General features: G+C 38.6%; 3 protein-coding genes across 17 annotated transcripts; 1 reads left to right on the top strand and 2 right to left on the bottom strand.

Moving 5' to 3' along the window:
• Window positions 1-19,870: 19,870 nt before the first annotated feature.
• LOC105061027 (probable plastid-lipid-associated protein 2, chloroplastic) lies at window positions 19,871-23,299 on the bottom strand. Its single transcript, XM_010944940.4, has 3 exons — window positions 22,593-23,299; window positions 22,305-22,503; window positions 19,871-20,445 (listed from the first exon to the last, which is right to left on the bottom strand). The coding sequence occupies exons 1-3, from the start codon at window positions 23,135-23,137 to the stop codon at window positions 20,134-20,136; spliced, it is 1,056 nt and encodes a 351-aa protein (XP_010943242.3). The 5' UTR covers window positions 23,138-23,299; the 3' UTR covers window positions 19,871-20,133.
• A 3,334-nt stretch (window positions 23,300-26,633) lies between these two features.
• LOC114912731 (uncharacterized) lies at window positions 26,634-54,684 on the top strand. 15 transcript variants are annotated; one of them, XR_012134380.1, is made up of 7 exons: window positions 26,634-26,842; window positions 27,412-27,545; window positions 39,677-39,808; window positions 39,896-40,042; window positions 50,592-51,504; window positions 53,779-53,945; window positions 54,081-54,684. XR_012134380.1 is itself a non-coding variant. In XM_073243639.1 (6 exons), the coding sequence occupies exons 3-5, from the start codon at window positions 39,767-39,769 to the stop codon at window positions 50,733-50,735; spliced, it is 333 nt and encodes a 110-aa protein (XP_073099740.1). In that variant the 5' UTR covers window positions 26,634-26,842; window positions 27,412-27,545; window positions 39,677-39,766; the 3' UTR covers window positions 50,736-50,763; window positions 53,779-54,665. The 15 variants fall into 15 exon arrangements, 3 of the variants coding, with proteins under 3 accessions (XP_073099740.1, XP_073099743.1, XP_073099746.1); XR_012134378.1 differs by having other exon boundaries at window positions 50,592-50,763; window positions 51,453-51,504; window positions 53,779-54,668; XR_012134377.1 differs by having other exon boundaries at window positions 53,779-54,678.
• Window positions 54,685-55,532: 848 nt separating this feature from the next.
• LOC105061026 (uncharacterized) lies at window positions 55,533-60,336 on the bottom strand. Its single transcript, XM_010944938.4, has 3 exons — window positions 59,260-60,336; window positions 56,005-56,308; window positions 55,533-55,879 (listed from the first exon to the last, which is right to left on the bottom strand). The coding sequence occupies exons 1-3, from the start codon at window positions 60,115-60,117 to the stop codon at window positions 55,743-55,745; spliced, it is 1,299 nt and encodes a 432-aa protein (XP_010943240.1). The 5' UTR covers window positions 60,118-60,336; the 3' UTR covers window positions 55,533-55,742.
• Between the last annotated feature and the right edge of the window lie 10,034 nt (window positions 60,337-70,370).

A 70,370-nucleotide genomic window follows, 5' to 3' on the forward strand; every position in this document is an offset into this window, starting at 1 on the left:
TATGGGCACTGTATGGCCTCTCCCCCAATCCGATCAGCGAATAATCGGACCTTCGACTTTGCCCACATTAGGATTTGTTTTCGTTGTCTGAAGGGGTCGTCCCCTGTCGTTACAAGTCCATGCCAAAAAGAAAAAGATGTGCAGATCTGAAAGAAATCTTGATTTAAAGTAGGGTCGTTCGTTATACATTTACAAGTTTTCAAATTTCGGGGCCGTGGAAGGTCTGCTTCCTGTCAAGATCTTCCAGAGACGGAGTTGATGATCCCAATCGGAGGCCGATCTCCGGGCTGCTCTTCCCTCCTTGGCGGCTCAGGCTGCGGTAGGGCCCTTGGCCGATCTTCTCTACCCTCAGGCCGGCGTCAAATGAACCTATCGACTCGACCTCATCGGATGAGCTCCTCGATCTCGTCTCGAAGCTGGATGCATTCCTCCGTGTCGTGGCCGTGGTCACGATGGTAGAGGCAGAACTTGTTAGGATTGTGCTTCCCAGGATGCGTGCGCATCCTCTCTGGCCTTAGGAGTTGCTCTCTGACCTCCATCAGCACCTAGGTTTTCGATGCGTTGAGGGGGCATAGCTGCAGAATCTTCCTGGGGGAGAGCCCCACCGAGCCCGGTGCTCCGGGCTTCCCTGCCTGCATGCTCGGGGAGGAGTCTGGATGCACTTGTGCCCGGAAGGAGTTCGAGAACGTGGTCGAGCTTCTCTCGGCCCTTTTCCGACTACGGGCTTACTCGGGTCTCCCGCCTGCCACTCTCTTGCGGTCTACTCATCCTTCATTTTGAAGGCTTCTTCCACTCGGGTGTATCCTTCGGCCCGAGCCAACAGGTCAACAAAATCCTTGGAGTACTTCTTTTTCAGGAAGAATAAAAGGACGTTCTTCTGAAGGCCGCCTTTCAGGGCGGCCATCACTACCGATTGGTCCAAGTTCCGAACCTCCAACGCGGCGACATTGAAACAGTTGATGTAGGCCCGAATGGACTCCTCCTCCCTCTGCTTGATGTTGATGAGGGACTCCGAACCCTTCCGGGGACGTCGGCTGCTAACAAAATGAGCCACAAACTGGTGGCTCATCTGAGCAAAAGAAAAAATGGTACCCGACTTCAGCATCGAGTATCAGTTTCTCGCCGCTCCCTTCAAGGTGGATGGGAAGGCTCGGCATAGAATGGCGTCAGGCACGTCATGAGCAGCATCATTGTCCGGAAGGCCTCCAGGTGGTCAACTGGGTCTGAAGTCCCGTCGTAGCTTTCAAATTGAGGAAGTTTGAAGTTTGGCGGGATCGGTTCCTGCATGATCATTTGAGAAAAGGGAGGGTCAGTACAAATATCCTCACCATAAGCGGAGGGAGCGTGGCGGAGTTCTTCAATCCGTCGGTTCATCTCCTGGAGCCTCCGGTCCTCCCGGCTATGGGTCTCGAGGGTCTTCTGGTAGAATGGAGGTAGAGATCTTCCAGGGGTGGAATCGTGGTCTGACTGAGGGCTCTCCACCCTCGGATTCGTCTTTCCGGGAAAGACGGGGCGGCTGGCCCAAGTGGCCCATCCTACCATCGGATTTTGGAGTTCCGATGATGCTCTCTCCGGTCGCACTGATGCCTGCGGCTGCTGCTGCTGTTGTATGGCCTGTATAACTTCAGTGAGGCCTCTGACCTGCTGCACCAGTAGGTCGAATTGCTCCATGCCAACCGCCATTGCCGGAGGAGGGGGAGGAGGCTGGGAAACTGGAGGTGAGGCCGGAGCCTGAGATCTGGCCGTGGAGGCCGTGGATTGCTGCATGGATGCTTTGCGGGGAGGCATCGGGCGAAGACCTAGTGGGGGAAGGAGGAGTGGATGTCGGAAAAGATGACCGGAGGCGGTCCCGTTGAGCGCTCCTTTAAGAACAAAGGTACTATGAAGACACAGGCCCCTTCCTCTAGTGCCAATCCTGTTGGTGCAAAAATTCGCCTGCGTCGGAGAAGCTGGAGTCGAGGGAATCGCGGTCGCCATCGGGACCTGCAAAAGAAGTCTAAATCAGAGTTGGGGTTGCTCCGGCAAGACCCTCCGATGCTCAAGTCAGTTCTCTGCCTCAACAAGAATGGAGTGCTCGAATGAAAATTTTAGCAGAGTTTTTGGGATAGAAATTAGAGCTTAGAGAATAACATATCTGGGATCCCCCTTTTATAGGCGGAGGGGGCAACAGACTGATAGCGATGTTTGTAACCGTCTGGCAGTGGGCTGCTCGGGGTCAGGAGGAGTTTGTTGTGAAGAGTAGTGGAGTGGAATCGTGGCCATCACCGGGACACGCCACGTGGAGTCTGTTGCGAGGAGTGGAGCGGCGTCCGTTGTCGCGACTTGCTAGAGGGTGGAGGAACCGTGCAGTATCCGTCGCAGGAAGTGGAGCAGAATCGTGGCCATTATTGTGGTCTGCCAGGGAGTGATGGAGCCGCACGAAATCCGTCGCAGAAAGTGGAGCAGAGTTGTGGTCGTTATTGTGGTCTGCCAGGGAGTGATGGAGCCGCGCGGAATCCATCACAGGAAGTGGAGCAGAGTCGTGACCGTTACTGCGGCCTGCTAGGGAGTGATGGAGCCGTGCGGAATCCGTTGCAGGAAGTGGAGTAGAGTCGTGGCCGTTACTGCAGCCTGCCAGGGGGTCCAGGCCTGTCGGTCGAAGTTTGGTTGGAGTTCGGTCTCCGTAGAAGTCCGGATGGGGATCATTTGTCGAGGAATCTCAGCCAAGGCCTGTCTGCAACAGAAATCCGAAAGGAATTCGTCCATAATGGAAGCTCGAGTGAAGGCTTATGGTGGGAATCCGGCACGGACCGCTCGTGGTAGAAATTTGAAGTAGATCGTTTGCAGCGAAAACTCGGAGTGGGTCGCTTGCAGTAGGAGCTCGAAGTCCAGCTTCCGTAGGAGTCCGGACGAAGTCTTCCTGCAGTCAGAGTCGGGGATGAAGTCCGGCTCCCGTAGGAGTCCGGACGAAGTCTTCCTGCGGCCGGAGTCGGGGACGAAGTCCGGCTCCCGTAGGAGTCCGGACGAAGTCTATCTGCAATTGAAGTTGGGGACGAAGTCTGGCTCCCGTAGGAGTCCGGACGAAGTCTACCTGCAATTGAAGTCGGGGATGAAGTCCGGCTCCCGTAGGAGTCCGGACGAAGTCTACCTGCAATTGAAGTCGGGGGCGAAGTCCGACTCCCGCAGGAGTCCGGGCGAAGTCTTCCTGCAACCGAAGTCGGAGACGAAGTTCGGCTCCCGTAGGAGTCCGGACGAAGTCTTCCTGCAGCCAGAGTCGGGGACGAAGTCCGGCTCCCGTAGGAGTCCGGACGAAGTCTACCTGCAATTGAAGTCGGGGACGAAGTCCGGCTCCCGTAGGAGTCCGGACGAAGTCTACCTGCAATTGAAGTTGGGGATGAAGTCCGGCTCCCATAGGAGTCCGGATGAAGTCTACCTGCAATTGAAGTCGGGGGCAAAGTCTGGCTCCCGTAGGAGTCCGGGTGAAGTCTTCTTACAGCCGGAGTCGGGGACGAAGTCTGGCTCCCGTAGGAGTCCGGACGAAGTCTTCCTGCAGTCGGAGTCGGGGACGAAGTCCGACTCCTGTAGGAGTCCGGACGAAGTCTTCCTGCAGCCGGAGTCGGGGACGAAGTCTGGCTCCCGTAAGAGTCCGGACGAAGTCTACCTGCAATTGAAGTCGGGGGCGAAGTCCGGCTCCCGTAGGAGTCCGGGTGAAGTCCGGCTCCCGTAGGAGTCTGGGCGAAGTCTTCCTGCAGCCGGAGTCGGGGACGAAGTCCGGCTCCCGTAGGAGTCCAGACGAAGTCTTCCTGCAGCCGGAGTCGGGGACGAAGTCCGGCTCCCGTAGGAGTCCGGACGAGGTCTAGAAGGTGGTCGATCATCATGGAAACTTGGGTGGAGTCCGTCCGTCGCGAAGAATCCGGTCGACGCTGGTGGGGGCTTATCCGTCGGCAAAACTTGGGAGTGTTGCAGAGGCTCGGCTGCCAGAGAGATTCGAAGAGATGTCGTCGGAGGTCGGAAGTCGGTAGGATCCCCAGAGGGTCACTTCTGTCACGAACTTCGGCTGGAGGATATTTTATACCCAACATCTATAATCCATAAGCATGTAAGGCAATATTTTAAGTATGGGCTTCAATGTGTGCATAAATAATATAGTAGATTCATATGATATTAAATCTACAATCATAAAATATTCCAAGGGTCCTCATTTCTTAGAGTGATGTATTTATTATGATTTTGATCACACAAAGGCACATATGTAAAATAGCTGGCACTAATTTAACCCTCAAATATTTTATCATTTTTTACTTGAATGTGGTAGAATAATATAATCGCACTCGATTAAGACTCATTTGGTTTGCGGGAAGTGGAGATCCAGAACTCTAGTAGGAGGGATGACACAAGATGTCTTACTGTCCTTCCCTCACCTTCAACATAGATCTTTATTCAAGTCTTATCCATCCTTTTTTTAAATTCTACTATAATTCATTTCCTAAACAGTCCTAGATGATGACTCTACTTGAAACTTAGGGTAGTTTACAACATGACTTTCTTAAATATTATTACTCATATCTTTAGGGAAATATGATTTGCATAAATTTTATAAAAAGCATGAAAATTATAGTCACACTATGTTGGTTAATACTTGAATCTAAAGTAGTAATCATATTTCCTACAAAATCTATAATCCATAAGTATATAAGGCAATATTTTAAGTATTGTCTTCGATGTCCGCATAAGTAACATAGTAGATTCATATGATATTAAATCCATATTCATAAAAAAAAATATTCTTTTTGTTGTTTTATATTTCAAGGGCCCTTATTTCTTAGAGCGATATATTTATTATGATTTTGATCACACAAAGGCATGTACGTAAAATATCTAACACTAACTTAACCCTCAAATATTTTATCATTTTTGACTTGGATGTGGTAGAATAATATAATCACACTCGATTAAGACTCATTTGGTTTGCAGGAAGTGGAGGTCCGGAACTTTGGCAGGAGAGATGACACAAGGTGTCTTATTGTCCTTCCCACTCCTTTAACATATATAGATCTTTATTTAAGTCTTATCCATCCTTTCTTTAAATTCTACTAGGATATTTCCTAAGCAGTCCTAGATTTGAACTTAGGATAGTTTACAACATTACTTTCTTAAATATTATTATGTATATCTTTGAGAAAATATGATTTGTATCAATTTTATAAAAAGCATGAAAATTATAGTTACACTATATTGATTAATACTTGAATCTAAAGTAGCAATCACATTTCCTACAAAATCTATAATCCATAAGCATATAAGGCAATATTTTAAGTACTAGCTTCGATGTCCGCATAAGTAACATAGTAGATTCGTATGATATTATATCCACATTCATAAAAAAATATTCTTTTTATTCTTTTATGTTTCAAGGGCCCTCATTCCTTAGAGCAATGTATTTATTATGGTTTTGATCACACAAAAAGACACATGAGTAAAATAGCTAGCACTAACTTAACCCTTAAATATTTTATCATTTTTGACTTGGATGTGGTAGAATAATATAATCACACTCGATTAAGACTCATTTGATTCGTGGGAAGTGAAGGAAGGAAAAGACAATTCGTGAGAAATAAAGGAGAATCCTCTAATTTGATTAGAGTTTTAGAAAAAAAATAGAAAAAGCTTTTCTTATAGGAAGGCATTTTTCATGTTTTATAAGAAGCATAAATCCATAGAGGAGACAGATTTTGAGACTTTCTATGAGATAAAAATTGATGATTTTTTTTAAAATATTATTTTAATATTATCCTTATAAATATTAGCATAATATTATATTAATATGATACCAATTTTTGTATTAATATAATATAATATTTATATTAATATAAATATTTATAATATACTAATATTATTTTAATATTATATAATATTTTATTAATATTAATATAAATATATTAATATTATATTTATATTTATATAAATATTATATTTATATTTATATAGAGTTTAAGAGCAAAAATATGTGATCTTATATCTATTAAGGATATAATAGATATTTTATGTAGTTTTTTTAAGAAAATAGATGCTCAATCAAACATAAATCATTTTAGAATAAGTCACTTTTTTATAATTAATAAATATATCAAAATTATATTCTCAGATATCATATTCTCAAAAAATAATTTTTCAGAAAAATAGTTCTTCCCACAAACCAAATAAGTCCTTAGTTATTTGATCGATTTCATCCAAATGTCACAAGTCATGAAGCGATCTTTGAGTCTGCGAAGTACCGATGAAATTACTATTTTGTATATCTGAATTGGAGAAAATTAGGTACAGTGACCTATTTTTTCAGTTCTAATTCAAATTCATGGAAATTCTACCTTCCATTCTTGGCCTCACAAGGAGCCCATGAAGACTTTGTAGAACTAGACAAACTCTTAGTTGGTGTCTCTATTCAAAAAATAATCCAAACGCGGCTGGTCTAGGTTTTCCAAGTCAGAGTCAAGATTTTTTGTTTTCTATTTTTTTTTAAGATTAGGATTAGTACGAATAATGTTGTTGAGTAATATTAAGAATCTTTATCAACATGTCAAGAGTGTGTGATTGTGTTTGCATCTATTTAGGAGGAAATAGTTTAGTAAGTAACTGCTATTTAAGCAGAGTTGTGATGTTGTTTTTGTTGTTCCAATTTTTACTGTAAGTGCAGATTAATAAGAAAGTTCTGTTATTCAAAATTTTTTGTTCTTTTATAGTTTCCATTGTGATATCAGAGCCAGGTTGGTCAACTATCTAGTCATCCAAACAAACAAGTAGAAGCTCCTCTTCATAATTATTGGTGACTAAAGATCATGGCCAACAACAATGCAGTGGTGAGTTCCTCTCAAAATGTCCTTATTTTCTCTTGACTCAATTATCAATTCTAGCATGCTAAGATGAAAATCTTATTTATGTCTTATGATTTATGGAACTTAGTAGAGAATACTTTTGATCATGTAGATACAGAGCAAACTGCAAGACAACCTACAGCTCAATGTAATGAGCTAAAGGACAAGTAGAACAAGGATGCCAAAGCTTTGTTTTTTATTCAGCAAGCTTTGGACGATACCATATTCCCACGGGTTATGGCTGCCTCCACATCAAAAAAAAGTATGGGATTTGCTTCAAGAAGAGTAACAGGGTTCAAGTAAGGTTGGTACTGTCAAGTGCAGACCCTTCGAAGAGAATTTGAGAACTCGATGATGATGCAAACAGACTAAATTCAAGAGTTCTTCTCTAAGGTCTCTTCTACTATGAATCAAATTAGAACCTTGGGAGAGGATTTGCCAGAGCAAATCTTCCCCTTAAGTTTGATCATATAGCTGCAGCCATAGAAGAATCAAAGGACTTGTCAGATTACTCTTTTCATGAGCTGATGGGATCACTTCAATCATATGAGCAATGCATCAACAGGTCAGCACAAGCCGCCCTACAGCATGCGTTTCATTCCGAAGTTGATTTTTAAAAAAACTCAGATGAGTCTGGGAAAAGTGGCTGTGGAAGATGACATGGTAATTCATCTCAAGGAAGAGAAAGAGGAAGATTTAATAGCCGACAGTAGAACATAACTGGAGGTACATCTGCTAACTTTCCTCCTTGTTCATATTGCAAAAGAACAAATCATGAAGAAAAAAAGTGTTGGTACAAGAACAAGTCAAGTCCAGATAAAAATGCTCCACAATGCCATTACTGTAAAAAGTATGGCCACATTGACAAGTACCATCATCAAAAGGACAAGATGCAGGCCAATTTTTATGAAAAAAAGGAGGTATTTACTGATAATTTATTTCTCACTTGTTTAGTAGCACAAATTGACACATCTAATGAAATTTGATATATTGATAGTGGTTGCAGCAATCACATGACAGGGAACAAAAAATTTTTATGAAGATTAATGAGTCTGTAAAGCCTCAAGTCTAGATGAGAGATAACAATCAGGTTCAGGTGTGTGGACTTGGTACTATTGCTGTTATGACAAAATCTGAAAAAAAAATCATTCATGATGTTATTTATTTTTCTGGGTTAGCACAAAATCTTTTATTCATGATGTTATGTATGTTCCTGAGTTAGCACAAAATCTTTTAAGTTTGGGCCAATTGATGAAAAAGGGTTATTATGTAGTGTTTGATAATAAAGAATGCATGATTTATGATAAGAAAAGTATGAACTTGATTTATTCTGTCAAAATGACTGATCACAAGATGTTTCCACTAGTTTTTTTTCAAGTTACTGCTAATGTTTTTAATATATCCAGTGATGATTCTATTCTCTAGTATAAGAGATATGGACACGTAAATTTTGGAGGTTTGCAGCTGTTATAGAAGCTGAACATGGTTTCTGGTATGCCTATGGTTGATGGTAATTAAAAGCCATGTGAAGCACATGTGTTAGGTAAACATCACAAAGAAAAGTTTGTTGTTGGTAAGGCTTGGAGTGGAATGAATCCCTTGATGTTGGTGCATGCTGATATCTATGGACCAATGCAGACACCTTCATTGAATGGAAGTAAATATTTTTCTGATTTTTATTGATGATTTTACTAGAATGACTTGAATTTATTTTCTAAAGAAAAAGTATCAGAAGTTTTTTTAATACTTTAAGCACTTTAAAGCCACAATGGAGAAGGAGAGTGACCGTTCTTTAATCACCTTGAGGATTGATCGAGGTAGAGAATTTACATCATCAGAATTCATTGCATGTTGCAATGATTGTGGTTCTAAAGGTAGTTGATAGCAAGCTTTACCCCTCAGAAAAATGGTGTAGCTGAGCACGAAAATAGAAGTATAATAGAGGCAGCAAGAAGTACGATGAAAGAAAAGTCTTCCAAATGAGTTCTATGCAAAAGTAGTGATTGTTGCTATTTATTTACTTAATCGCTCATCTACAAAAGCAGTCAAAGGAAAGATACCATATGAAGCATGGACAAGAAGGAAACCTAATGTGCAGCATCTGAAAATTTTGGGTGTGTGGCATATGTCTTTGTACCATCAGAAATAAGAAAGAGGCTTGATGCAAGTTTACAAAGAGTATTTTTGTGGGCTATTCTGCTAAAACAAAAGGATACAGGTTTTATAATCCTATGTCAATTAACGAAACTCATTGTTAGCTGTGATGTTGTATTTCATGAAAAGCATGGAATTGGGATAGTCTGATGTAAGGCCTATACTTATAGAAGAAGATAAAATTAATGAGCTCTCAGAATCAATATAAAAGTAGAGAAGTCTTGCTGATATCTATGTTGTCTGTAAATATGTTTGTTTTGTAGTTGAACCTACTTGTTTTGAAGATGCAATGGAAAACAAAAAGGCAATAAATGAAGAAATTGTAGCCATTGAAAGGAATCAGACATGATCTTTGGTTGATCTACCAATTGGAAAGGAAGCAATTGGCCATAGAGAGATTTTCAAGTCCAAATTCAATCCAGATAGAACTCTGCACAAGTGCAAGGCTCAAGTTGTAGTCAAAGGTTATGCTCAAATTTTAGATATTGATTTTTCAGAAATATTTATCTCTGTTGTAAGGTTTGACACAGTTAGAACTATTCTTGCTTTGGTAGCACCAAGGTTTTGAAGTAAAAGAGGCTGAATATAAGATTTCCAAACTACAGAAGGCTCTCTATGGCCTTAAGCAGACACCAAAGGTCTGGTATAGTAAGATTGATTCATTTTTTTGCCATAACTCTCGTAAGAGTGCTAGTGAACCTATTTTATATATTAAAAGTAATAAGGGTAAATTTTTGGTTGTGTGTGTATGTTGATGACATTATATATAGCAGGAGTTTGCTAGAGATAATGAGAGCTTTTGAGGAGTCTATGATGCAAACATTAAAATGACTGATCTTGGTTTGCAGCATTATTTCTTGGGGGTTGAAGTTGCGCTGAATTCTAATGGTGTTTTCATATCTGAAAAAAAATATGCAACTGATCTTCTAAAGAAGTTTGGAATGCTGAATTGTAAACTAACCAAAACGCCTTTAAACACAAATGAGAAGCTGTTCTTGAATGATGGTATAGAAAAGATTGATGAGAAACAATTTAGAAGTATTATAGGAGGACTCTTATATTTATCTCATACCAAACTAGATATTCTGTTTGCTGTTAATATTATTTTTAGGTTTTGCATTGACCAAGCAAACATCATTTGGGAGCCGCAAAAAAGATTTTAAGATATGTAAAGGGCATAGCATATGACAAAATCAGATATTTGAAGAAAAAATTAATTGAGCTTATTGGTTTTACTTACAGTAATTGGGTTGGTTATGTAAATGGTAGAAAAAGTACCACAAGTTATATCTTTTATCTTGACTCTAGAGCTGTCTCATGGATTTTAAAAAAATAACAAACTACAGCATTGCCAAACACAGAGGTAGAGTATATTGCTGTAACAGCTGCAGCATGTCAAGGGATATGGCTAAGAAGAATTTTGGGAGATTTGAAGCAGCTGCAGGATTATCCAACAGTGCTATTCTGTGATAGCAAATCAATCATAGCCTTATCCAAGAATCCAATCCACCAAGATAGGTCCAAGCATATTGAGATCCGCTATCATTTTATTAGAGATTTTGTTGCCAAGGGAGAAATTGAACTGTAATGTTGTAGTACTGATGTGCAGCCTGCGGACATTCTTATGAAGGCAATACCAGAGAGGAAGTTCCAGAAATTTCGGTCAATGCTAGGAGTTCAAGCCCCCATTTGAATTAAGGGAGAAAAATGTTGGAAAAATAATTCAAACATGGCTAGTCTAAGTTTATCAAGTCAGAGGCAAGATTTTCTATTTTCTATTTTTTCTGAGATTTGGATTAGTATAAATAATGTTGTTGAGTAATATTGGGAATCATCTATATCAATGTTGTTTACATCTATTTAGGAGAAAATAGTTTAATAAGTAACTGCTATTTAAGCAGAGTTGTGATGTTGTTTTCATTACACTAATTTTTGCTGTAAGTGCAGATTAATAAAAAAAATTTATTATTTAAAATTTGTTATTCACTTATAGTTTCACAATCTCTCTAGATTTGGAGAATGATTAGATTATTTGAAAAGAAATAAGCAGAAATTATTTTTCCTCGGCTTCACTTTATCAATCCACCATCCTTCGCCAAATCTCTATGGAGTATGTATGTGCCACTAAAGATCAAAGACTTTGGTTTTGTCTTAAAAATAAGTTCAACACTAGAGATAACCTTAGAAAAGATGGAAAAAGATCTAAGTGGATATATATTTTGTAATGCAGCTGGAGAATCGGTAGTAGATCATCTCTTTATCACCTACCCCAACTCCAAGGAAACCTGGACTATTATAAGCTCGCTTCGGTAATAGATCATCTCTTTATCACCTACCCCAACTCCAAGGAAACCTGGACTATTATAAGCTTAAGTTTAAATGTGCATCTACCCCTTGCTATGTATGAATCTCTCCTTGTCAACCGGATAGTGCACTTATTTTTTATTTCTTAAAGATCATTAGCCTATCATTCATAAGGTTATTGTTGTTTTTACTTGGGTCTTGTTGTAAAGAGAGAGATTCTAGGATTATTCCTAAACAATTATCTACATCTTCTGCTTCCATTGCTCGGATTGGTTTAAATTTTCTTGATGACTGGTCAATCCTTTGCCACAAGAAGTATCTCTTGGTCTAGACAGAAATCAAGATGGTAAAACAATCTTGACTGATGACTAATTTCAGATAATACTTTCGGATAGCAAAGATTGAGAGTCTACTTAGTGCTATCTGCATATTCCCGCTACCTCACTTCACACTCAAATCAGCAGTCTATTTGATCTGCTTGCTGACCGATCTTTTGTTCTGTAGCCTTTTATTTCTATTTCTGTTGCTTTTGTTGCTTTATATCTGGATACAAAGTCTTTTAGAAGGCTTCTTTAGGAGCAGCAAGAAAGATATATAACTTGATTGATAAGCTATCTGTTAGGTTTTTTGTTGAAATGAGTTGAATAGCAGAGGCTCTTGCTGCACATTAGACAATGAAACTCATAGAACCATACTGAGTTAGTGGCACTTGTATTCCTTAGAGTCTTTGTTTTAATGCAGAACCAAGGCTCATTTGTGGCTCTTATTTTCTTATTAGTGATTGTGGGAACCATAAGGCATTAACAAAGATTAGAAACTGTGGTTATTGGTGAGTTTATTTCAAAGGAAGGGTGAAATCATGATCACGGATCTCAGAATGAGTAGTAGTCCAAGATGATTACTTATTTTGTTAACATTATTCTGTTCTCACAATTCAGATTTCGCTGATCTGTAAACAGCATTTTCAAAGAACAACCTTCCTACCACTCCTTATATACTCTTCTGTAAATAAACTAATAAAAGTTGGGTGGCATATTTGTTGGAGTTAAATAGATGCTAATAATATACAGATGGCATTACACAAATAATGAAAGATGAAGCCAAATAATAGAAACAAGATGGGCTCAAATCCATTTCAAAAAACCTTCATTTCAACCATGAAAAATTTGAAAATATTACTTACAAATGTGTAGAAAAAATTAGCAACTAGAAGATGACTCTCTCCTTATAGTCTTTCTCATTTTTCATAAAAAAAAAAAATTATACTTGAGGCTTCTTCTACCAGGCTCTCACCATGTCCCTCTTCTTGTCAAAAGAAAATCAAAAAACATCATTTCTCATTACTACTCTAAGGTTGATTTTTCTATCATTCTTTACATAAAGTAGAAACCAAGTAAAAGACTATTAAGTACACTACAAAATCAAAAAATTATATAAATGCCATCAAATAAAATAAATAAAAAAAGAACCCATTAAATTAGGTTTATATTCCAACATCCCCTCTTAAACCAAATTTCCAAAAGTCTCCATACTCAACATGCTCTTCATTTTTTCTAAACACATCATGCTTCAATGGCTTAGTGAAGATATCCGTTACTTGATCTTAAAACTTGTAATATACTAATTTCATTTTTCTCCTTCACATGTCCCTGAATAAAATGATAACAAGTGTCAATATATGCTTGCTTCTTTCATGGAATATCGGGTTCTTATCCAAAGCAATTGTCGATTGATTATCAACAAAAATCTCCATAACATTTTTTGAAGAAAATCCAAATACTCCAACAAATTTCTCAATCAAATAGTATGATAAATGGTGGAATTTACTGTTAGGTGCTCAGCCTTACAAATAAGGTCACAATTGGTTGCTTCTTGGAGCACCAAGTGAATGCATAATTTCTCATAAAGAAGATATAACTGGAGGTACTCTTTCTTTTATCCAAATTTCTATCCCAATCACTATCTGAATAACCCACAAGTCTCAAATTATATAAATGAGAGTAGAATAAGCCATCATTGAGTATACCTTTAATATAGCATAGGATCCTCTTGGGGGCATTGAGATGTGAATGATTCGTACTTCCATATATCTACTAATCAATCCAACATCATAAAGAATATCTGATCTTGTGCAAATAAGATGTCAGAGGCTTCTAACCAAGCTTTTGAAGTATATAGGATCAACATTGCCACTTTCAATACTCCTTCTCAACTCCAAGCCATTTTCGAAGAGGTATTAATCGAATTACAAGACTCCATTCTAAATCTCTTAAGAATTACAAGACTCCATTCCTAATGCTCTTCTTGAATTCATTTAATAAAGTTAAATTGTTATCAATGAAGATCAAGTTATCAACATAAAGACATACAATCAATACATCTTCATTAGTACTTGACTTCATATACAAAGTATACTCATAAGGATATTTCTCAAAGCCATTGTTATGAAAATACTTATCAATCCTTGTATTTCATACTCTTGGTGCATGCTTCAATCTATAAAAGGTCTTCTTCAATTTGCACACTTTGTCTTTATGATCTACTTTAGCATACCTCAAAGATTGTTCTACATAAATTTCTTTTTCAAGAAAGATGATTTCATATCAAGTTGATAGATCTTCCACTTATGTTGAGCCACTAAAGAAAGAACCAATCCAATTGTCTTTAACCAAGCAATAGGAGCAAATACTTCACTTTGTATCTTTGAACTTCTCTCTTTGTATCTTTCTTTATCTTGTACACCTACTTCACACCAATTACCTTCTTGCCTTGTGATAAGCATGTTAAAGTTCAAGTGTCATTCTTCTCTATTGTCTTGATCTCTTCATCCATTGCTTTCTTCCACTTATCTTCTTAAATAGCCTCTTCAAAGCATATAGGATCATAATCCATGAAGAAATAATATAAATTTAAATTATCATCTTGATTCTCTATAGTTTTATAGACTTCTCTCAAGCTTCTCATTTCAGTTGGCCTTTCATTAGAACTTTCTCTCGATGATGATGAGGAAGGAGATCCTTGAGTAGGTGATTGTGACTCATTCTCAACTTATTTTCGCACTTCTTGTTTAAGTTGTAGATCTATTAGAGTAATCTCATTGTGGTTCCAATATCATATGCCTTCTTTTTCAAATACAACATCTCTACTCATGAATACATTCTTGATAATTAGATTGCATAACTTGTAGCCTATTGCTTGCCCACTATAGCCAAGAAAATTATATTTTTTATCCTTATCATCAAGCTTTGTTCTTCTTGCTTCCAAAATTTTAGCACAAACAATGCACTCAAAAACTCTAAAATAAGAAATATTTGGATTGCAAGAGCTCTAAGCTTTTTTTGGTGTCTTTAAGTGAACATTTTTTGTAGAACATCTATTCAATAAGTAAACGGCACATTCAATGGCTTTAGCCCAAAATTATCTAAGTATTTTTGTCCTTTTAACATATTCCTTACCATGTCTAAAATTATTTGATTTTTTCTTTCAGCAACACAATTAAGTTGAGGAGTGTAGGATGGAGTTATTTGATGTATAATTCTATGCTCCTTACAATAATCTTCAAAAAGATTAAAACTATACTCTCCACCTCTATCGGATCTTAGAACTTTCAATTAGTAGTCACTTTGTTTTTCGATAAAAGCTTTAAACTTTTTGAAAATATCAAATGCATTAGATTTTTTCTTCAAGAAATATATCCAAGTCCTCCGGCTAAAATCATCAATGAAAGCAAGTACCGATTCTTGCCATTTGACATAGACTTTGGGGTGCACAAGATCCAATGATTTGGATGCTCTCCACCTCATTTCTTTAGTACATCTTGATCGTTGATGCTTGCCAAGAATGCACCCTTCATATGCTTGATATGGATGATCAATGATCGGCAACCCCTTCACCATATTTTTTATAGACAAGAGCTTCAAACTTTCAAAGTTAAGATATCCAAATCTCAAATGCCACACAATGAAGAATTATCATGAATGATAGAGTTAAAATATTGGAGTACATTATGTTGAATATGCAAAGAAAACATTCATGTGACATTCTTACATGAGTAATCAAATTATGATGATATCCCACAAAGTAAGAGAGGATTTTCCATATCAACACTATAATTTTTCTCTAAAAGTTCATCCACGCTTAAAAGGTTTTTATATGAAGTTAGAACATAATAGATATTGAAAATAAAATTATGATTGTCATTCTTGAGCTTGATGAGAACATTACCTTTGCCTTGCACCAAAAATTTAGAAGTGTTACCAAAAGTAACATTGCCTTGCATACTTTCATCCAAATTAACAAACAATTCTTTCTTTCCCTACTTGCATCGATATCAAGAAACCATGCATTATCTTCATTCTTCTCATTCTCATTATGATTCAACAACAAAGTAAAAGTCACCTTATTATTACTCTCTTTCTCAATGATATTAGCTTACTCTCCAACTTTATTACTTTGCTTTGCTCAACATTCATTGCTATATTGCCTATACTTTGTGATAATTGAAGCATTGCACATTCTTCTTGTCGAAATCTTGTTTATTAAAATGATGATTAGAGTTGTCTCTTGATATTCCTTTTAGAGGGAATAAGAATTGGCCTCTTCCACCATGCCTTCCACCTCTTCCTCTATAACCGAATCCTCTTCCTTGATTGTTAAAGTTTCTTCTTTGATTGCTATAACTTCTTCCACAACCTCTATAAGTTCTTCCTCGATTCTCATAGCTTTTATCTTGGCCTCTTTGAGTACTAGTAATATGGCATTCTTCTTGACATCTTTCAAAGAGAGCTTGGATTGGAGAGTTTGTTCCAAAAAGCTAGAAGATTTCTTACTCAATCTATGCTCATGAACTTGTGGCATTCCATCAAATGATCAATTGTCATAGTACTCAAATATTTGGCTTCTTCAATAACTCCCACCATATGCTTAAATTTTGGAGTCAAAGAACATAAAATTTTCTCCATCACCCTAACATCATCAATCTCCTTATCATTTCTTTTCGTTTCATTCACAACCGATAGTACTCTTGAAAAATAATCAAAAATAGACTCTGACTCATTCATGCTCAACTCTTCAAATTATCTCCTTAAAATTTGGAGCCTCATCTTCAGAACTTTGTCAACACCCCTACGAACATTCTTGAGAATTTTTCATGACTCCTTTGAAGTTTTGGCATCAGAAATTTTTTCAAAGTTGGCTTCATCAATGACTTGGTAGAGGGCAAACAAAGCTTTTTTATCTCTCTTCTTTAACTCTTTGAAAATATTTCTTCGACCTTTGGTGAGCCTCTCTTTTTCTTGTGCTGAGCTAGGTTCTTTAAACCTTTTTCAACTATCTCTTATAAATCTTGAGATTCCAACAAAACCTTAATTTGGATGCTCCAATAATTATAGTTCTTCTTTATTAATTTAGAAAGTTGTATAGAAAGTATATTACTCCATTTTAATTAAAGATTGCACCAATTTCAAGCTCAAACTCAATGCTTTTTAAGAACCCCCAATTTCAAACCAAAAACACAAGCAAAATACAAAACAACCATCAAATTATCACACCAAGCTCTGATGCCAAGTTTGTTGGAGCTAAATAGATGCTAATAATATGCAAATAATATCACACAAATAATGATAGATGAAACCAAATAATGGAAAACAAGATGGGCTCAAATCCACTTAAAAAAGTCTTCATTTCAACTATAAGAAATTTGAAAATATCACTTAGAGCTTGTTTGAATGGTTCGTGGCCCAAGCATAAAAATAATAGACTATAAGTAGATCAGACCATTTGTTTACAAGTATCTAAAGCCACTTTTTGAATGGACTGGTTCGAATCTCATAGGAAGAAAAAAATGATCTCAGTGGATCATTTTTTTCTCCCTATGGGATCCAGACCAGTCCACTAAAAAATGATCCTAAATACTTATAAATATAGTGTCTAACCTATTTATAATCCAATATTTTTTATGATTGCGCTATGAATCTCATAGGATTTTGGGTCCGACCGTCCAAACAGACCCTTACAAAGGTGTAGAAAGAATCAGCAACTAGGAAATAACTTTTCTCCCTGTAGTCTTCCTCTTTTTTTCTAAAAAAAAAAAAAAAAATCTGCACTAAGACTTCTTCTATCAAGTTTTCACCGTGTCCATCTTCTTCTCAAAAGAAAACAAAGGGACATCCTTTCCATTATAACTTTAGGGCTGATTTTTCACTCGTTCTTTACGTAAATCAAGTAAGAGATTGTTAAGTATACTACAAAACCAAAAAATTATATAAATACCATCAAACAAAACAAATAAAGAAAGAACAAATTAAATTCGGTGTATATTCCAACAATATTGTCTCCCTTTATCATCACCGGGAAAGCTATAAGAACCAAAAAGACGGCAAGCTCATGTTCTTCTTTGCCCCACCCAGTGCATTTGCTTTTTCTTGGGCATGGAAAAAGAAACATGCTCTTTTCCTTTTCCATCCTCTTATCTCGATCAAATTTTTATCGTGATGCAGTTGCTTTAGTTTCTAGTCTATATTAAATAAAATGACTCTCATACTTTGGTTCCTAACGCACAGCTCACAGCAGCATGGGGAGGTATGATCTATCCTATACAGCATTTAAATGGGGCGTGGCATGAAGGGGAGTCATCGATAGCGATTACCTAAATTACCTTCACATATTCTGATTGCTGCTACCCGTACCTGCTAGATTTATGAAGCTTATTGAACGGTCTCCCCCGTCAAGTCTCTCACATCCTAAGGAGGGAATAAAGCCACTGGTTTGGTTGCTGAACAAGCTTGCATTCAACCCATAATAGAATCTGGACGTCAAGCTTCGATCCCCCGCTTATCTTTGCTGCTACTTGAGAATGTGAATGGGAGCCTCAGTCCTTGTGCTTAAAAAGAAAACGGGAGGAATAATAATCATATATTCTTGGTCCTCAATTATGAGAGAACTGGTCTTAGACACATGTATTGCACCTAGATATGAAGGACAAAAATATAAAAGGAGAAAAGAGAAAAAAGGTCGAGCATTAACGTACTCTCAAAGCAGATGAGGAGAGTACCATGGCAGCTCATTAATTTTTCTAAAGATGGAGTTAGAAGGGAGTGGAATTCTAAACCGAGAGTTTTTATTATAATAATAGAGATAAAAGTTGAAACAGATCAACTGAAACTTAGAAGTCTATTCATCCAGAGGCATAAATGTCTTTCTCCTTTTCCCTTGTTGGTACACTAGGAGGTAGGCTAGGGAGCAACAATATTTGTTGATAATCCTACATGGATAGGTCAGGGACACTAGTCGGTCCTACATGCTTGTGAGCCCCATTTATCTAATAGTTTTAAAGTTTCTAGATCAGATTTTGACATGCCATCCAAGCCGGGTGTCCTTTTTGCTTACCGATGCCTCCACTTACCTAGTTCTATCGCATCATGGACTAGGAGTTCTTCATTTTATTCTAGATTTCTAATTGAGGTTTTTTTTTTTTTTTTGTCTCCGAAAGATTAGATAAAGTACAATAGAGTATTTACAGCGGATAAACAGGAAGAGCATCAAAACTGGGGTAGGTGCTACGATGCTAGAAGGGGTGCAAAAAGATTTCAGATTGTACAGAATTACAGAAATTCAGAAGGATTCCCTTTGCCATGATGCCATGAAATCAGATGATTTCAGAGAATTGTTGATAGAAGAAATCAGCTTGCTGAAATTGACGGCAGGAAATGCTTCAATCTTTTCCATGGTACAGAGTGTCATTGCATTTTCTTGGAACAGAGATCCCCCACATATGCTACGTCTGCAGGATCTTGTAGAACTGCATATACTGATGAGCTTCTCCTCAGAAAGATCCTATTGTTTCTTTCTCACCAAACTTCCCAGCACATAGCCGCGACTACTTGATCCCCACCTCTTTTTGTCAAGGCTTGGACTTTGGCATCTCCAAGAGGTCCAAATGTCATGGAAGGTAGTTCCCCACCCTCTTATATAAAGCCGGCTCTTGATGGCATTCCATGGGCCCCAGGTAGAAGGACATCTGATGGAAGAGCACCGATGCCTATGGTGCCATGTGTGGTGCAGTGCACTCGTGGATGGCATCCATCACAAGATGGACGGCTGCACACAACCAAGAGCCATGCAATGCACACCATGCACATTGTTTGACAGCCATCCATCTTGTGATGGATGCCATCCACGGCTGCACCCACCCATGCACTGCAGGAGATCTGTGCTCTCGATGAAAAGGTGTAGAATAATTTCTCCCTTGCTCCACAAAACACACATCCTGTGCTAACATTCCAATCTTTCCTTGCAAGGACAGCACCTGTGTATGGGTTGTTTCTAGATGCTAACCATACAAACACCTTGACTTTCTCTGAGATTGCAGCTAACCAAATGATTTTGTAGTAGGGGCAGATCAATCCTCCATTGTTAATAAATTGTAAAAAGAGTCAACTGAGTAAATTCCAGATTGGGAGAGCCACCCAGTACTCTCTCATCCATATGCACATGATATATTCGAGTATAATTTTCAGACAGACTGGCGACAAAGAAAGATACATGTCACAGAAAAATGAAAGGGTGCGAAATCAATACTTCAGATAGAAATTCTCACTAGTTTTCCCCCTTATTCACAAAGAAATTCTTAAGATTTCATTGCACAACATTTTAATATCAAAGCACACATAAGGGAAAAGAACACAAACGGCTCCTTATAACTAACATCCATAAACTAGAATTCTGTAAAAGCTATATTCTACCAGAAAACAATATGGTCATACACCATGAACATGGCTTGAGGACACCTCTCTTTTTTGAAAAAGCTAAAATGGTAAGTGTGCCTCTAGTTCAGAAGAGAGCTACCTTCCTTGATGAGAACGAAGATACTGCCACCATCACCTCTTGAGATTCTAAGCTCCTCATCAAGGTAGGTGGTTAGCAACCAGGACTGTGCATTGTTGTTGTTGATTGGGATCTTCAATGGTGGTTGTCCGGAGATTGTCCTAGCCACCGATGATGCGGCATCCTGGACTGAAGTGATCACACCCTTGAAAGGAGAGAGGTCAATATTCTGTCCCAGGAACTCGACCTTCTCGGGCACAACGATGGAGTCTGTTAGCTGTGGAGTCCCAATAATGCCTTCCTCAAATTTTATCTGGAAAGAATACCGGTTATCCATTATCACAGGAGCACTGGTGGTGAATGTTTAAGATACCTTATCATAAATGATACAGAAGCAAAGGCTAGCAATTCATAATTAGTATTGCACTCGATGATTGTACGTGCATATCTTAATTGTTTTTCTGGGTTATCGGCAGCTATTGTGTTTAAACTTTCTCTCTCTCTTAAGTGTCTAATGATAATGAAAGGGTGATTCCTAACTGATCCAACTGTCCGGCATTCTTTAATTGTCAAAAAAAAAGGGTTATTCATTTTCCATACCAAAAACTACATGTATAGGCAAATATGAGCATCAGTATGTGTGCAGATGCACATGCACACACGCGCGCGCGTGCAAGTGTGTGGAGAGGGGGAGTTGAAGAAAAGTCCCTCTTCTTTAGTACCCTTTTACTACTTCGATTAACAATTATATGAAACATTGTAAGATAAATCTTCATAATCTTCTAGCAAAATAAATGGAAGCACCAGTTCCAGATCAAATCGTACTTGTTTGTGAGATGGATTTTTGGACTACAATGAAAGAATAATTGTTGAAAAAGGAGAACGACTCTCTCTGGTTTTGTTTACAACAGCAACCTCTAATAGATCATCCACGCATGATCTCTTTTGCTCTTCCATAAGCCAGATGATTTACATAGAACAAAAGCATAAAAATCCAGTGGAATCAGAAAAAACAAAACGTCACAACTGATGAGGGAAATTTGAACTTCACAAGATGTTGGCACTGTGATTCTCCACAAAGTAGGCGCCCAATCTGAGCATGATTTCTAATGATGGTATTCCAATTATTGTCTCTACTAGCAATTCTCCCACAAGTGCTCTATTTTGTCAATCTTCTTAAACTCTGTGAATGCCTCTGTCAATTGAGCTATAAACAAGAAAATATTTGATTTACTACAAGGTAATCATTATTTATTATAATATAATGATTCATCAGTTCCTAGATATGGTTTCCTACAATTAGATGGATATGAATCACTAATATCTATGAGAAAAACATGCAAAATTAATTATACTAGCATCAAGTAAAGCCATCTTGTCCCCTCAGAAATAAACTATAGTGCGATGTGGTTATGACTGAAAAAATGGAGAGGAAAGAGTTATTGACCATCCTCTTTTCCCCCTCATCTTTGAGAATAGACCAACTTGTTAAACCTACAAGCCAAATTTGAGCGAGTAATGCACACACTAATAAACATCATTTCAAAGCCTGAGTGAATTTTAATTGGATTCAGCCGGAGGTGACCAGTATCTCCATCCACCAACAAAGCCACAATAGCTTAACTCCGGCACTATTGATCCAAGCTAAAGATATGGTGTGCAGCATATGGTGGCAAAAAAGCAGAGCTGATCTGAGCTTTAGATTGTTCAAGTACCATCATTTTGTATCAGAGATGTGTTCAAGATCTAGCCACCTCAAACCACGACAGCTATAACAAGAAGCTTGGTTTGTTTCTTAATTGAACAAGCTCGAACCGATACTGTTATTGAGTGCAGGACTATCCCTAATTTGAACAGACCTGGTATCAAGGTGAGCCTGAGGCATTCATGAACAACTTGAGTTAATTTGCAGAACAAGAGAGCACACCAAAACCATCTGTATGTCCAATAGGAATACAAGTTTGTACTTGTAACCTTGCCTACCAATTAGCAACTAAGTCTTCATACATCAGCTACCGTAGAAGAAGCACGAGTGTTTTAAGTCATGAATAATTTACTTGGTGTTTGATTAAATAAACTAGGAATAACCCAAGAATTACACGGAACACAGAGCTGCAGTTAGTGAAAAATTGAGATCAGAGATGACATCCTGAGGAGGTTGTGAGTCATCACCTGCACGCGCTTGGGGCTTCGGACTTCGAACTTGGCATTGGTGGTAACGGAGGTGGTGGCAAGCGGCCCAGCAAATTGTACCGAATTCTGCACTGTAAAGTTCTCAGAGTCGATCGTTTGAGATATCTCCTCCACCTTCACCAGCTCCGGCAGCCTCCCCGACCCCAACAGCGGGAACAGCTGCGAGAACGAAGTATACCTGCAATCAATCCAATTCTCCAATTTTTCCGTCAGAGCAAACCATTTTACTTGTTAAGGGGAGGATTGGATTTAGATATGGGGTCCTACGCGAGGATCCATTTGCCGTTGAGGAGGGTGAGGGCCTCTGTGGGAGCAGGGGTAGGGTTCTTGGCCTCCAGCTGGGTGATGAGCTCGACGATCTCCGCCCGCGTCTCGCTCGACGCCTTCAGCCCTCGGTCCGTCCCACGCAGCAAATCCATCAGCTTCCGCTTCAGCTCCGCGACCTCGCTCGGCTCCACCTTCCCCTCCGCCTCCGCCACCGCCACTCCTCTCGCCGCCTCCTCCTCCTCCCCTCTCTCCTCGCTCCCCTCCTCGTCGTCCGCCATCGCCCGGAGCCGGAAGGGCACCGCGACAAGCGGTGGCCGCCCTGCGCTCCTCAAGATCGGGGCTTTCTGGAAAGGGGGCGTGGGGGCGCCGATGGAGGCGGGGTAGATGGAAGGGTGGTGGCGGTGCGGCGGGACCGCCGCCACCACCGCCGGAGGGGCTTTCAGAGCCAAGGGGTTCCAAGACACCGCCCCCCGGACCGCTGCTGCCGCCACCGCCGGAGGGGCGCTCAGGCTTAGGGTGTTCCAAGACGCCGCTGCCCCCGCCATCGCTTCTTTTCTTCCTTCTTCGCTCCGATTTACAGATAGCAAGACTATCAAGCGACCTCTCCTCTCTTTTTCAGCTTCTTCTTGGCTTCTTAGTTGCTGAATCGAAGCGGTGGGAGAACTTAAAAGGGCTTTATTTCCAATGGGCGGTGAGACATTAGAGAAATGGAGATTTGCCGCGAGGAAAATTTCATCGCTTGGTGTCCAGAGCCAGGTTCGTTATTCCACGTTCGCACATTTCATGTGGCGTTTGATACGTGTAACGTCTGAACCGGCTGAAAGCTGGGCAGCATGTAACGCCATTTACTTTTTACGGGAACACATTAGCGACTTGGGGATGGATTGAATGATACCTGCCCAGATGTATTTTCATATTTGTACCTCTCTGAGGATGAAAAAAAAAAATTTAAGCAACCAATTAATATTCATATCTACGATTAAAATTATATATATATATATATATATATATATATATATATATATTAAAATTATTTAATCATCTGATTTTTTTATAATTCTACATAAATTTATATAATACTTATAAATTTTTAATTTAATTTATTTTTAATTTAATAATATTTTTAATTTTATGAACATAAAATTTAATTTTATCACTTACATCTATATTTATTTTTATATTTTAAATATCCATATTTATTTAAAATAAGTATAGATCTTAAATTTTTAGTACATAGCTTTTCATAATTTTTTTATATTATTTTTTAAATTTAATTAGATGATTAGATTAAAAATCATATAAGATTTATAGATTGGATCAATATAATCGATAAAAACGTATCATTACAAATTGGGTTAGATTTATATTTTTAATAATAATTTTAAAATAAATAAATTTGTAACTATGTGATTTTATTAGTTGTACTAATTTAATTCATAAATTTTATAAAATTTTTAATTCAATTATCCATACAGATTTTCAGTATTAAATTTTCATATTCGCCTGTACACGTAAGCTTATCCAGATGTGTATTAGAAACATGGGCATGATTGCCTTTCCGGTTTGGATTTGGAAACTAGTTTTTTTTTTTTAATTATTATTATTATTTATTTGAGTAGTATCATGGACTCAATCAAACGGTATAGGTTCGCAAATTCGTTGAAATTCTGTCAGATCCAACTCAAAATCAACGGATCCTTGCTGCACGCATTTAGCGGAGCACCCAAGTATTCACCCTCACATTGGTGGACTCATGTATCTATCCATCGAGCCAGATATGGTGTGAAAGTGGCAGCCAAATATCTTGGTTCTCGAATAGTTCGTTCATGTAGAGTGTGTGAAGAAGAGGAAGTTTCTCCAGATATTTCTAAGATGATTGAGCCTAGAAACATCCCACCTGGACCGGATGGTGACCGATCATCTAACAGTTGTATCAGTCGGAAACAACTTGACGTCTCTTTCACTTTCAAATTCATCATCCATCTAACAATTGAATCAGTGAGAAAATGACTTGATGTCTTTTTCACTTTAAAAATCCATTCTAATTCATGTGATGAAAAGTAGAATGGACTTTTAACTAGCGATGTGATTTTTTAAAAAAAAACATGATTGTATGGATATTTTTTATTTATTATTGTTTCAATTTAGAATCATACAGTTTCATTTTTTTTCAACTATCCAATTATGTAATACATGGCCTTTCAACTTAACAATGAAGTAAGTTTGATTCAAAGACTATTTTAGATGAAAAAAATTATTGATTAGAATGCTTTTATCATGTGTATTTTAGACTGTCTAATAATAAGATAGTATATCATTTATTTTTGAAAAATAGGACCGATAAAATATGATCTAACCCGCCAATCCTATCCGTATTTGATCTATCATAAATAGATTTAGATCATAGACAAGTCAATCCGTTTAACCCGTTTAATATTTGGATCGGATTTAAGTTTTAGGTATCTAATCCATTTAACCTGTTTAATATTCAGATAAAATTGAGTCATTTAACCTATTTTTGATCCATTTAATCTGATTTGTTTAATTCATTTAATCTGTTTAACTTGTTTAAAACCTACGTAATCTGTTTCTAACCCATTTAATTTGATCTATTTAACCTCTTTAACCAATTTAATCCGTTTAACCTAATTTGATCTATTTAATAAATAGATTAAACGGATCAGATCGAATTTTCTGTTTAATAAATAGGTTGGATTCGAATTTGAATTTTTGATCCATTTAATAAACAGATCGAATTTGAGTTGATGATTTTCTGATCTGACCCGCATTAATTCAACACATATGTGATTCGACTCGATCAAATTATTATTTTTATTGAAAAGAGATACACCATCATCCAAATTTTATTGAAAATGCTTTAAAAAATTTACTGTTAACTATAATTGATCAGTTGACAATTTTTATTATTATGAATGAAAAAAATTTACTTTCTTAAATGATATACTGATTTGTTATTAGATAGCCTAAGATATATGTGATAAAATCATGCTAATTAATATTTTTTTATGAGATAGATTTTGGGATAGGATCTAGTTTTGCCCCCAGCCCGATTGTAGAGCAAGGCCAAATGGCCTACCCTTAATTTGAATCTCCCATTTGAGTAATCCTTTGTACACCATATGCGGTGTAAAAAAAATACATTATCTCATCTGATTAGGCCACATAGACAGTATTTTTTAATATATATTTAACATCGTAATTTTATTTTTTCATTTGAGATTTTGAATGATGAAAATATCTATTTTTTTTTTAAAATTATGACATCCTATGATCATATTATCACATCCTACAGTTAAATTATGTTTTTCTGCACATGAAAAGTCATAATTTTTTCTAAAAATTTTAAAGAAAAAAAAATATTTTTCTCTTTGAAAATTTATGAAACTTTTAAACGACAAAAATATTTTTTTCTTCCTTATGACATTCCATGGTTAAGTATGATCAAAAAGTCATAATTTAACTATCGGATGTCATAATACGGTCACAGAATGTCATAATTTTTTTAAAATAAAAAAATATTTTTATCATTCTAATTTTTAAATAAAAAATAAAAATAAAATATTAAATATGTTATTAAATATGTATTAGATAGCTATGACTATGCACTTCAAGCTGGTTTGGTGGTGCGCTCCACGTTATTTTTATTACATCGCATATGGCACAAAGACGATGAAAACGAAAGATTTATTTGGTCAAGTTGTAAAAATTAATTTATTTTAAAATTATTTTTTTTTAAATAAAATTTCAGAAAAAGTTCTGTGAAAGAGAAACAGTTTGTGGTAAAATTATTTGATAAGTTCTTTTATTAGTATTTGAAATACAATCTGTGTTTGGCAAATTTTTCAAAAAAATATTTTTGATTTTTAAAATATAAAAAAATATATATATTTATGATAAATAATAAAAAAATTAGATAAAAATAAATAAAAATAATTATAATAAATAATAGTTTTAAATAAAAATATTTTTATTTTAAAAAAATTAATTTTATGCTCTGCTTCCGAGAAGCTCTAATTTTCTACTTCTTCTCTGCACAAAAGTTTGGCCAAACAGGCCCGAAGTCCCTCTCCTCAACCTCCGGTAAGCATTGCCGTTATTAAATCCATGTGATCAACCTCGAGCGGCATCAGCGTCTCTCTCTTCTTGGGTTTGATTTCGAAGTATTGGTTGCTGTCTGCCATGCCCATTCAGAATTGCAGCGGCCACTACCCAATCTCACCGGAGATGAGGTAAGCTCCATCTAGATTCCTTTGAAATTTTCCTACCTATGATTTCAACCACAGAAGAGCTTTGTTTAGCTCGATTCTGGCGAAAAATGGCGGGATTATTTCGTGGATTAGATCTTCCACGGCTTTTCCCTTATTCAGTTCTTTGCTTTTTCTTTTCTTTGAACGGCGCTATGGCCATCCACGCCTTGTTGCTGCTCTTCGATTTTCCGACCATGAAAGGTCACTTCCATCGTTGTCCTTCTATGTCTCGCTTCTTCCTCTATTTTTCTAATCATGGCTCGACCCTTCTCTATTTTAATTTTTTTTTCTTTTCCTCCGATAGTTGTCTGTCATCGTGGCCACCATCATTACCACCGACCGCCGTTTGCAAAACCTCCGGCTACGCCATTGTGGCCACAGCCACTATCGGTTACAGCCATCACCGGCCGTAAGCCCTGACAAGAAAGAAGAAAAAAAAGAAAGAAAGGAGAAAAGAGAGAGTCTGTTTCTCCCTGTGCTCTTCTTCTCTTTTTCCTCTCTCTTCCTCACATTCTCTTTCTTATTTCTCCCTCTAATTTCTCTCTATATAGTTTCTCTCTACTAGGGTTTGCTGAATCCCAAAAGGGTCGTTTTCTCAATGATTTTGATTGACCGTGGTGAAGGAGGTCATGATCCATGGCTGCCCTGCCGGATGGCAAACTGGCCTCCACCCCGACTAGATCAGGTATCACAAGATTTCACCGTCAATTGTATTTTAGCATCCCAACATGACTCATGATTTGTAGTTGGTTAATTGGATGTCCTACATTGAACTGACCGAGACGACAAGCGCTAATGCTTGGCTAACTTTGTGAGAGTATTGAAACTTAGAATTTTTATTCTTAAAATAATTATGATTATATTTTGATGAAAATACATTGGGATATTAGGTTCTGAAGGAGAACCTCATGATTAGGTGGATATGTTTGCTCGTTCATGCAAGATGAATTATGATATGTCTTTTCTCGAATTTTTTTTTCATTTATGTAATATCTTTTTTAAAATCAAATAAATTGTCAATCAATTTATATTTGATTTATGGATTTTACGAAATTATATTTTAAATGAAAAATAGACATGTATTTTGAAGTAATATTCCTCGGACTGTTATTATATTGTTTACTAATCTTAGATGGTATGTGTACATTTTGATTAGATTATGGTATATATATATAATTTCTATTCCCATTCTAATTCCATGGGAGGAATAGAAATGCCTCAATCCCCTAAAGCGCAATTCCTACTCTTTCCTGTTTTCAAATCCCATTCCGATTCTGATCATCAACTAAATGTGTCGGAGGATATAGGCAGTCTGATTTCTATTCCAATCTATTCCAATTATGATTTTGGTTGCAAACCAAACAGACTCCTAGTTGATCGAGGAGCTCGTTGAGTGTATTCCTTTCATCTTTTATAATTAGACCTTCATCTTTGTTCTTAAGTGCAAACAAAGGGATGCCTTGCTCTATCCACCATTCAAATATCATGCTTTGGATCCAAGTATTGGAGGTGATGATGTTGTGAAGGGATTTCATTGGCTCTACAGGCATATTCGGAGAATTAAAGAATCTTTTATGCATTGTAGGAGGATGATACCTTTTATTCATCAGCTTTGCCAAATTTAAAATCTAATTATGGTTTGGGAAAGCTTGGGCTTTCTTCTCCTAATCCTTGATTCTTTGATTTGGGACCTTGGAGCTCTGCCTCCTCATGGACCTCCTCCAGATATGATCGCTCTACATCAAGTCCATTCCTCACCCACCGCAAAGACTTTGCCAACATCTTCTCTCGCTACTCCTAGGTGAGGCCGATGCCGCATCCAACACCCTCTGTTTCCTCTCCCACCGCCCCCTCAACCGCGAAATTTGGACATATCGGTGGAGATTCGGAGCAAGCGGTGGGAGATGCTTGCCTTGGTGCGGACCATATCCTCCTGGATAGGCTGTGGGAGTGATATGTGCCTCCATGTGTTGTGACCATTTTGAGAGGATCAACCTCCAAGTAGAAGAGAAAAGGAGGAAGAAGAAAAAGATTTAGTGAAAAAAGAGATTTCTTTATTACTTGATTGTTTAGAGCCAACGGCTTATATTATATACATTGATTTTGATCCAATATTTCATCTATTACATCATACTTAATTTAGCATAATTGCTAAATAAATATAATACCAAATAAGCCATATGATTTTAAATGATATCAGTACTGAAATAAGAGAAGCTAAAAGGAAATCCTAATAGATGATGATATCAGTACCAAAATAAGAGAAGGTAAGAAGGAAATCTCCATTTATTCTTATTGCCAAAGTTGGGTTCCTATCGCTCCACCCTCCAAAAGTAGCCTCGTCCTCAAGGTTGAAATTTTGGAAAGTGCTCCTTAAGCTGATACCAATCTTCTCATGTGGCATCTTCAGAAGGCAAATGGGCCCGTTGGACTAGCACCTTGGTTATTGCATGATTGCGATGCTTTTCAAATGACGATTAAGAATGTTTATAGGCTAGATTTTAAGTAACCCATCCTTTAAATTAGGTGATTGAGAAATTACCACATCTACCAAGCCAATCTTCTTTTTCAAGTAGACATGAAAAATCGAGTGAATTTTAGATCCACTTGGCAACTCGAGCCTATAAGAAACTAGTCCAAGTTTCTCAATGACTTTGTACGGTCCATAGAACCAAGGAAATAGCTTGACATTGCTGCGAACAACAACAGAAGTTTGCCGATATGGTTGGAGCCGAAGATATACCTATCACCAACCACAAACTCCCTTTCAGGATGACATATGCTTGCTTGTTGCTTCATTCTAGCATGGGTCACGTGAAGATTTTCCTTCAATAGGCGAAGGATGCGGTCTCGATTCTTTAGTTCTTCCTTTAATTGATGGATATTGGTAGTTATGGGGATGTAGGAGAGCACCATAGGGGGGGTCTGTCCATAAACTGCCTCATACGGAGTCATCCATGTGAAAGAGTGATAGCTAGTGTGCTACCACCATTTAGCCCACGAAAGCCATTGAGTCCACTTCTTATTCTTTTGACTAGTGAAGCATCTAAGATAGGTCTCCAAGAATCGATTGACTACTTCTATTTGACCATCGGATTGGGGATGATAAGTTGAACTCATCCATAGTTTAGTGCCTTGAAGATGGAACAATTCCTACCAAAATGTGTCGGTGAATAATGGATCATGGTCATAAACAATTGATATAGGCATCCCATATAATTTGAAGACATGCTCTACAAATAGTTGAGCAATTTGGAAATCTCTATATGAATCGCTACTGCAATAAAATGGGTGTATTTAGAAAGACAGTCAACAACCACCATTGTTGTGCTCTTTCTTAGAGAGTTTGGCAAGCCACCAATGAAATCCATGAAAATGTCAGTCCAGATGCATTGAGAAATGAGTAAGGGTTGGAGAATTCTTGGTGGTGCAAGTATCTCTATTTTGTTCCTTTGACATACATTGCTAAAAAGCAATATGATATTTTGTCTCTGTTGATTCTCTTCCAATAAAAGCTCTTGGTAACCCTCTTATGTCTTATGAAAATCGGAGTGTCCTATCTCTCGAGAATCATATAAAAGTTGAAGAACCTTTTCTCACCACTCAGAGTTGGTTCCATGAATCACCTTATTTTTATATTGAAGAAGTCCTCTAATATTTATATAAGGTGAAGGGTTATTAGGATTATTTTGAATCTTCTGAATAATTGCCTGCAAGGAGTCATCATGTTCTATTTCTACTCGAACTTGCTCTATGCAATTGGATAAAGGATAGGAGATAGCATATAATCGCCTCTCTATGTTGCATGGTGAAGTATTAGCAACTGAATTATTAACTCTATGCTTGTATTTGATCTTATAGTTGAATCTCAAGGCTTGGTAGTCTACTTTTGTTGTACCTCCGAAGAGACTCACCGTTCCATCAAGTACTTTAAGCTACAGTGGTCGCTGTAAGTTATGAAATGTGTTCCCATCAGGTACCGTCACCATTTGTCAACAGCATGTAATATAGTCATCATCTCTTTTTCATAGGTTGGAAGATCCAAGTGCTTCTCTGATAAGGCTTTGCTAGTGAAGGCAAGAGGTCGTTCTGCTTGCATCAAGATAGCACCAATCCCAATGTTCGATGTGTCATATTCTATAACAAATGGTTTGGAGATATCAGAAAGTGCTAGTACTGTAGCAGTTGCCAAAGCTTGCTTGAGAACTTGAAAGGCCAACTCTACAACGTTATTCCATTGAAAGGAATCTTTCTTTAACAAGATAGTTAATGGAGCACTGTTCTTCTCATAGTCCTTGATAAATTTTCTATAGTAACCAATAAGCTCCAAAAATCCCACAATCCTTTAGCATCTTTAAAATACAGGTCACTCCAACATACAAGACATCTTCTGGAGACCGGTAACAACATCTTTTTTGGATATAATATGTCCCAAATACTCTACCTATCTTTGATGAAAGGAACATTTTGTATGTTTGATAAATAATTTAGTTTCTTGAAGGGTCCAAAACGTTACCTCCAGATAAGCCAGATGATTTTTCCATGATGAGCTATAGCTGTAGCTGCTGTAATGTCGTTTCATGCCATCGTTAAGTGTCTGAAAATGTTCACCCTGCCAGAAACCTTGAGAATGGAGTGTCTAGTTAACATAGGTGCTGTGTATAAGCCCTACCTGTTTTCCTTGTTGATGGGAGGATAGTGCCTTTCCCTCCATTGTTGATTCTAGATGAGCCTTCCACTGGTCACTTCCAACTAGTAAGCTCTTCCCTTTTACTTTTTGTCTTCTTCCTCTCTTTCCTCTCTTTCATTCTTTTTTTTTTCATGAGTGCATTTTTTTTCCTTTCACTTTTCCTCTTTCATCTCTTTCTCATCTTCTTCTCTCTGTACTTTTAAAATTTCTTTTTTTGTATATTTCTGAACTCATTTTTCTTCCTTATATTTCTCATTATAGAACCTGCCCACCTTTTTTTCTTCTTCTAGTTCTTTGTTCTGTTTCTATCATCTCTCTGTCTCTCTTGCCCCTTCCCCTGCCCATCCTGCCCTTTTCTTCTTTCTTTAATTGCTCCTTTTTTCCTGCCTTGTCCTCTTCTGTTTTTTCCTCAGTGCGAATAACTACCTAGGTGGTTTGAAACTGCTAGGCCCCCTATAGCCAAGGGACCGTGTACTACCTTGATAACCTATCATTTATCGATATGTTAGATTCATGTCGAATACAGCAAACAACACATGGCACGTAGTAGGTGGATATGTTTGTCTCGACAACTCTATGTTTTTATTGACCATATCCTCCATACTTATATATCAATCTCTCCAGTCATTTTGAAAATTGATTAGCTATTTTTAAGTAATTCCTTGAAAATGTGCTTATCATAGGCTTTCTGATTTTATAGAATGCTAATTCATGTTAATTTTTGCATTGAACTTCTATGTTATAGAGAACATAATTTGGGCTTTGCTTATCAACAGTCAACATGGTTCTTTTATATGCAGTGATTCTAGACCTATTTGATTGGGTTAAAAATCTTGTCTGTATGTCTCAAAATAGGCCTGCTTAATTTTCAAGCAATTAGAAGTAACCTAGATGACAAAAAAGTGTTTGACTAGCATATCTTGATGTAATCAGGGATTCAGGTCCCAGCGGGACATCTCGGGATGTCCCATGAGACATCGGAATGGGGTATCATCCCATGTGTTGGGACAGGCCATCCCGCTAGCGTCCCAGCATCCTGATCAGGACGTCTTGGGACATCCTCTGTCCTAAGTGTTAGGACGGGGTGGGACGGCGATGCATCCCATTCCATGAAAAAATGGGATAGCCTCGTCTCACGGGATTTAAAACCTTGGATGTAACAATTTCATATTACTTAATGGACTGACTTATCTTGTTGTTGTGTGGAATATTTGAATGGTTGGACTGCCTACTGGGGAATTTTTAGGTTGCTAAGTTTAAATATTCATGCTGTGTGTAAATTACAGATGGTTTGTACCAATTGTTGCAGTACCAGAATTGGTATGCATATTCATTGCCATATGATGCATGGTATGATAGTTGGTTCCGGTATAGCAAAGGTGACACCACCTACAATGTCTCAGCATGGTATGGTACCAAAGTATCAGCACACACTCATTCCAACCCAACATTCTATTTTGGCTTGCACTCTTATTTGGCTCTTTTCTATGTTTAGCAAGTCAACACATATTCATATTTGGCTGGCACTCCTATTTGGTCTTTCTCCTTGTTTAGCTATTCTACATTTGATTTCTCTTTACTTAGTATGTAATCGAGATATTCCTTCTTCTTGTAATTGCTACAATAGCTAGACCTTGTAATCTATATATACTCCTATTGGAGAACAATGAAATGCAAGAATCAGAAATTATCCTCAATAAAAATATTACCTTCTTTATGGTATCAGAGCCTTGAAGCTCTAACGAGCATCTCTTCTTCTTCCTCCTTCTGTGCTCTCTCATGGCCACCAATTCATCTATCTCCACCTCCTCCAATCCCTCTTCTCCTCCTCCACCCAACACAACGATCCCTCTCACCTTTCCATCGGCACAGCATTTTCTATCTATCAAATTAAATGCATCCAATTTTTTGATCTGGAGAAAGCAAATTACTCCCTTCTTAAAGGGTCAAGGCCTGTTTGGGTTCCTTGATGGCTCTCACCCACAGCCCACCGATCCGATTGCCGCTACTGCTTGGCAACAACAAGATGCCCAACTCATAAGCCTTCTTGTTGCTTCATTATCTGAAGATTTGGTTCTTCTTCTTCATGAAGCCTTTGGTTCAGCATCTCCTACCAGGCTCATGTCTCTGCATCTAGAATTGCAGAATCTACGTCAAAAACCAGATGAGACCGTCACCTCTCTGCTCCGATGTGCCAAAGCTGTGGCTGATGAACTTGCTGCCTCTGGTAATGCCCTCAAGCCAACCGAATTTAATCTTCATGTATTGCGTGCTCTATGTGATGATCTACAAGATGCGGTCCCTGGCATTCTCAACCGACACACCCCTCCGACATACACTGAACTTCATGGGCTGTTACTTAGCCATGAAAGCATGCGGGCATTTAGAAAATTAACTGTTGCTGATGCCACTCCTACCAATCCTACCGTCAATACTGCTCAACGGTTCGTCCATTCTTCTAATGATCCTAGGCCCTCTATTGGCCGTGGCTTTACTCGAGGTCGTGGAGGACGTGGCAAGTTTGGTCGAGGTCATGGTCGTTTTGGTCCACCTGGTGGTCGTGGTTCTTAATAGTGTTCGTTTTGCAATCGTAACAACCACTCTAATGCCACTTGCTTCTATCGTCCTCAGCAACCATATCCATACTTTTCCTCTCCACAACCCAATGCCAATTTCTTATATTCACCATATCCAAATCCAAATCCATCTCAACGTCACTCTAATCCACCACTTCTTCCTACCCCTCACCTCTCCACTGCCCTCACTTGGTACCCAGATACAGGAGCATCTCACCATATCACTCCTGACATTCATTCTATATCCTCCTATGATGAGTACACTGGTCCTGATCAGGTGCATGTAGGCAATGGTAAGGGATTACATATATCACATATTGATCATGGTTCTTTTTCCTCTCCCTACTCTTCTCTTTCTTTTCAGTTATCTAACATCTTACACGTTTCTTCTATTTTTAAAAATTTACTTTCCGTACAACAGTTTGCAAAAGACAACAATGTCTTTTTTGAATTTTATCCCTCTCATTTTCTTGTGAAGGATCGAACTACCAAGACCATAGTGTTATCCGGTCCGAGTAAAGGAGGATTATACACTCTCCATTCCAGTCCTTCTCCGTTGTCTGCATCTGTTCACGTAGCTGAGAGCACCACTCTTGATGGCTGGCACAACCGTTTGGGCCATCCCCATTATCGCTTGCTTCGCTCCATGGTGAAGACTAATAATCTACCCTGCAAATCTGCACATCTTCGTCCCCTTTGTCTCTCATGTCAATTAGGCAAGTCTAGTAAGTTACATTTACCTCCGTCCCATCGTCGCAGTCAGTTTCCATTAGATCTTATTTATAGTGATGTTTGGGGTCCTTCCCCTACTCCATCTTTGTTAGGACACCGTTACTACATAATTTTTGTTGATGATCAAAGTAAATATATTTGGTTTTATCCATTAATGTGCAAATCTGATGTATTCTCTACTTTCTTACAATTTCAAGCCTTGGTTGAACGGCATTTCTCTCGTACTATTAAATCAATCCAAACTGATTGGGGAGGAGAATTTCGCTCTCTTCCTCAATTTTTTCGTAAAATTGGCATTACCCATCGTGTTGCTGCTCCTCACACCCACGAGCAACAAGGGGCTGTCGAACGTCGTCACCGTCATATTACGAAAACCGGCCTATCCCTTCTTGCTCATGGATCCGTGCCCATGTCATACTGGCACTATGCCTTTGAAACGGCTGTTTTTCTCATTAATAGGATGCCATCTAAAGTCTCTAGTGATGTATCCCCCTTCGAACTCATTCACAACAAACCACCATCCTATGCCTTTCTACGAATTTTTGGGTGTCTTTGCTATCCTCTTCTTCGTCCTTACACTCGGCATAAAATGGAGTATCGGTCTCAACCCTGTGTGTTTCTCGGCTATAGTCCCTCTCATAGTGCCTATCGATGTCTCGATTTAAAAACAAATCGTACATATATCGCTAGGCACGTTCGCTTCGACGAATCTACCTTTTCTTTTCAATCTCAGTCTTCATTAACTTGTCCACCACCATCATCTCTCTCTTCCCCACCTTGGGGCGTTACATTACTTCAACCTCTACAAGAGGCCACCCCACTACCATCCATTCCTCCACAGATTCCACATTCTTCTTTGCATCGTCTGTCCAACTCATCATCGGCTGCATCCCCCTTTTCTCGGTCTGCCTCAACACCTTCTCCTATGACCGATCCCACTCCAAGCCCTTTTAGCATTAACGACTCTGCACCTGTTCGGACCAGATTACTTACTGACCTCTATTGCAATTCCTCATCAGCAAAACCTTCCTTTCCTACGCCTTCCCCTACAACTAGCTCCCAGCAAGACAAAACTTCCCCTGACCTACCTGCTCAACCCACCCGTACACATTCAATGGTACTTCGACCCCGTTCCAACTAGCCATCCGCCCTCACCACCACTATTCTCACCATAGAACCTACTTGCTTTACTCAAGCCTCTAAACACTCTGAGTGGCGTGCTGCAATGACTGAAGAATTTAATGCCTTAATTCCCAATGGTACGTGGTCTCTTGTTCCACGTTCATCTCATCAAAAGAATTTGGTCGGATGTAAATGGGTGTACAGGATCAAGAGAAAAGCTGATGGATCTCTCGAGCGTTACAAAGCGCGTCTAGTTGCTAAAGGGTTCCATCAGCAACTTGGCCTCGACTACAACGAGACATTCAGTCCGGTTATCAAACCTACCACCATTCGGTCTATTCTAAGTATTGCAATCTCTCAAGGTTGGTCCATCCGGCAATTAGATGTTCATAATGCCTTTTTACATGGCAACCTAACAGAAGAAGTCTACATGTCCCAACTGTCAGGGTTTGAGGACCGCGACCATCCAAATTATGTCTGTCATCTCCACAAATTTTTATATGGGTTAAAACAAGCACCCCGTGCCTGGTTTCACCGTCTCTCCCAGTTTCTTCTCCGACTAGGGTTTGTTGCCAGCAAAACTGATCCTTCATTATTTATTTTAAGGATGAGGTCTCATGTCCTCTATGTGCTCATCTATGTTGATGATATTTTGGTAACCATCCATGACTCCAGTCAGATCTCTCTTCTCCTTCAACAGCTTGCTAAGGAATTTTTTATTAAGGATCTTGGTGATCTCCATTTTTTCTTAGGAATTGAGGTTGTTCGGAACTCTACTGGATTATTATTATCTCAAAACCACTACATTAAAGATCTTCTTTTAAAGGCAGGCATGGTTGATTATAAACCTGTTCAGACCCCAATGGCCATGACAAAGGATTCTGATTCAAGGGGTGCTCCCCATCCGGACCCCACACAGTATCGCTCCATTGTTGGGGCTCTTCAGTATGTTACATTGACATGTCCGGATATTTCCTTTGCAGTGAATAAAGTATGTCAGTTTATGCAGTCTCCTAATACTGATCACTGGATTATGGTCAAACGCATCTTACGGTACCTTCAAGCTACAGCTGATCATGGGTTACACATTCGCCGATCCACCTCTCGCTCTCTCCAAGCTTTCTCGGATGCAGATTGGGCGGGTAGTGGGACTGATAGGCGTTCCACTGGGGGCTATGCAATCTTTCTCGGCCCCAACCTCATTTCTTGGGCATCTCGTAAATAGAAAACAGTTGCCCGCTCGTCCACAGAGTCTGAATGTAAAGCCTTAGCAGATGCATCAGCTGAACTTATCTGGCTTGAGTCATTGTTTCAGGAACTTGGCCATCCCTTACATGGTCCCCCGATTCTATGGTGTGACAATATTGGGGCCACTTATCTGTCGGCCAATCCTGTTTTCCATGCTAGCACGAAGCATGTCGAAATTGATTTTTATTTCGTTCGTGAACGTGTTGCAAGACATCAACTATCTATTCAGTTCATCTCCATCCAAGATCAGCTTGCCGATATTCTCACCAAGCCCTTGGGTACCTCCCGTTTTAGGTTCCTAAAGGACAAGCTGAAGATTCGTGCTCCCAATTCTTCATCTTGAGGGGGTGTATCAGCACACACTCATTCCAACCCAACATTCTATTTTGGCTTGCACTCTTATTTGGCTCTTTTCTATGTTTAGCAAGTCAACACATATTCATATTTGGCTGGCACTCCTATTTGATCTTTCTCCTTGTTTAGCTATTCTACATTTGGTTTCTCTTTACTTAGTATGTAATCGAGATATTCCTTCTTCTTGTAATTGCTACAATAGCTAGACCTTGTAATCTATATATACTCCTATTGGAGAACAATGAAATGCAAGAATCATAAATTATCCTCAATAAAGATATTACATTCTTTACAAAGGATGTATTAAGTATTAGTCCGCTACTAGTATGATATAATATGCTCAGTACTGATTAACCCCTGGTTTGAACTTTTTAGATAAAAAATCCAGGGTCAATGGAACTTTGGAATGAAGAAGCTTTTGGAAGGTTTTTTGCTTGATTAGATAGAATGTTTATGGTTGTTTATCATTCTTAAGGCTTGTGCTATCTGCTATGTGGTATAAGCTGCAAGAAGGGAGGTCATGGGTATTTGCCTTGCAAAGGGATTCTCTAGTCAAACATCTGTCACAAGAGGAGCTCGTGCAAGTTACCATATGATGGCTGCTTCTGTTAAAACATCTAGTGACTTATACTCTTTTGGACACAAATCTGCTTACTTACCAATGTGCAATCTAATAACATCTAGTGACTTTCTCTTTCGGGCGCAAATCTGCTTACTTGTCAACATGCTATCTAATTTGGCACTCATGGAAATTTGCATATGCATAAATCTAACATGGACATTTGCATTCATGGGAATCTTCTAGTCAAAACATGATGGCTGCTTGGCTGTTCAAAAATCTAGTGATTGAACTGTTTCAGGCATAAATATGATAACTTGTCAACATGCAATCTAATTGGCATTCGTGTAAATTTGCTCCAAATTTATTCAAGGTAATTGCAGAATCTCAAAAACTGACATAAAAGGACCATCATTCGAAATGTCAAGAAGGACAACTGAATCTGTGTAGGCTGAAACTGTCAAACCATTTCGTTAACAGGGAGATCCCGAATCTCTCTGATGCTCCAACAAGGCCAACCTACCAAAGTCAATGAATCCAGTATACAATACAGAGGATCCAAGTGATATCTGGAAACAAATGTATCTTCTGAGGACACTAGCTCCCTTGCTAGAATTGCTAGGATTTTGCAACTTTTCCACCTAATTCTCCAGTAACTCCCTGATTGACCATGGGTGTTTCAACTGGTGCAAAGATACCACTCTGCGTTGATATGTAACTGTTTAGACATAGCACAATCATTATCTCCGGAGATGATTCATGGTTGTAGATGTAGTTTGGGGAAAACAAACAGCAGGCTTCACTAGCTCCTTTGTTGACTGCAATAATTTAGTTTTAAGTCTCTCTCAGGTCATACACTTACAGGTTCTGTGGGGGAAATCAAACAACAGATTGGTGAGCTGACCAAGAATGTCCTTCGTCATAAATCATTTGAATTCAGCTGGCTGGTCATCTCCATGCTGATAAGGGAGAAAAATGATGCATTAGCTCTCTGAGCTGGTTGATGCTCCAACAAAAAATGGGGGACATCGAGTTTCATGGGTTCAGCCATCTCCTTGATGCTGACACAAATATTCAGCTGTCATCTCCTTGAACATTGGTCCTCTGTTTTCTACATAAGAGGGAATGAGGCTACACCAAAATTTCTTTTTGATCTAGCAAATCCTTTTCATATGTAATTCTACGACATCTTCAAATGCTGCCCGAAAGTCTATTTTCTGGTGAAGAGTTAGGTTAATCCCTGAAAAGCAAAAACATTTCCAAGTGAGGAGATTTGTAATGAAGATGTGATCTTTCATTGATTCTCTTCTGCATTTTTTATTGGAACAGTATTGTGCTCTTAGTGCTGTTTTTTTTTTCCCAAAATGATGCCTATTTCCTGTTTACAACTTTAAATATGATTATAAATGCTAGATTGTAAAAGGCTGAATGACTTTTTCAGGCTGTCCCTGATGATAACAATCATGGATTTCAGAAATATTATGAAATGTATTACTGAATTTGAGGCCTTCTTAAAGAAAATAATGTTTATGTAGGTGGCTGTAGAAATGAAGAAAAATTGAGTCATTTTGCTCGCAATGTTGAAATTCATTTTGCTTTGAGGAAGAGGAAGGAGGTTTTGGCAAATGCAGGAAACTGCCCTCTACAGTTTGATTGTCCTTTCTGCTGTGAGTCTGTGTATGCAAATATTGTGTTCATCATTGACTATTTGTTATGTTGATTGCGGTAACATGACTATGTAATTCATGTTACAGGATGATGCATCAAAAAATTCCTTGCAGGCTTCTGGTGTTGTAGAATGTTCCTCCAAGTATGTTGGTGATCTGCTTTTCCAGCCCAAAAGGTGTATTGTGTCTAAGTCAGCCTTTGAACTCTTGAAATTAGTGCACGAAGCACTTAAGGTATATCCCCTTTTGTTTAGCTTCTATATGTACATTGGTAACTTTAGGATTCAAAACTTTTCTGCTATAGTGTTCTTTGAGAATTTTACTGATGTTGAGATTTGCATGTAAACTTGCAAAACCTTCTATTTCGCATTGTTTGCTGTGGGAAGTGAGGATATCATATTGTATATTTTTAGTCTGAGTTTCACAAGAGTTTGTATAAGTTCTCTTCAAAATCTATTTAGTTGTATTTTGTCCAGAGTTTTATATCTTATATCGGGGAAAATATAGATGGGAAAGCATTGCTAGGTTTTACCTTGGATTATAGCTCGTTATCTTTTATGGGGTGTTTGCTTGAGGGGAGTTGGGGTCTGGAATTGGAATGGAAATGGGTGACTCCCATTCCAACCATTTAATTGGAAGGAGTCTCATTCCGATTCGGATTTTTGGGATGGAACATGAATGATCCAACCTATCTAAAACTCAATCCCTACTCTCCCCTAAAGATTCAAATTTTCATTCTAATTCTGGTCACGAACCAAATGCTTCAGGGGATTTGGCCATTCTGATTCCGGTTGCGAACCAAACACCCTCTTACTGTGTTTTGAACGGCTAAGTTTATTAAAATATGCTTTCTGTAGAGGTTGTAAGCATGTCATCGTAAGTTTCATACAGTAAATAAATTTTATGGTATACTCTGTATGATGATTTATCAGGCCTCTGTGCATTTGACGTGATCTTTTTCTTCTGCTGTGCACTTTTCGATCTTGGGAGGTGCATACGGATGTTTAACACAAGTTTAGTTATTCATATTTGTCTTCCTTTTTGGTTAAAGCTTCCATGTCTATGGTGTCCTAATTAGTTTCTTGGGAAGAAGAAAAAGAAGAAGAGTCAAATAGATAAATATCTCTTGAATCAGTGAGCAGGTCAAGTGAAAAATGATTCATGAAAGTTGATGTACATGTAGAATATGTAAAGTAAGGACCAAGAATATGACCATCGATATTTGTTTGTGGTGTGAGGTCGTCTTGATGCATAATCGGGAAGTGCCATCAGTAGTCAAATTGTTAAAAGGGAAACAAGATGGAATGGAATGACCAAGAATAAAGGTAGTTTGCGTTCAAAAAATTCATGGTTGAAGGTATGGAGGTAATTGACTAGGGGCCTCATCAACCCAAGCTTGAGTGAATCAAGCCACACTCAAGCTCAGTTCGAACTAGACCAATCTGAGCTTGTGTCTAGCTTAATAATCTTGAAACAAACTCACTCTGTTGACATATGCCTTGTCGGAGGGATTGGATAAATCCTGCTTACCGTAAGACTTAAAACATGCAAAAGCAATGAATTTTTTTTTAAAAAAAACAATAATTGTAAAACTAAATTGCCCAAATTACATTTAATCCATGTTGGATTAAAATAAGAAAACTCTGTTAAAGTCTGAGAAATGATGAGGACTGTGTATAGGGCCTTCCCTTTATTCTTTTGGATTCATGGTGTCTTGGCTTTTGGGCTGGGGATTCTTATACTCACAAAACCCATGTTCTCTTGTTTGACATTCCTATGCTAAAACTTTTAGCTGCTTGTTGTTGCCTGATTAAGAAGTGGGATGCCATCATTCATGATTGAGCATTGCATTGCTAAGCTGCTTTTATGCTCTAATTCTCAGTTTAGCTCAACCATATCCCGCATGAATTCTATATTGTCATCTTCCGAAGTATTACTCAGGGCTATGAACCCTCATATTTGTCATACAATTTTTCTGAATTTCATATTAAATCTGCTATAATTACATGATCATGCAGTGATCACACAAAATTCTTTTAGTGCTTCTCGTGCATGTATTTGCACTTCTTTTCCCAGAAACATGATCAACCATATCTCCATCTACTATCATAAGGATTGAATCATGGTTTGTGACTATGCAGACTTTAAATTTATTATATTAACATGCTGGATAAAATGTTTAATAGATAACTGCTGCTCCATCATATGTTCATAGGTTTATCTTTTTCTTTTTTTTAAAAATAACCTTTATATATCCATGAGCAATTTGTAGACATGACAATTCCGTTTTAGCACTGTTACCTTTACTGTGTCAATATGTTCCAATTTCAAGATCAGTGGCATTACAAACTTAATAGGAACTTGTTGGCATGAACTTAAATCTGCATTTGTTCATATATAAAGAAATCAGGTCTCTGCATCGATCTTTACTGTGTTCTACACTAATTAAATTCACCATAAGAACAACGCAGTTGATTAAATGTCCATATATTACTACTCTACACCTATCTCCTGTGCTGTTATTATGTTTAATTTAATTCAGGCTTTATTCTTTGACCTTTTTACCAATCAACATTATTTTGATGTGCATAATTTTAGTTGTGAACAATCAGTGCGGGATGCTTGTTTGTCATCCACAAAAGTTGCAAAGGAGTTCTATTATGCTGCCAGGGATGCTTTACTTCTATACAGAACTATTGTGCCAATCAAGGCTTGCACTTCATCATCTATTGCATATAAAAGAACTTTACCATCCAAACTTCCTGACTGCTTGTAGATATTTAAATTTACATTTTACATGAAATTGAATTTTATTTGTATTGAGTAGTATTTATCTTTTCAATACGGTTTTCATAATGGCATCAATTCAGTATTTTGCTGACCCAGAATTCCCATCATTATTAGACTCGTTTCCTGATGTAGCTGCAAGTGCTGTTACAGTGCTGCAGCCACTTTACAGTGTAGTGGGAAGAGGGTTTTAAAGAACCAAATGCAATCCTAGATTCTAAATCTGAATTTGATAGGATCTTTAAGTTGAACTTAAAAGTTTAGTGCAGGAAATAAAGCAAATCTCAGCAATAATTTAATCCAGAATTAGATTAACAGCAACCATAAGAGTTAAAAATGAAAGATCAATAACTGAAATTAATACATCAATACCAAGTACATATAATAGTCTCGCCTCCCCCCCCATCCAAAAAAAAAGAATCCAGAAAATGAATCTTTCCAAGCTTAATTATTTAAAAGAAAGTAGATAGGTTTTGAAGGAAGGTGAAGAAGGTAATAGGTTACGATGGTTATGAGATAATAGCAATTATCTTGGATGAGAAGGTGAAAATCGACAAGGTTCAAGGTCGCAACAGATTCATCGGATGCGGATTATCCATGACCACCAAGGCTAGCGGCATCGCAGTGGACAAGCTCCAACACGGGAAGGATGAAAGGCAAGGAAGATTCGGAAGAAATGGAGGGAAGGAGAGATTGATCCGAGTGCGAGAAAAAAGCGGCTATGAATCAGAAGATAGAGAGAAGCCGTATGTAGAGAGAGGAGGATTAAGGTTTCTATGAAGTCTTTCTTCTGTCCTTCCCAAGCTGCAAGAGCCCATAATTATAACCTTTTTTTTCTTTCTTTCTTTTTCTATTCTTCTTTTTTTGATTGGTCCAAAAATACCATTGTCTCTCCTTCCTCTTTTTTTCTCTCTTTTCTTTTCTTTCCCCATTTTCTTTTCCTCTCTTTTATTCTATGTCCCTTTTTTCTTGTCCTCTCTTTTTTTTCTCTTTCCCTTTTTTCTTTCTTTCCCTCTTCTCTAATAAGAGATAAATTTGTTGGAGAATCATGTGGTCTCCGCAAATCTAGATTTGGGATCCTCGTTTGGCTAAAAAATAAATAATAGGATTTGGTTCGGATTTGGATCAATCTATCCAATCTTTCTCAAAATAATTAAGTTGGATTGAATCAACACTACAAATAAGATAAAGAAAAATAATGACTCGATGAATAAGATAAGATAACGGCTTGATGCGCTGCATCAATTCTCTCCGAATGGGAGAGATCTCGATCCCGTCGAGATAGCCTCCTGATAACTTTGGTATGGGTCTTCTCGAAGCTGGCGCAACTCTACCTCTGAAATTCAGTTGCTATCAGTCATTGGATGCCCTTACCAACGTACCAAATATCGACGATGTGTACCATGATGTGTCCCAATCTCATGAATGTTAAAAATCTCCTCTATGCCCTCTGATGTCATCTTTGCCTCTGTAATGAAGGGTAGCACCTTAACATCTATAGTAGTGGGTGCTTTTCCATAGTATTTGAACAAATCATTCGCATTGAAAATTGGGGAGGTAGGTATTTATGATGGCAGATCAATAAGGTAGGGCATTCTTTTCCAGTATTTTGAGAATTTTGAACGATCCAAACTTTTTTCTGCCCAGTTTGTCATAACTTTCGGCTGGATATCTCTCCTTCCTGAAATAGATCAAAATACTATATTCCTCACTAAAATCCATACCTCGGCGGTGTTGGTCCACTGCTGCCTTATATTTGTCGGTGGAATCTCGCAACCTTTTATGAACCTACTGTTGTACCTCTTGAACCTATTTCAAATAGAACTCGACTTCTGCTTTAACTCTATCAGGATATGGAATGCATGTTCGATTAAGAAAATAGGGAATAGGACGGCCATAGAGGATTTCAAAAGGAGATTTTCCTATAGTTCTGTTGATGGAACTATTATATACAAACTCAGCTTGTGGTAAGATTAAATTTCATTGTTTTAGTCATTCATTCGTCAAGCATTTTAAAAGATTATCCAAAAATCGATTTACCACCTCAGTCTGTCCATCAGTTTGCTGGTGATATGGGCTGCTAAAATTTAATCTACTTCCTGCTTTGACCATTAGAGTTCTTCAAAAATGACTTACAAATTTAGTATCCCTATCTAATGTGATTGATCTAGGAATGCCTTGCAGATGCACAATTTTATTAAAAAATAATTTTGCAATATATGATGTATCGGACGTCTTTTTACAAGGAATGACATAGGCCATTTTAGTGAAGCAGTCTACAACCACAAAGATTGAGTCAATATGTCGTGCAGTTTTGGGTAGGCCAAGAACAAAGTCCATAGTGACGTTTTTCCAAGGAGCAGAGGGAATGGGAAAAGGAGTATATAAGTCCATGTTCTATTTTTGATCCTTAAATATTTGATAGGTCATACGACATTGAACGAATCATTTTACGTCCCTATGCATGTTTGGCCAATAATAGTGCTCTTGAACAAACCCCAAGATTTTATCTTGTTTGAAATATCCCCATTAACCGCTACTATGCAGGTCTTGAATCAAGAACTCTCTCAGCAAATCTTCTAAGATGCATAACTTGAATTGCCTAAAAAGGTATCCAGATTCAACACAGAAATCAGAGGACAAACTAATGTCGAAAGACATATTTTTTCATGATAGCTCCAAAATAAGGGTCGTCTTTGTACCGATCCTTAATAGTCTCAAGCCCTATAATCTGTAAGAAAGCCATGATAAGGAGATGGATCCTGTGGCTTAAAGCATCAGCAATACGATTGATTGTACCCTGCTTATGTCTCAAGTGGAAAGTGTACTCTTGTAGAAATGCGGTCCATTTGGCATGCCTCTTATTGAGGTTCTTTTGGGAATTCAAATAATGCAAGACTTCATGGTCTGAGTTAAGGATGAACTCTCAATGAATTAAATATGGTCGCCAGTGCTTCAAGGCCTGCACAATCGGATAGAACTCAAGATCATACGTAGAATAACACGATTGAGCATCATTCCATTTCTCTCTAAAATGGATCGCTTTGCTTGGGATAACACTGCCCCTGTTCCCATGTGTGAGGCATTATAATCAACTTCGAATACCATATTAAAGTTAAGTAGGGCAAGTACGGGTGCATTCATGAGCCTGTCTTTAACCATTTGAAGCTTTGTTTGGCCTTAGAAGTCTAGCAAAAATTTTCTCCTTTCAAATAGTCTGTAATCGAGGCAATCAAGGAATTGAAATTTTGAATGAAGCATTGATAGAACGACGCAAGTCTATGAAAGCTTTGAATCTTAGTGATGGTTTTTGGGGTTGTCCACTCTTGAATCGTCTTGATCTTAGCGAGATCTACTTTAATCCCATTGGCAGACATAATATAGCCTAGGAAGATGAGGCTGTCAGTTAAAAAGTATACTTCTTAAGGTTTAGATATAGTTGATTTTCTCTCAAGGTGAAGCACTTGGAGCATTGGATAGTCCAAAGGGCATAACTAACCATTCATATAGTTTTTTGGTTTTGAATGCCATTTTCTACTCATCTCTTGGTCGGATGCGGATCTGGTGATATCTACTCTTTAGGTCGACGTTAAAGAATATTTTTGCACCCCCTAGCATGTCAAGCATGTCATCGAGTCTAGGAATGAAAAATCTATACTTCATCGTGATCTTATTGATAGCACGACTATGTACGCACATTCGTCATGTTCCATACTTTTTGGAAGTGAGGAGAGCAGGCATAGCCACGGGACTCAATACTCTCTAATGTACTCCTTCAATAAGTTAGTGACCGTCGATACAGTTTTTCGTGCTCTATTGGGCTCATCCTATAATTGGCTTGGTGTGGAAGACTCATCCCTAACACTAAGTCAATACAGTGCTGGATATCTCTCATAGGGGGTAGGCCATCAGGGAGTTGCTCTGGCATGATATCAAAAAACTCGTCTAACAAAGGTCGAACAACTAAGAAAATTTAAGAAGTTTCAATTTTTTTTTTATCACTAAGACATAAATAATAGGGGATCCTATTAGATTTTTGGTAAATTGGGACTTGTTTAAAGCAATTATGAATTGCCCCTCAATGGATGAAGGTTTTTAGGATAAGTCTGACTTGGGCTTCGGCTTGGATGTATTGTTGAGTGGAATCAGCTTAATCTTTTTGTTGTCTTTAGTGACTATGTATGTATTCTCCTTCCCATCATGTATGGTGCTACGGTCAAATTGTCAAGATCTTCCTAATAGCAAGTGACATACGCCCATGGGCACTACATCGCACCAAACCTCGTCAGTATAAATTTTTCCAGTGAAAAACTCAACCAGACTTCGTCGTGTTATTGGAACCTCGTCCCTGTCCTTAAAGCAATTCGATAAGGTTGTGCAAGCTTATCAGTTTTTAACTGAAGCTTGTCAACTATCTCTTGGGAGACAAAGTTTTTCATGCTCCCATTGTCAATTATGATAGAGCAGAGTTTTCTCCCAGTGCTTTAGATAGTTCGAAAAAGACTGCATTGTCTCCAATCACCTTGGTAGTTTTGGGCACTACTAGGACTCAATTGATCATTAGGTTTGGTTCAATAACTTTAGCAGAGTCATCGAGGATCTTGCTATCTCCAATAGCGTCCTTCTCTTGCATTTCTACCTCCTCCCAGTTCATTCTCATCAGCATTTTCAATCAAGTTTGTCCTAGGCTGAACTGCCTCAAAGGGCACTCTGACAACTTATGAGCTGATTTTCTACACTTAATAACAAGTGATATTGGATCTCAAGGATTTTGGAGGGGGTTGGATGTCATTTTTTGGAGCTGGTTTGGTTCCTACAACGGTCTTCCCATTTGGATTTTCTGTTGGAATGCTTGCCTTTTCAATTTGGACTCGGCCTTAAGTGTATGATTGTAGACCTCATCGATCTGCAGAAAATTATAAAAGGTTAATTCATCTTGAATTTGAGGACAAAGCCGGGCAAGATAGCAAGCTATGATCTTGCCAGGCTTCATCCTCAAGGTCATTGTAGGTCTGCAAGTTATAAAATTTCTCAGTATATTCTTGCACCATCTTAGACCCCTGCCTAAGATTGTTAAGTTTTTGGAACAAAGTTTATCGATAATCGGTTAGGAGAAATTTTTCTCTAAACTTCTCTTTCATTCTTTCCCAAGAGGCGATTTTCTCTTTGCCTTTTCTAACCCTATCATTTTGGATTTACTTCCACCAAACTAAGGCATGACCTTTCAACTTAAGGGAGACAAATTTGATCTTTTTGTCCTCATAAAACTCTTTTCACTCAAAGAATTATTCTAACTTGTCGATCCAATTTAGGAACTCTTCGGATTCTAGCCCACCTTCAAACTCACTGACATCTATCTTAATTCCCTGATCCCAACTTGTGTTCGCTTGATGTTGGATTGGCCAGTTTCTCCTAGGAGGTAGGTCAAATCCTTGTACATCTAGATCGCTCTCAAAATTGATAGCTCCATCCCCCCATGTTGACGAGTCATGTTCATGGCTTCTAATATTTGTTGTATTTGATTTAATTGGTTTTGCATATTTCTCATGGTCTTTTGTTGTTTTTTATATGCCTCTCTCCGATCCCTAGGGTTTCCTAAGTGATTGTTCGTCATTTTGAGACGCAAATGATCCTACAATGAGTTGTTAATAATTTGAGAAAGTTGTGGACGGTCAACAAGATGCAAGAGATGGATTTTCAACACTTTTTTAATCTCTTTAGACAACAATGAAGTATAGATGGAAAAGTTCATGTAATATGCGTGCAATGATATGTGATTCTAATAATGCATGTGGATGAAAGTCCTTGGATTAGAACTTATTCTGATACCAGTTGATGTAGCTGCGCGTGCTGTTATAGTGCTGCAGCCACTTTATAGTGCAGTGAGAAGAGGGTTTTGAAGGACAAAATGCAATCCTCGATTCTAAATCCGAATTTCATAAGATCTTTAAGTAGAACTTAAAAGTCCAGTGGAAGAAATAAAGCAAATCTCAGTAATAATTTAATGCAGAATTAGATTAACAGCAACCACAAAAGCTAAAAATGAAAGACCAACAACTGAAATCAATACATCAATACCAAGTGCATCTAATAGTCCCCTCCAAAAAAAAAATTTAGGAAATGAATCTTTCTAAGCTTAATTATTTAAAAGAAAGTGGATAGGTTTTGAAGAAAGGTGAAGAAGGTAATAGGTTACGATAGTTACAAGATAATGACGATTACCTTGGATGAGAAGGTGAAGGTTGGTGAGGTTCAAAGTTGCAACAAGTTCACCGGATACGGATTACCCACGACCACTAGGGCTAGTGGCATTATAGTGGACAAGCTCCAACATGGGAAGGATGAAAGATAAGAAAGATCCGGAAGAAATGGAGGGAAGGAGAGATCGATCCAAGCACGAGGAAGAAGCAACTACGAATCAGAAGATAGCGAGAAGCCGTATGTAGAGAAAGGAAGATTTAGGATTTCTATAAAGTCTTTCTTATATCTTTCCCAAGCCTCAAGAGCGCATATTTATAATCTTTTTTTTCTTTCTTCCATTTTTTATTCTTCTTTTTTTGATTGGTCCAAAAATGCCATTTTCTCTCCTTCCTCTTTTTTTTTAACCCTCTTTTCTTTGCTTTCCCTTTTTTCTGTTTCCCCTTTTCTTTTCCTCTCTTTTTTTCTCTTTCCCCTTTTCCCTTTTTCCCTTTTTCTTGTTCTCTATTTTTTTCTCTTTCTCTTTTTCTTTTCTTTCCCTCTTCTCTAATAAGAGATAAATCTATTGGAGAATCATGTGGTCTCTGCAAATCTAGATTTGGCATCCCTGTTTGGCTAAAAAATAAACAAAAGGATTTGATTCAGATTTGGATAAACCTATCCAATCTTTTCTCAAAATAATTAAGCTGGATTGAATCAACACTACAAATAAGATAAAGAAAAATAATGACTCGACGAATAAGATAAGATAACGGCTTGATGCGCTGCATCATTTCCGTAATGTTGCAAAGGACATAGATATCCATCCACTTAGGATTTGGGTATTCATCTTGCCTAGCATAATTTGTTGGAGAATTAAATAGGCATTCCTAGCCAACACTTGGTACACAAGCAACATCACTGAAATGGGTTGGAATTTTTTTTTTTTTTTTCCAGAGAATTACAGTGACACCCTTTTTCAAGTTTGGGCAAAAAACACTTTCTTGCCAAATGCTTAAATTTGTTCAGTTAACCACCATAACTTATTTTTTCATTGCATTGTGGCCATCTTCTAAGCTTGTCTGTTTTCTAAGCTTGTCTGTTTGCAGCTAAGCTTGGAAGGAAAGACCTTTTGATCTCATCAGCTTTCACTTTCTTTTTGTTCAACAGTATCAAAGGGGTTGTAGACACCGTCTTCTTGTTGCTGTTAAATTTAATGCTAGCATTTTTGTTATAAATAGTATAAACTATAAAGTCATGCAGTAAGGAGGAGGAGAGACGGTCTGTAGTGCTATTTCATTTTTTGTAATGATATTTGTTATCTAGATTCACCATGAGTCTAAGATGAATTGGTGCAAGGATCATTGAGATATCATGCTTGCCAGGGTGTAGCTCATAAAAGCCTGATAGTGGAAGTTGACTCTTGTTACAATAATGAGTGCTCTGCGGGTCTGAAATCCTTGTAGGAACTTATGGAAACATAACAAAATCCATCATGGAAATGAATTTGCTATTAGTTGTGCACGGCTGCTAAAGGGTGAGTCTACATCTTACTTTTCGGAGCTCCTTCACCCTTTTATAGATGACAGCTAACTCAAGCTCATAGTTGTCGCATAGCCTAGGCAACCCCAGGCAAACTACTAGCTAACCCAAGCGGGTTGCTTGGAGCCTAGGTGATCATGCTGGTGCCAAACTTAGAAGAAAAAAATCAAGCTTTCTTTGATTCAACTACTTACATAACTTCATTTAGAACTGTTTCAGTAAGTTAACATTCTTAGGCCCCGTTTGGTTTAATCCCATGCCATCCGATGGGATGCAGCCAGGAGAGAGCATGACAGTGAAGGATGGAGCAAAGCAGCAGAGGGAGAGGGAGTGTGCATGGGTGTCATCCGATTTCCTTACAAAAAGACCGTCCTTTTACATCGCATTCTCTCCCAGGCATCATTGGATCACATGGGACTAATCCAAACAGGCCCTTAATGTACCATAAGGTATGTAAATGTAAATAAATTATGAACTTTATACCTAATTTTTTATTGAACTTATGATAAGATGATAGATGAAGTAACATGTATCATTGTTGTCTTAGCTAAATGATAGCATTGGTCGAGCTTCCTGAGTTGTCCATTTTGCTAGTTGTTAAGGCTTACATCAAGAATTTTGGATGTCCAGGTCTTATTTAAGACTTAAAATAGTAAATTTATATTTTAGATTCTACAGTTTTTCATGTTCCACTTTGAAGTGACCTGCTCCCTCATGAGCATATACATGTCTCTTGGGAAAAAAAGCAAGAAAATAATATCTATGACAAGAAAATAATACCCACCTCTATCTATATAATGTCAGAGATGCCAAATGTAAGATCTATATGCATTTTGCTCCAGAATGAAGAAAAAGACTTCTATACAGTAAGCATTAGAAGCTTCAGAAATGCTAAACAGGTGAATCTCAATATGTGCATAATATAGATTCGCATAGTTTAATACATCAGTACAATTTATGATTTTTGCCTATATTAAAGTACTGACTTCAGCTTTGAACGACCGAAACTATGCAAATAAGGAACTCATATAACAGAATAAATTGTTCCATATGTTTTCTTGGCTTCTTTTCAATTTTCTTCTATTCTTTTAATTGTTTTTATTTTTGTATTTGGGGGCCAAACTACTAAAACTTGAAGCAAAACCGTTGAAATTGAAGCTCCACAGCCCCAACTGAAACATAAACCAAAAGTAAGTTTTTGAAGCTTGGCTACAGAGTTGTCTATCGCAATCTTCTTCTCAAGATAAACGATTTTTTTTTTCTTTCTCTTTTTTTTTTTAAATCTAATTGAGTGGATTTCATTTGCCAAGGAAAACTGTCACGCCCCCGACTCGAGATTGTGAATCGAGGGTCATGGCAACCGCCGCATACTTATGAAAAACTCTCTCCATAAGCATGCAAGGCATCTTATCACGATATCAATGCATCACAGCGGAATAAATTCAAATAATTATTATTCAATTTAATTCAAGTAATTAAATCAAATATCTTACATCCAATAAAATTTTACTAAAACAATAAATCTAAGTTCAATGAAGTTGACAATGTTAAATCTCGCCTCTAAAAGCTCTGTCCCAATATTTCTTTTCACATTCGAAATTAATTATCTGAATCTGAAAAATAGAAAGAAAGGTAATGAGCTAGACAGCCCAGTAAGTAACAAATATCTCAACTAGATATTTCAGATATTATATAATTTTCAAGAATAATATTGCAAATAAACATAAGAGTATATTTCATGCTGATTTAATACAAATCAAATATTTTTCAAATATTCACATATAATATAATCATAAATCTGATTCGATTCAAAAACACTCGTAACTCAACAGCCTTGACTATGACCAACGTTTAACCTCCATTGGCGGGGTCCACAGAATACCAGCGCACAACCCCCACTGGCAGGGTCCACAAACACCAGCGCACAACCCCCACTGGCAGGGTCTACTGAGTACCAACGTATAATCCCCATTGGCAGGGCCCACTGAAACATAGTTAGGCTGAGAGCATAAATCCGATCTGTATCAAAACACTTTGTATCATAATATATCATAATTTTTTTCACTGAACATGTGCATAAATCGACGTACCATAATATTTCAAAAGCACTTTTCTTTCAAAACATAATTTCATAAATCATGCATAATTTCAGAGAATAATTATTTATTTTCAGAATAAATATGAAATATCTCGAGAAAATGATTCATTATTTACTTTTCACGGAGCACTGAACGAATAGATCGGCTAACTTCTAGGAGATTCTTCCGTGCCTATTATCCAAAATTATATTTTTACATTAATTTTAATTCAAAATTTAATCTAAACAAATTTCAAATCAAAACCTCACTTAAAATCAGACTCTTCCCTAAACTCGATCAAAATCATCAAATGAAGCCTTCCACTGCGCTAATCCTAGAGGAATAACTTTAGAGAAAGAAAAATCCATCAAGAGAGAGAAACAATCTAGAGAAAGTCAAATTCCAGAGAGAGAAAGTCCAATTCCAGAGAGAGAAAGTAAGGGTTCAGACTGAAAGAAGAAAGAGAAGAGAGAGAAACTCTCTCTCATTTTTTTTTTAAATTTTATTATTTATTTATTTATTTATATATATATATATATATATTTCTTTTTCTTTTCTTTTCCCTTTTTCTTCTTTTTCTTCTTTTTCTTTTCTTTTCTCTTTTTTCTTCTTTTTCTTCTTTTTCTTTTCTTTTCTTTTCTCTTTTTCTTCTTTTTTTCTTCTTTTTCTTTTCTTTTCTTCTCTCGGGCTCCTTTTAGGCCGAACAGGGGACCGGCGGTCCCCTCCTTTTGCCGGGCCGTTCCGGCCGCGGCCGCCACGACGGAGGCCGGCGGCAGAGGGGGGCCACTCCCCCGATTACAGAGAAGCATGGCCGGCGGTCGATTGCGATCGCCGGCGTCGGAAAATCCAAGGAAAAAGAGGCCGAAACAGAGGTCTCTTTTTCGACCAAAAATCGGCGACTCTCGTCGCCGGCAGCCGCGCGCAAAGGTACGGGAGGAAAGGGAAGGAAGAGAGGAAGGGAAGGAAGACTTATCTCGGCCTCCGGTGACCCCACCGGCGAGCAATCACGGCAAGAACAAAACGGTGTCCGCGGCTCCGATCGGGAAAAACAGGGAGAAAGAGAGGGGTAGAGGGCCGATGTTCGGTTTCTAGGGAAAGGGGAGGTCTTCTTATAGAGGGCCCTAGGACTTCGAGAGGTCCTAGGACTCCCAATTCGCCCGGATCTCGCCGGAGAAGAAGACTCCTATCGGGAGTCTTCTTCCCGATTTTTCTTCTGTTTTTGCTTTTTTTTTTTTTTTTTAATGGGCTTGGGTCTTAGATAGTTGGGCTTGGGCTATAACAAAAACACTCTAGTTACAATTATTTAGTGGTTTAATATGAGCCACTTAATTTTTTTTAACCTGTCAATCAGAATATGTATGTTGTATTTTTGTTATATTTTTGCAGTTGCAAGTTCTTTCCAAAGTTGAAAGTTAGGCATATTCAGATCTCTTTTGATTGAAAATTTTGCCAGCCCTGACATCTGTTTCACTATGAAGATAGAGAACTTTGTCAAAGAAATTTTCACAGATTCCCCTCTGAGAAAGGAGTGTCTATCAAGATCGAAAATACAGGTAGATAAGCAATACACGTCCGGAAAAATATTATCACATCGAAGTTGGCTTCCGAGTCTTTTTCTAAATAGGATGCTGTTTGTGTGGATACATTTTTGTTTTTGGTTCTGGGAAGTAATGATTTTTCAATGGTAGGAGCAAACTGTAAATTCCAGCTTTTGGTCAGTCCTCAATAGGATTGAATGATGAGGAATTCACAAAGTATGGGGAAAGGCTTCTTCATGGCTTGTCATGGTGAGAAAATCTCTACAAACAGGCTATTTTCCTCTCTGTGGTCAGATTTTTATGGATTATGGTGCTGAAATGAGATCTTTTAGGGAGGCTAACTCAAATACTAACGTGAGATAACCATTATCAGTGCTATCCTGTTCTGAATGGTCAATTGGCTGGACATGTTTATAATATCATTAACCATCACACGTACTATACATTCTTCCTTTGTTGTAATTATTAATTAAAGTGGAATTATGTTGACTTGTTCATGAACAATCGGGCATTCAGATATTAAATAGAGTAAATGACAAACTTATGAAAAAAGCAATGCAAGCTGCCAAGTGAATCTCTCTGTGCGCTAGTTTGTTTGCATCACTATTGGTCATAAACATTGTAGACCAGTGAATTCCTAAGCAAAAGAGGGGTGGCCTTTTCTCTATCTTGTTAAAACATATGTACTGGACGATGCAACTTATTTGTAGCTTGGGCTGTGTCTTGCATGGGTTATCTTTTTAAATTATACTGGTTGGGTAAGGTAGCTGCATGACCTGTAATGTCATGGTCATGGGATTATAGTGGTAAAATGCTGGCAGAGTTTGTTCTATATCATATTGACTTTATATTCTCACCCTTCTTAGAAGTCTTATTAAGAATTTCCTTTGTGATGATTCACGAGCAATGGCTGAGTAAATTAGCCTGACATTTTTGGCAAAACTCAAATAATAACATCCAGCCAACTAGCTAGGTTGAATATGATCAGACGCTAGGCTTTCCGAGGCGCAAGTCTTGCCCGACAATTGCTCTGTAGGGCTCGAAAGTTTTACTTAAGAGATTTTGTGAAGCTTGATTCTTCTTCTTCTTCTTCTTGTGTGTATGTGTGTGTGGAAAATCTAGAGTTTTGCACTCTGAAATGGATCCGTAACACTTTCCCTGTCAAGGGTAGAGATCTAACATGACAAAGCATCGGTCGTCCTCATTTGGAGAAACTTATGTAGGTAATTAGCTTCACTATTTCGAATATTGCTATCCGCAAGTGAAGATGCAGGGTGATATGAGTGTTGCAACTTCACTTAGCTAATAGCAATATTGTAAGATTTCAAAACATTCCGGTGGCTTCGAAATGTCTGATTAATTAATGATGCTCATGGAAGCCGTTGATTCATCTATTCGGTTTCCAATATTAATCTTTTCAAACAAATAATAAATGCACATGGTCAGCAACCATCCTTAACAACGATTCAACGAACCATCCTTGTACACCCAAAATAAAAGAACAAGAGATCCACGAGACAGCAGGAGGCTGCCTAAAAAATAAAAGGATACAATACTCTGCCAAACCCTAACAGCACACTATAAAATAAAAGAACAGGAAGCTTCAAAGGACAGGAGGATGGTATTATGGACTGCTTCATCAACGACTGAATAAACGAACAGCTGATGCAACACCTATATTACATGACATTACTTGAATGCCTCCACCGCCTTCATTTGTATACCTCAAAACTTTCTACAAGGGGAAGAGAATCTACATGTAGAGAGAGTGAATAAAATTATGGGGAAGAAAAAAACCGAAGACATTCCACCTTACGAAATCCCAATTGTCTTGCCCAATAGCCACAAGAACAGTGTCGTTTCAAGCATAAAAACGGTATGGAGCCATGCTCTATCCAGCGTGAAACCGAAAATGGTGATCCCTGCTCTGTTGTTCTCCAAATATGTCACTGCATGAAGTAAAAAAATCTCAAGTAGATGAGTATACAAATAAGTCTTCAATCAAGTTCTTATTGCATAATAAATATTAATTGTATGCACCTATCCAATGGTAGGAGTGTTAATGGTGCCTCACCTAGAGCTTGTCTCTTTTGAAAGGAAATGGTGTGGGCATGAGGTGGCACAATCTTTGTGTCTTCCAGTTCATCCTCAGCACTGACCTCTTCATCGGATTCACCCTCACCACCATTCACTGGAAAGACACAGTTGGGGTTCAAAGTAACCTCACAAGGAGTCTCAGGGTCTGCATAGAAAGAATCAATAGTAGCACAGACATGCCACTTTGCAGCATGGCTTGTGAGTGCTTGGGCCTTGTGTGTGATCTTAGCAGCACTCCTTAAGCATATGAGCAGTCCAGTCACAAGGACGATCGAACATAGCTGCCAAATCATAAACAGACAGTTTGGAACAATGGTATTCATTTATGGGCATTGAGCTACTGCAAAAATTTAACCAATAGAACTTCATAGACAGCCCTGAGCTTCGTGATTGAGCTATACTGCTATCTTATATATTAGAATATACTGGGTAAAATCATATGAGGATGGAGTGGAGTTAAGCAACAGCCTTTGATTCAGATTTGTTCCTGTTGATCTCAGGGCTGCACTATCAGAAAGGAGCCTAGGCTCTTTCCAAATTTTTCAGTGCTTAAAACCATGAAAACCACATATACCACCTTTTTAATGAACATCACATTAATGAAAATAGCCCCCCTAAATTAACTTATTATCACAACTTTTGCCATGCGTTTTGCTTGTTGCATATTCATTATACAGCTTATATGCCTCCAAACTGGAAGTATTTGCAAAGTAAGAGAGAGAATGAAAATAAGATCAAAGCGAATTTCGCTAATGCATCAACAGAGAGAGAAAATGTAAATCAACTGAAAATTCCAAATAAGTATTTCTAAATCATGGGAACTGGTGGTTAATAAAAGTCATATATAGCATGGAGAATCTAAATACAGATTATTTTAGAGAAAAGTTATTTTTTAAAACAAATTGATAAGACCTTGGGTATAAGGTTGGTGCAGTAGATCATTTTTCAAATTTATCTTTGATATATAGAATGCCATGACAAGTCTTCTGTGTCATCCAAAGGCAAAAACCAGCCATGTTATCGCAAAGGTTAGTTTTTTAAGCTTGCTCTGCATTCACAAGCAACAATTTCCCTTATTTTGACATCCTTCGCATCTGCAATTGTCAAGGTCCGCCAAACTTCAATAGTAATGGGTTGTCATTTAAGAGAGAAAACAGATGTTTGCCTCTTCGATCATAAAGATAACCAACAATAGAAGCATTTCAATGAACAGCTTGTTCTCCAGATGTCGAACAAAATTTTCCTGTCCTCTACCAAGGAAAACTCATTAAATATTGTTCAGTAAAATCATTAAACCTTCTTGTGGTCCTTCATAGCTTGTAGGTAACCTTTTTAAGGAGGTGCCCAGAACTTATCCATCATTGTCCAGTATTAACAAAGGTAGGAAGTTTTCTCAACTTCAAATATACTACATCTTTTACAGTTCATAAAAACTTCTCCTGAACTTAACATATGCTGATTGAGATCGAGACTCCATCCTACCCTTAAGGTCACTTAGAGATGCTGACTGAGATCGAGACTCCATCCTACCCTTAAGGTGAACTTAACATATGCTGATTGAGATCAAGACTCCATCCTACCCTTAAGGTGACTTAGATATCCCCTTTTGCTAATGTAATAAAACAATAAAAGAACTTGATGTGGATACAAGGCAAGAAGGTGTAGGATTCCAGAGCCAAGGAAAGAAATCAACATCCTGGGACCCTAAATGGAGTCCTGAAACTAATTTTATTAAATGGAATTTCGTGGCTTTTGATATGAGAAAGGATAAAGTCATGATTCCTTATGTAGAACAAAAAGAATAACAAGAGAAGTAATCTGAAGAAAGAAAATCTGAACAAGGACAAGAAGAAAAAGGGGTATGAAAATAGATATCCACCACATGTAATATTCAATCATGTATCATCTTCCACCAAGGCACACAAAGCCATTTTTATAGAAGAGAAAAATTTTGTCCTGCTGCTTCAGTGACCCACCTTCTGGATATTTAAAGACTTTTTATTGATCCATGATCCTTAGCCTACTTTAGCTTTTTTAAAATGCAATTATTGCTTCAAGTGGGTTATGCATAAGGAGTTTGTGATCACCAATATTGCTTCAAGGAAAAAATGGTTCAGCAGAGCTAAGGTAATGATGCAACATCATTTGCTTCCAAGCTTGACCAAAGAGAAGGATTCCAGGTTTTGCGTGCAGGTTTTACTTCCCTTTCATGAGAAGCACTTTCACCAATTCTCTCTGAACTCTTGCTAATTCACAGTTCCTTTGTAATCAGATGTAGACAAACAAGCAAGCCAATCTTATGGTAAGTGTTGGACAAGGAGTTTTTAGAGTGGATCAACATCTAAAACAATTTGGACTGGTTTTCAGCCTAGCTAGAACTTAAACATCACAAGCTTTAAATAACAATAAGCAACTCTTATCACGGTTATAGAATCTGAAATCACAGAAGGATTTTGTTTTTTTTCTTCCTCAAGGCCCTAAAACCTTTTTGAAATCTTACAAATAGTAGGATAGGTTCATAAACTTTCTCCTAGTTATGCAAAAGAACCACATGCAAGGTTGATAAGGAAGGCGAGAAAGTAAGTCCTAAAGAACATAAGCTGTCGTCATTGGCAAGCTCTGAAGAATTCAAATAGCTCAAATCAATCCAGTAAAGCTCGGTCTAATACGATATGACAAGCAAATAAGGACTTTTATTCTAAGGTTTACTGGAAAAATTCAGAGATATGCTAAATCTCCTCATCATCTTATTCTAACTATTTCATAAAGTGCTTCTGTCTTATTGATGTCATAAAGCTTATAAATCCGAGCTAAGATTGCATCATCATTCTGATTCAAGACGCATATAAAATATTACAGATTTCTATTCTAAGTAAAAGAGATTTTCTTATCCTAATCTATCCGAACCTATTTCATCATGAAAGGGTGAATAAACCCCCATGAACCAAATGTACCAACAAAATCGGGTGACCAAGCGATAAACCAATATATTTACCAAAAAAAGCGTAGAAGCATAATTCTTTTTTTGTTGTATTTCCTATTATGAATGCTAAACTAAGTCTGCAACCATTAACGGCGAACCGATACCATATAACAACTTTATACATGCTTCAAGCATAAATAATATAATGAATTGTGAATGTGGAAATTAATAAACACAGCGGCCAGGCATTTTTCTTGTACGAATGGAATACAGAGATATGCATCGGTGGAGAGGGGGTAAATGACTCACCGCGAGTTCTCCGGTGTTGAAGAGGTTGATGTCCGAGTGCGATCGAGTGGTGAGCAGCAGGGCGGCGAACTGGCTGGCGGTGACAAGCACGAGGCAGGAGACGATGAACCCCCGGAATCGGTGGCTGATCACCCGCAGCTGCCGCCGGATTCGGAGGTGCTCCGCCAGCACCAGTCCCACCTCCGACTCCTCCTGAAACACCGCCGCGAATTCCTGCAGCCGCAGTATCTGGAGCTGGCATATCAGCCTGAACAAGACGCACAGCAGGAAGAACGTCGCCGTCCGGTAAATCCATGAAGCCAGTTCAAAAACGCAGGCCACCACGTCGCTGGCCACGGGATTGCCCAAGAACGGGATCCGCCCGGCGCCAGCGCAGTACCACCAGACCTTGTATGCCGTCTCGGCGGCGAAGAGGGGCAAGACGAAGCAGGAGAGGAGGCGGAAGGAGCGGTCGAGATGGGCGGTGTAGCCGAGGCGGACGTGCTCGCTCTCGCCGCGGAGCTTGTCGAGGAAGAGGAAGCGGCGGAGGCCGTAGCGGCGGGTGACGGCGGAGAGGCAGATGAAGGAGAGGGCGGAGGCGGCGGTGAGGGAAAGCTGGACGGAGAGGTCATAGGGGCGGCGATGGGGGTTGTAGGAGAGGACGAAGTGGGAGACGATGGGGACGGCGAGGGAAAGGACGAAGAAGAGGGACCACGACATCAGTGCGCGCCAGCGGTCCGACTGGTCCATGCACATCCACCGCAGGCACGACTGGAACCCCCGTAGCTCGTCCCCCGGGTGCGCCCGGCACCGCCCGTACCACGTCTTCGCCGGCGCCAGCAGGGCCTCCTCCGCTCCCCCTCCGCTTCCTCTCGCCATTGCGCGTGCTCTCTCTCTCTCTCTCACTCTATGAGATTGGATCTTGGATGAATGATTTATATAGATGGGGGAGGGGAATTGGGATCGGAGATAGCGGCGGAGAACAGGGGAGAGCACGCAAGGAGTGGAATTTTATTGTACACCCAAAATGAGGAGCGATCCGATGGATTAATTTCTATCCCTGGGCTTTTATTTAAGTTGTATTTGAGGAGGGGAAAGTAGGAGAAGGGGATAGTTTGTGTGGAGGACTGGAGGAGGAGGAGGAGGAGGAGGAGGAGGTGGTGGAGGTTTTGCCTTTTGGCTTGCTTTGACCCCAGTGCCACCCACGGGAGGTCGTTTGCCCTTGCGCTGCTTTTTCTGGAACCACCACCCATCGGATTGAAAAATAAATAGGAAGGCAAGTCACGTGGTGGCTCCAGGTGGACAGCGACTAGGTTACTAAAATGACCTTTTTGCCAGGTGAGAGGAATCTCAGCACATCATCCGACGGGGTAAGCTAGCTGCTCATCCGAAGTGAAAAAGGAATTCCATTAACTAGAGGTTTTCATTCAAAATAACCATTTTTGTTCTATGACTAATCGTTGATTAACTGAAACATTTAACTTTAGATTAAATATCTGATTCCACAGTGCCGAGCTTGTAATTATCTTTTAGAAGTTTAAATGTGATATCTAGCTTTGGCGTTCCGATGTGAACGAGGATTATTGTTTCCTTAATCACTTAATCAAACTAAGATGGTCGGTCGTAAAAATGAGAATTTCCATTAATTACATCACATCATCTAGACACATCAGTGCCATGGAGCCAAGCTCCTACGGAACAAACGGGACAATTTAGACATGTTCCAGACAAATGGTTTCGTCGGTTGGTTTTAAAGGCGCCACCTGTGCAGTCCTGCCTTCCTTGACGGCCACGACAGCTGAAATAAACCAAGGCCAACTTTGACGTCCCCAACCCGCCGATCTTCACTTCAAATTAACGTCACCAAAAAGAAAACCTCGCCGGTCTCCCATTCGAAACTCTAAACAACGATTGGACAAAACGGGAAATCCGTGTGCCCGTGTCCCCATGGCCGCGGGCGCATTGTGTGGACTCACTCAACGATGAAGCCCTCCAGACGTCACACGGCTGTTGATGGCGACAGAAGCAACTCCAATGTCTGGCTCGAACACCCGCGCATCATATGCCGTCAATAGGCATTCGCCAGGCAGCCAGACAGCCGTGCCAATCTGCACTATTCACATAATTGGTGGCTGATGATGGGTGGTGTTATCTATTTTCAATTAGCGGACCGCAGGTACATCCATTACTTGGTTGATGACAAGCGCCACGCCTGCAATTATTTTGCCACTAGGAATCATCTTTATTGGTGATTTTAATATGCAAAAAAAGGAAAGAGGCGCCGACTTGGCGCGAGGGAGACGCTCGGGCAACCAGCCACGCTTCCCCGACTGGTTTTAAGAAAAGACAAGGCTTAGCTGGATTTCTTTGCCGTCCGGAAACAGACAAGCGGAGTCGGTGCCAGCTGACTGCGGGTCTCCAGCCCAACATAAATGGGGGCCGAATGAAACAGCTCTCTCCCGTAGAAGAATCTTTGCATCGGTTTTTTTTATGGATAAAAAATTTATCTAAAAATTTATTTTTTTAAATAAATATTTTTAAATAATATTTAAATAAAAAATAATTTATTTATATATTTTTATATACAAATAAATAGTTTCAAAATTTATCATCTATATTTTTTTTATATTATTATTTTTTTGATAAATTGTAAAAAATTATTTATATTTTTTATAATATTTTTTATATTTTTTAGGTTGGAAGAAAGTAAATAAGTGGGTTATTGGGCAATATTGAAAATGAGGAGAAATATTTTAGTTATAAAATTAAATATCTATTTTACTGGCTGATAGAAAAATGATTTAATCGTCCTCTACGTAGATAAGATTTTTTTCATTTGATAGATAAATACTAAGATTGAAATCGGATCGGATATGGATCGGATACCAGCATATATATATTGATATTTATTTTATCTGATAAATGCACATATGGATGCGGATATTATTCAGATGAAAAAATTTATATCCATATTTGTTTCGAGTGGATATAAATACAATTTAAATACTGAAAGTATGGATATAATTATAAATATAAATTAGATAATTAAACTTTATAACTACAGAATTAAAGGTATTACTAAATAGATAATAAATTAAGTTAATAGCATATTTATATGGTTATATAAATATTTTTTAAAAAATTAATAAATATTATATAAAATTATATAGGGTTACAAGTAGATTTGAATATTTGGATACAGATCGAATATTTATTTGTCTTTATCCATACCTATTTTTTTTTGACAGATATGAATATAAATATGGATATTAGTTGGATCATCAAATTTTTATCCATATCCAGATTGATTTGAATCTGAAAGAAATATTTATATTATTTTTATGCTTAATAAATATTATTTATAAAAAATAATTTATCCATCCTAAAAATTATGAAAATATAAATAAGTTGATTAATTTTTTTATAATATTTAAAGATGTTAGGCTACGCTTATATTATCCAAGGCCTCTCGAGAAAGGTAAGTAGGTGAACTTGTCAATACAAGCATAGTTCATGAGCAAATGAATCATGCCCAACGCAAATTCCAAGGTGTACATATATTTCATGAGAAGTGCTATTTTTAGCCCATGCATTCCATATAAAATGCTAATGTAACCTGGGTGCAAATCGGATTTTATCATATTTTGGCGAGCCCAAACTGGATTTTATTTGCACTTGGCAGTTAGCGGATGCTATTTTTCCTCTCTCAAATTTCTGCTTTGCTTGAAGCAAAATAATCCGCTTCGAGTCATGAACAAAAATGTGCAATTCTATTTTCGTAGTGCTCTTTATGATGAAGATGGCCCCAGGGGCATCGTATATGGGAGCACAGCTTGGCCCACATATGTTGGCAGGGTGGAGCCTGCAGGCGCCTGCTATTAGCAAAAGTTGCTTGGCAACTCTGTCTCAAATTAAGCCAGATAGTACCGACCCAATTGGGCGAATAATCTAGCTACTTGCGAGCACGCAAGGAATCAATCAAGTTCTAGTATTTGGTAGTAAGAACTAGAGTAAATTTATTAGGAATTGCGATAATTTGCATAAGAACAGTACTCGAAAAGATGAAACTTGGATTCATAGCCTGCCTAGTATCAGCCTGAAGCCTTCGTCAGAGGAAAAACTATATGATCATTTTTTGGTCCGAGTCCCCTGCCAGGATTTTTTCTAATATCGGATGCGTACATTGAAAAAGAAAACATTTTATCAAAAAAACAAGAAAATATAAACAATACAGTGTGCTATTAACAAGACTTGCATAATATGTCTGGTTTTAAATTTTTGATTGATGGATCATTGATTCCAGTTTTAATAGGATTTTTTTTTTTTTTGAATTGTTTCCGGGTGAAATCAATATTCGCAAGTAGTCCTACATCAGTCCTGCATCAGTTTTATCATAGCCTGTCATAATAATTGTTATGTAATTGTGTCACGATATCACCATTATACAACTACCTAGTCCAACATTAAAAACAAATATGTGACTCGGGCTAACATTGCCTTTGAAATTAAAAAAATCATTTCTAAGTTTTAAAAGAAGAAATGTTAATTTGACATTGCAATACCCATACATCGAGTTTTATTTCCAATGCCTACTACTTTTGTTGGAAAAATTATTCATTAGCCCAGCTAGAGGACATAATAATGCTCCATCTTAGAGTGTCAGATGTTGGGAGGGTAATGATGATTTTTTTTTAATATAATATATCAATAATATATATATATATATATATATTATAAAATAAAGATTTTATCTTGACGAAGCCTCCTCCACTATGTGTATGTATTAATATTTACTCCCGTCTGTCACGTGTACAGTTTTTACTACGTACGGTATGTGACGCGAAACTAAAAAGGGATAACATCCTTGCTGGATTGAGAATTCACGAGCAGGGCCTACTAAACTAGCTCATGTTGGCGGGCGCGACGGGTGTTGCGTGCTGAGGGCCACAACCCATGATTCTAAGCGTTGTGGGTGCGTGAACTTAAGAGCAAGAAAGGAAAAAAAAAAAAAAATCACGAGATTCTTGATTAATTACAAATCAATTTTTTCGATAATATTAATTAATTATAAATTTTTAATTACTTCTCATATTTAAAGAATTGATACCAATTGTCTGGTACTTCAGAGATTAGAAACACGCATCTCAATGAGTGGTAAAAAAAGGTTAAAAAATAAAAAAATAAAAATGAAAATTTTTAATTTTTTTTTAAAATGAAAAATTTTTAGAGTTTAAATCTCTAAAATTTTAATATTAATTTTTTTTATTTTTTAAAATTTAAATCTCACATATTTATTTTTTTTTTAAGACATCATCTATCATGTCATATCTATCTCGACCTTCTCTTGGATGCGGACACCAATGGCATCTCCCCCTCACCATATGTCGACCAATAATAAGTGGTTGTGAGAACCGTTCCTTTGGGATCTAGTTCAACTTCCCCAGAGCTATCCAAAGAATAAAAAAAAGAGAGGGCATTGATTAGAATAGGAGAACCTAAATCCTTGCCCGATCGCGTGCCATAGAAGGGGATAAGGCCATGAAGGTGAGCTGACAAGAGTCATACGTTGGTGAGAGAAGGTTTGATGGGTTATGCCGATGGAGTTTCACCTTAATTATCCAAAGACATCGAGCTTAATTATCTCTGTTCCTTCCTCTTCTTAAATCCCACCACTCCTCTCAATCGACCACTGAAAATTTTCAATCTCTTTCTATTAAGATTTGATGTCTTGAGATTCGGCTCACATTGAACCTACAATGAGGTCCGCAACGACGAATGGAGTCCAACGAGTCCAAGATCACATCAAACGGAATCCAGATGATCGAGATACGCTCGATTGAAGTTGGCATGAAGTCCGGAACGGTAGAGGACCGACGGCGGGCTGGCGGAGCAGCGGTGACGCGGCCGCGGCCTAGGCCCACACACATGCGCGAGGGATCAGGTGCGATATCCCGATCCATGGTGGATCGAGCATTGCACAGATGGGCATGTGGACCGAGGGGGCATTTCCCCTCAGTTTCTCGCAGTCCACCATGAACCGGACATCGTTTCCTCGGTGTTTCTCGCAGTCTACGCATCTTTTGGTGGACTGAAGGCATGATCGGATGGTGGTTTGATCTCCCGGTGATGACCCAATGGCTGAGAGCTTTTACGATTAGTTTTGGGCATGATCCAGCACGTTGTTTTGATCGTTTGATGTAGATCGGATGGCTGAGAAGCTTCATAGGTCCCATCAGAAGTTGGTTTCCGATATTAGCTAGGTTTTTAAGCCTTTAAAAGGCCCTGTTCATGAATCAGAGGGTTGTGGGTGTGAGCTTGTTTGGCAGAGAACCCAGAGAGAGAGCACAGGCGAGTTACCGACAAGAGTAGGAGCAGGAGACTTCTGACAGACTATTGGACAGCGGACAGCGGTCGCTTCAGGGGGTCTTCCTAGAGAGAGCTTTTGTGAGGGAGAGTTTTCTATGAGGGAGAGATTGGGTGTACAAGGGTTTAGGATGTGATCTCTTCTTATAATTTTTTTCTTTTCTCATAGTGAAGCTTACATGCTTCGTGGAGGTGAGCTTTTTTTTGGTTGATCTACGTATTTGATTGTTTATGTTTGATTTTTTTTCTTTCTTCCTGCTGCGACGCGCGGTATCGAAAAGGTCTTGGGAGGTAATGTCCTGACCAGATATTCACCAACAAATGATATCAAAGACAGGTGGTACCAGAAAGCATATTGCAACGGTGGTGAGCAAGATTGAAGGTGGAGAAGACATGATCAATCAAGATAGAGATCAACAAATTTGATAAAAAGAGCAATTTCTCCTTGTGGCAGGCAAGGGTAAAGGACGTGCTCATTCACCAAGGGTTGATCGATGCTCTCTTATGCGAGGAGAAGCCGACCACTATGGAGGTGCAAGATTGGAGGCGGTTCCAGATGCAGATGGTGAGTACCATCCGCATGTACCTTACGGATAAGGTGGTGATCTATGTGCTTGGCGAGACTTCTCCAACGGTACTGTAGTCGAAGCTCGAAGAGTTGTACATGACGAAGTCTCTCACCAACATTCTTTTCCTCTGGAGGCAGTTCTACCAACTGCGGATGACTGAGGGACAGAGCGTGCAGGAGCATCTCAGCCACTTTCAGAAGATCCTCACCGACCTCCTTAGCATTGGCGAGAAAGTTGAGGAGAAGACCAGGGTGCTGGTCTTGCTAGCATCGCTTTCTTCTTCATACAAGTCCTTGGTGACTGCTCTTCTAGTGGGGAAGAGCACTATCAAGATGGATGAGGTCACCGTGGCGATTCTCCAAAATGAGATTCTTAAGAGGGAGAACCTAGCTTCAAGCTCAGATGGCAACAGCTCAGCTTTGGTGGTTTCTGGAGGTGCAGGAGGCGGTAGACAGAGCTACAGAAGATCGTGACGAAGGCGGTCCAAGTACAGGATGAGGGACTTGAGCAAAATCAGATGTTATCGGTGTGACGAGTTGGGACATCTAGTCAGAGATTGCTCTCAACTCAAGGATCAGATGAGGGCTACTGCGGTGACGGCCAGTAGTGATTCAGAGGGTGATACCCTGAAGATATCTGACAGGGTATCTATTTCTTTTCAACAGTGGATTTAGATTCTGCATGCACCTATCATGTATATTGCAGAGAGGAGTAGTTTGACTCTCTGGAGAACAGTGAGGACACTGTTTATCTGTCGGATAGATCGAGCTATGCGATCAGAGATATCGGGATAGTCAGCTGGAAGACACATGATGGTGCAGTGAGGAGATTGGAAAGGTCCGATACATATCCGATTTCAGATAGAATCTTATCTCACTGAGCAGACTGAATTTGAGAGGCTATAGGATAGTAGCTAGTGGAGGAATCCTGAAGGTGCTATGCGACGATAGGATTATTCTGGAGAGAAAGAAGAAGATGAGAGGATCTTACTACCTGATGGAGAGCCCAGTGCGAGATGGAGCTTCAGGAGCCAGGAGAAGTCTAGAGTGAGGTGGAGCTCTAGATGAAGGTGGATCGGGCACGAGATGCAAGACTCGAAAGGATGAGAGACGATATCGTAAGGTGAGATTTCTATTGCCGCAGGATGATACCTCGAGCATGTCTCAGGTTAAGAAAAGCACAGCATACGCTGGAGATGGAATTGAGCGGTCTGGCTCGACTCCCATGTCTGCCCATCTATGATCAGCAGACGATTATCCCAGAGCATGGGGGCGAGGAGATCCAAAAGCTCTCAGAATCAGGAGAAGGCTGAATATCGAGTCGAGATAAAGATTGTTAAAATTTGATATTTTGAGATTCGATCTATATTGAGCCCTCAATGAGGTCCACAACGACGAATGGAGTCCGACGAGCTCAAGATCACCTCAAACAGAGTTCAGATGATCGAGATACGCTCGATTGAAATTGGCACGAAGTCTGAAGTAGTGGAGGATCGGTGGCGGCCAGCGGTGGGCCGGTGAAGCAGTGGTGGCACGGCAGTGTGCAGCCCGACCACGGGAGCGTGGCCTAGGCCCAAGTGCGAGCACGTGGGCACGGCCCAGGCCCACGCATGCGTGTGGAGGATCAGAAGTGATATCCTGATCCACGGTGGATCGGATGGTGCACAGATGGGCATGTGGACCGAGGGGGTATTTTTCCTCGATTTCTTGCAGTCCACAATGGATCGGATGCCATTTCCTCGACTCTACGCATCTTCTAATGGACCGAAGGTGCGATCGGATGGTGGTTTGATCTCCCGATGATGATCCAACGGCTGAGAGCTTTTACGATTAGTTTTGGGCATGATCCAGCGTGTTGTTTTGATCGTTTGATGCAGATCGGATGGTCGAGAAGCTTCACAAGTCCCATCAGAAGTTGGTTCCAATATTAGCTGGGTTTTTAAGCCTTTAAAAGGCCCTATTCACGGATCAGAGAGTTATGGGTACGGGTTTGTTTGGCAAAGAACCCAAAGAGAGAGTGGAGGCGAGGCACCAACAGGAGTAGGAGTAGGGGGCTTCTGACAAACTGTTGGACAGCGAACAGCGATCGCTTCAGGGGTTCAGGGGGATCTTCCTAGAGAGAGCATTTTTGTGAGGAAGAGTTTTCTATAATGGAGAGATTGGGTGTACAAGGGTTTTGGGTGTAATCTCCTTTTGTAATTTTTTTTTTCTCGTAGTGAAGCTTGCATGTCCCGTAAAGGCGATTCCTTTTTTGGCTGATCCACGTATTTGATTGTTTCTATTTTATTTTTTTCTTTCTTCCTACTACGACACATGGTATCGAAAAGATTCTGGGAGGTGGTGTCCTGGCCAGACATCCACCAACACCTTCCTCACCTCGGACAACCACCGACATACCGCAATCGAGCTGCTGTTGTCCCAAAACCTATTTCTCCTCCCTATTCTTCAATTTTTTCATTTCTTTTATCAAAAAATGGCAACACCAACCGGGCCATCACTGTCATCTTTAATCACCGTCGTGCCACCATCACCGTCGACTCCTTCTTCCCTCTCCCCTCCCCCTTAGTGAAGACCCTATTTGGCTTTGGAAGAGAGAAAGAAAGAAATAAAGAAAAGAGGAAAAGAACAGAGGAAAAGAAAGAGAAGAGAGAAAAAGAACGAGAGAGAGAGAGAGAGAGAGAAGAGAAAAAAGGAAAGAAGAAGAAAAAAAGAGAAGAAAAAAAGTGGTAGATCTGAGATATTTAGATTCACTCCATGATTCGATCCAAATCACGATCTAGATCGCGTATTTCTCTCCTTTACAGGTTAGTTGAGTTAGATCAAATAGATCGGACCTAGATTGTCCTTTTCTTTTTATCTTTTCTGATGGGTCAAATCGCACCTAATTAATCTAATTTTATGTTTGATTAATGATATAAATCTGATCCAAGATTTTGATCTATATCAGAAGAAGCACAGATCTAAGGATCAGACCACATGCCGAAGATCATGATTTGATCATTGATAAGTTTTTTTTTTTATTTTTGAGTTTATTTTTATACATATTTATGTGTTTAAAATTAAATTTTTATATATAAAATACTTAAAAATTATTGTAGTTTAAAATTATGCATTCTGAATAAAAAAATAATTTAAACTATTGGATTAAGTATGGTGTCACCTCTGCATGATTATGAATTTGAAAGGAGATGATTTTTTGATTTTTAAATTATATATATTTATTCTTGCATAATTTTTGAATAATTTATTCTTTTATTTTTAAAAATAAAATATGGAAAGTCTGGTTTGATATTATTATGAAAACTAATATGATGATATATGAGAAATTGATTACAATAAAATTATGAGAAAAACTTTCTAATCGACTATGATTCGGATCTAGCCAATAGAACTAATTGTTGGCCATATGTCAGAAACGTATTTCTTTCAAGTTCATAGAGCTAGTTCTTTCGAGTCTAATCTGTCGGGACTAATCGCTGGCACATACTGATGAGTCACGTGTATATTTCAAAACTAGTCTCTTTGCCTTATTATGGGGCTAATCATGGCCATATGAATTAGAGCTAATTTTTTTCAGGCCTAGCTAGTCAGGATTAATCGCTGGCATATGGTGACACATCACGTGTTTGTTATTCAGGGACTAGTTTCTCTCAAACCTTATCACGGTACTGATAACTGGCATATGGTGATGCATCATGTGTTTATTTTTCAGGGGCTAGTCTCTCTCAGATCTTGTTGCGGGGCCAAATCCAACCCCTTCGACCAAATCATGTTAACGGATCTGATCTCGGGTGGTAGATACCCAGGCTACAAGTCAAAGTCCATAGTGCCATTCCATCTAGGATAGCAGTAGCAGCAACAGACGGTGACATTCGCGGGGTTGGATTTGATAGTGCAGCCACTGTCGTGCACGTTTCTAGACAAGGGAGTGATCGAGGTGTTGTACCATCAGGTGAGGATGGAAGGAGAAGGGCAATCGGGGTTCTTTAGCACGGGAATGTTGATTGTGGGGTCCAGGCAGGAGGTGATGCGAATGGTGAGGGAGATGGAAATGTCAGAATCCACAGCTCAGATTCCCCATAGTGAGTCTACAACTTTGACGACATGCAGTAGGTACTAGCCCAAAAAGAATGCTGACATTTTCTCTCTCTCTTTTTTATTTTTTTTCATTTATGTTCTTTGGTTGTTATTATCCTTTTTT

Source organism: Elaeis guineensis, chromosome 1, assembly GCF_000442705.2.
Source record: "Elaeis guineensis isolate ETL-2024a chromosome 1, EG11, whole genome shotgun sequence".
Taxonomy (NCBI): Eukaryota; Viridiplantae; Streptophyta; class Magnoliopsida; order Arecales; family Arecaceae; genus Elaeis; species Elaeis guineensis.

Excerpts from the sequence above, each read along its gene's own strand:
- LOC105061027 (XM_010944940.4), bottom strand. The coding sequence starts at position 23,137 with ATGGCGGGGGCAGCGGCGTCTTGGAACACCCTAAGCCTGAGCGCCCCT. Across the intron at positions 22,504-22,592 it reads AACGGCAAATGGATCCTCGC|GTATACTTCGTTCTCGCAGC; the intron begins GTAGGACCCCAT and ends GATTGATTGCAG. Across the intron at positions 20,446-22,304 it reads GAAGCCCCAAGCGCGTGCAG|ATAAAATTTGAGGAAGGCAT; the intron begins GTGATGACTCAC and ends TATTCTTTCCAG.
- LOC114912731 (XM_073243639.1), top strand. The coding sequence starts at position 39,767 with ATGCAGGAAACTGCCCTCTACAGTTTGATTGTCCTTTCTGCT. Across the intron at positions 39,809-39,895 it reads GTTTGATTGTCCTTTCTGCT|GATGATGCATCAAAAAATTC; the intron begins GTGAGTCTGTGT and ends TTCATGTTACAG. Across the intron at positions 40,043-50,591 it reads TAGTGCACGAAGCACTTAAG|CCAGGAGAGAGCATGACAGT; the intron begins GTATATCCCCTT and ends GATGGGATGCAG.
- LOC105061026 (XM_010944938.4), bottom strand. The coding sequence starts at position 60,117 with ATGGCGAGAGGAAGCGGAGGGGGAGCGGAGGAGGCCCTGCTGGCGCCG. Across the intron at positions 56,309-59,259 it reads TCAACACCGGAGAACTCGCG|CTATGTTCGATCGTCCTTGT; the intron begins GTGAGTCATTTA and ends ATGATTTGGCAG. Across the intron at positions 55,880-56,004 it reads TCAAAAGAGACAAGCTCTAG|TGACATATTTGGAGAACAAC; the intron begins GTGAGGCACCAT and ends TACTTCATGCAG.